Genomic DNA, 70,773 nt, shown 5'->3' on the forward strand with positions numbered 1-70,773 from the left:
ATTTAATCTTTAATATTGATACATTTCTGAATTTGTTTCATCATTAATGATGTTACAGTGATTTTTTTATAAGTTTATGTTATTCCTAAGCTCAGTGTGGTCACATGAATCTAGCCAGTCTTCATTTATTTTTGGTGTAATAGTCCTCAGATTTCTCTCCATGATTCTCATCGATCAGCTGTGGATTTTTACTCTGGCAACAAAAATTGCCTCAAAGCTTCCACCAAGGCAAACCCCCTTGAATTAGGGGAGGGCCACCCTGATAATTTTGTAATCAGAAGATGACAAAATAGAGCAGGTGCAATATCTAATGCCAGCGTGCAGGTTTTGAGGACGCAGTTTGCTCATCGAGAGCTTGGAAATGTTACTAAATCTTACTAAATCCACACCCTGCTCCTGAACCTGCCAGTGGTGGGTTTATTCGGACCTGCTGCACGGCAGCGGAGCAGAGCCGCCCTCCATCGCTCCTGCCGTATTTACTGCTGACATACAAAAGGCGTGAGATCTCTGCGCAGAGACAGCTCTGCTTCGTTTACAAAAATACCTTCTTTTCTTAGTCGATTAAGCCGCTTCACCTCGTTTTTGTCATTTAACGCCTGACGTAAAGGATGCGAGCACATCGAAATTAACACACACTCATTCCCTTGTAAAAGGCGCTATTAAAACGCAAAAAAAAAAAAAAAACAAAAAAAAAAAAAAACCGAAGCAGGCAGAGCGGGGAGAGGCGCTCCGCACACCGCGGGAGCCTCCCACGTTTCGGGGCCGCCCGGGCGAGCCCCCCACCCGCCCCGTTTTTTCCACGCCGAGGATGATGATTCCTGGCGGCTTTCCTGCCGGGCCGGCTCCCCGCGCCCCCCCACCCCGCACCGCACTGCGCGCAGCCCCGCGGAGCCGCCCGCCCCGGGCCAGCGGGCGATGCTCCGGCGGCCCGCCCGTCCCCGTCCCCGTCCCCGTCCCGCCGCCTTACCCCGCCGTGGGACCGGCCCCGGCCGCCTGCGCGCCCCTCCGCGCCCCGAGCCCAGCGCCGCCCGCCGGCTGCGCGCCCCTCCGCGCCCCGAGCCCAGCGCCGGCGGCGGCAGGTGGGTGCCCGGCGCGGCGGCTGCGCAGCGCGGCCCCTGCCCTGCCGGGCACGCTGGGACTCGTAGTCCGGCAGTCGCCAGCAGCACGGAGGGGTCCGCGGGCACCGGCACCAGCAGCCCCAGCCAGCTCCCTCCCCACCAGCGAGCGGTCCCAGCACCACCAGCGCCGGCTCCACCAGCAGCAACCCTCCCGCCCCCAGCTGGTCAGGGCACCCTCTCGGTCCCCGTGTCCTCCGGGGGAGGAGAAGTCTCCGGGGAGACCTTATTCAGTACCTAAAGGGGCTTGTCAGAAGAGGGAGACAGAGTTTTTAGCAGGGCCTGTTGCGATAGGACAAGGGATAGTGGCTTTAAACTAAAAGAGGGGAGATTTAGACTAGATAGAAGGAAGAAATTCTTTACTGTGAGGGTGGAGAAACACTGGCCCAGGTTGCCCAGAAAGGTGGTAGATGCCCCATCCCTGGAAACATTCAAGGTCAGGTTGGACGGGGCTATGAGCAACCTGATCTAGTTGAAGATGTCCCTGCCCATTGCAGGGAGGTTGGGCTAGATGACCTTTAAAGGTCCCTTCCAACCCAAACTATTCTGTGAGTCTATGTTTCTATCATTTCTTGCTGTCCCAAGCCCAAGTCCCACCTAACCCACACCCAGACCATGTTTATTCCCCCTTTATTCCCTTTTGCCTTGGCATGATGTAGCTTCAGCCCTCCCTGTGCGGAGGAGTGCGGCCCCTCTGCATGGAAACCTTGAGAATAGACCCCATCGTGGCTCGGATGCTCTGCTGGCTGCAGCCATCGCCCCTGCCCCATGCACATCTCTAAGCAGTTGAGCATGCACTCACTGCACACGGACGCGTGGCCTCAGTGGATGGATGTGGTGGACAGTTCTGGGCACACACGTAAGCAGCCAGCCCTAAAGAGAATGGTTTGCTCCTCTCACACACGCTCTGCAAACTGGCCCGGCAGCTGAACCAGCTCAGCAGGTCCTGCAGCAGAAGCCTGCCGGCCCTCAACCTGCACCAAGATGCGTGGCTCCAGGGAGCCAGTTCTGGAGTGGAGGGTGCTGGCCTCTGCCCAAAGTCTGCCTGCCTGGGCTGCAGCCAGCAAGCAGGACAAAGGCTGGAGGAGAAAGCCTCTTTAACAATGGTCCTCCATCTCCGTGAGGATTCTGAGGGATCTCTGTGGATCTCTGGAGGCCTAAAGGACAGGAGCATCTCAGGGTGCCCCTCTACATTCAAGAAAGACAAGTCACTACCCTGGCACTTCCTAAAAGCTTGGCATATCTTTTCAAGGGGGCTGCTGGCTGTATCATAGTGCTGTGAAATTATGGCGTTACAGTGAGGTCTAAACCTCTCAGAAGAACACGTTGATCTTAACAGAGGACATAGGAAGAGACTGTTGTACTTTTCCTCTCTTCTTTTAATTAGTTTTGATGATTCAATTTACATCTGTTCTTTTATTCTATACTAAAGTTAATCGTTGGTTGAGATTGTATATAATATGTAATAAATTTGAATGTACTCCCTGTAATCACGTATGTCCATAATTTAATTTATCAGATTGCCTTCACTGGATACTGTGTTTTAGCTGAACTGAGGCCCTTGGTTCTGAGCACTAAGTGATGAGTCACTAGCAGCAGAAAAGCTATTCCCGTGTCTTTAACTTTCATGACATTTTGGCAGGAAAACAAGACATTGCTTTGTTAAGAAGCAGATGCTGCACCAGAGATGAATTTTCCTATGGAAAAAAAAAGTGCAACTAGGAAATACAATGCCTTCGGCTTCACTCCATACCCTGCCAAACACCTCAGGCATCTGTAGCAAGACTTACAGCAGAAAACTCAAGACTAAATCAGGGAGTGAAGGGTTACCTTGGGCATTTTGCCATTGCTGCTCAGGAAAACACCTGTATCCACAAAATGTGCAGAATGCAGAAAGATGCTCCAAAGTTGCAATTATCTGCTTGGAGCCTCCTTTCCTCAAATTTCTTACAAAATGGGATATTCAGCCATGAGTTAACAAAGCTTTTGCCAAACATCCAAAATGTTATCAGATCAACAGAAATGGAAAAGAAACAGATCCGTTTATTCCACGATCTTCCCCCCTCGGCCTCTGCCTTGAAGCACTCAGAGAAAACAGGGCTTGCATCCGTGGTTTTGCTTGTTCGGTACCAGAAGTGTCAGGCAATCAAATTGCTTTGAAATCTGCTGCTCAGCAACTTGGTGGCTCAGGCTGAAGATGAATCTGTTGGTTTGATGCTGGGTTGAAGCTCCACTGCACACAGGGCTGGTTCAGACACGAGGCAGAGAAATGTGGATTTCATTCTTAACGTGGATTAAACCCTCTTTTGGGGTTTAATCTTGGTCTGTGCGATGAGGGGTTGAATGAGTTACTCATAATTATACAAATACTGGGAAAGCGAAATGTATGCTATCAACAAGGAGCGAAAGTTAACTTTGAGGTATTTGTTTTTTGATAAACTTCTGCAAGTTGTTCACTCAGATTTTCCTGTCACACCTTAAAATATATTTGTTAAGTTGGAACTCTTTCTCAGTTGATATGAACGGGAAGAACCCCTCCCATGCTGATTTTTCTGTTTGCGGTTGCCTTGTGTCTTCTGACAAATCCACTTCATACTAGTTTCTGTTAGAAATGTAATGATCTAAGACCTCTGCAAGGAGCGCAGTTTGACTGGAGCCAAAGTTCTTCTCTTCTTTGGCTGTGGTTTCATGTTTCTTTCTTCCTTTTACCTCACGCATAGAATTTGCAATCAAAAAATTAGAAACATGATCAGTCTGTCTAAGAAAAGATACAGGTCGCCTGTATTCATGAGACACATAGACAAAAATATACATGGTAAATATATTAAATGCAGATGTACACAACAGTATATGTAGATGCATAGGGATAACATTCTCCTTAAAACCACAGCATTCAAAGTAAACCATATCACACTTCAGCCTCAAGTACAGAGCGTGTGTTCTAAATGATTTTTTGTTCTTCCCAAAACACAAAATTAAAAGACAAAAGTATTCAATACAATTCACAAATCTGAACTATATCCCCTGTACGGGATACACTATACCCTGTGTAAGATATGTACCCTGCTATGATAAGTTTACATCAAATGCATGGGAACAGGCTGCCCAGGGAAGTGGTTGAGTCACCATCCCTGGAGGTATTTAAAAGATGGGAAGATGTGGTGCTGAGGGACACGGTTTAGCGGTGGAGTTGGCAGTGCTAAGTTAATGGTCGAACTTGATGATCTTAAAGGTCTTTTTGAACCAAAACGATTCTATGATTCTATGTATTTGACCTGTTGCAAGAGGCACAGCGGCAGTTAACACCCTAAGGATACAACAGACATGGGGACAACTACTCTAAAAAAATTTTTCTCCACTCTGTGGGGCACCTTCAAGAGCCAGTGGTCCTGTGGATCCCAAACCAACAGATTTCCTGGCTCTGCCTTCCCTTTGACCCGTGAGAGTTTGGTTCGGAGCTGCTGCATGGTGAATGCAGTGTAGAGGTTCGGCGTTTTTCTAACACTGCCTAAACTGTGCTTAGTGCCAGCGGGCTGCACCGGTGCATCCTTAACCAGGGCACCCAAAAGCAAGTTTTATTTCAATGAACTATTTGTAGCCAAAGTGTGGTCAGTTGTTTTGTTTTGTTGTACTTTTTAAATAAAAAAGCAGAGGGGCTGTTGTGATCTTTTCATCTGTTTTCCTTATAACACAGCTTGTAAGACTTTGCTTAATTAATTCCTGCTTGAGCTGTAGCTGTCTTTTAGACAAACATCTGGTCTTGATTACTGTGCTGTGCATGTTTTGATCTCTTCCCCTAAAGACCAGCTGTTGATCAAATTCAGTGACCTGTATATAAAACCTCTTGGTTCAATGCCTGATCAGCAAATTTTGGACCTAAGGTAGAGATAAAATTTGACTCTTGTTCACATGTAAAATTACTGAGTTGTGGTGACACTTCTGAAATGGCTTTGAAAGAGGACCAATGTATGTAGTCAGCCCCACTTCATAAAAGCCTGGTGGTCCGGGCCTTAAAATGCTGGCCAGCAGCATCTCAAGTGGTCAAATAGCAACTATATTTAGGTTGGGGTTTTTTAATTGCATTGGTTTGACAGATAATAGGATTTTTTTGGACTGTTTTAAAAGGCAGAGTACAGTAATACATTAAATAACACTAACTTCAAGTCATCGGCTATTCCACTCAAACTTTATTTCTCTGAACCGTTCTGTATCCATAGTACACTAAATCCTGAAGAAACGCGTTTATATTTGGACACAGCACTTACCATGGTAGTAGCAGTAATAATAAATATCTCATCTGTACCAATTAATTGCAGCAGTAGATCTCAAACTGAATCACCATTTCCACTGAAGGCGTGGAAAGCGAGACACAGAACAGATGGTTATTTTAAGTCTGGGGCCCAGTCGGTGGGAATGCCACTGGGGACACGAACGCGGGTCCCATGCTTTGGGACTCCAGAAAGCTGAAAAGTGGAAGAAATTGCCCACGGACGTAAGAAGACCACTGCTGACCCTGGGACTAGACCCCACAGCTCACCATCCTCCATGCCCCGCTTACAGAGCTGCACAGCACCACTCTGCTCCAGGCTGCCTGTCCCAAAGCGTGCCTTGGGTTGGGTCACACTTCTCCAGTGCCACCCCTGAGTACAGGCAACATGACTTCTGCTCCATCCACTGCGATATGGCAGCTCCTCCACCCACCCCAGCTCTGCTGTCTGTGCTGGTATGAGAAGGAGGCTTTGGAGGTACAGGCCAGCTCTCCATCGCCTTGAAACTGTACCATTTAAAGTGGTTTGCTCCTTGGAAGAGAGCAGGAGCTAACGGATACCATCCTCCTTTCTTTACAGGGCCTGCTAACGGTGAAGAACTTTCTGCTCCACCTCTGTCTCCATGAGTGGATCTGCAGGACAGCTTGTTCATTGTTGGATTTCCTTCTTTACCTAAAGAGCCTGAGGCCCAAGGTCAGACAAAGGCCCTCTGCATCTGAGCAATATTCACAGGGTAAGCTTTTCTCAGCACACATTTCTTTTATACAGCCAGCGAACGGTGAACTGAATCATTTTGGATACGTCTAAACTGTCTTAACAGTGCACTCAAGAAACAAACCCCCATACAGTGTGGTCCCAGCTGCTGGGCAGAGAGCACGTTAGGCGGCGTGTGGGCTCCTGCAGATAGGGCTTAGGATGCTGCGAGACTGATGGTCCGTGCTCGAGCTTGTCTCCAGACATGTCTTGGCAGGCTGGCCCCGGGCTGGCCGCAAGGCAGCCATCTGCAAGAAGAGGGGAAAATTCCAAGACACGTGTAGGTAGCTACCCCTGTGGCCTCCTTCAAAGGCTGTGTAAGCCAGCCTGCTCACGGGAATGCGCTCGTCTTAACCCTTCCTGTCAGAATGGAAAATTCTCAAAGTATTAGGGTTTTGTCTCAAGAGATCCGGGACTGAACCATGTCCTTCTTTGCTGCCACTGGAAGGAATATGATTTCTTTGCTCGTAATTTGTTTCCATCTGAGTTTGGCCACTCATTAAAAAATTATATAGGACAGAGGGTCCAGGCATCACTTTTTATTATCATCTTGTTTACTGACAATATCCTTCCTGTCTATATCCTGTGTGAATTCCCCAGCCAGGAAGATATTTCTGTCTCAGGCCATACGCGATGAAGAACCCATGTTCTTCATTTGTACCACATCAGCATTGTAGCAAGTAATTATACTATGATTTAATCAGTTTAGGATTATGTCTGAGGCTTTGGATGTTCCTTTCCTGCTGCACACAGCTCAGCTCGGTGAACAGCAGTGAGGATGCTTCATGCTGTATCCACTCTTGCTTTGCATGTGCGTTGGTTCAGCATTCGTGGAGGTTCCACTGCTGTCCAGGTCTTCTATGTCCTTAGAGGTTTCGTATTTGCAACACTTCCCTCACTCACGTGTGATTGTCTTAAACTATATCACAGCCTTTGAAAAAGAAATCCCTCTACTAATCCTTTTGTGAACATTATGTTTGCCCTCTGATACATGCATTGGTCTGTCAGCTTGGAAAACGACAGCCTTCTAATGACCGAAGGATTATGAATCTATTGCTGAGAGTTTGCAGAAGTGCTCTTGTGGTTATAAAAGTGTCTCTTCATTCACCCCAGGCGCAGTGCCAGAAGGGCTCAGCGTGGCTTTTGTGGGTCTCTTGCCTCCAGCACCGAACAAGGGAGAATCTCACAGTGGTCACAGGGCCAGCTCCATCACCCGCTGACCGCTCCCAGCCGAGCTGCCGCCACCTTTGCAGGCATGGGGACTGCCTTTCTTTGTGGCAAAGCACTCTTAGGCTGTTCAGCCCAACACATCCGACTGCTCTATTTTAAGTTTGCACAATTTTGATTTTAATACAATTTATCAGATGAATTTCTGTCTATATTAAAGTTAATAAGAGCCTCACTAATGACTTCAGCACAGCCAGGACTTCGCAAAATATCTTTAATTAATGTAGTAGTCAAAAGTTACTAGGATTTTACATACTTTATAATAAACTCCATATAAGATGGATTACGTATGTTGCCTTACACTCTATATATCTTATGGAAATGAAATCTTGGCAGTGCTGCAGCAGACAGCAGAACTTAGACTGATGCCAGTGGGGCCAACATTTCACCCCATTTCTTTTCCCAAATCTATCAAGAGTTTCCAGTGACTGAACAAATCAGCATCTCAGGATTACTGACTGTCTAAGCCTTGGAATCATTTTTCTCTAGGTTGTAGTGGTATTGAAGGGCCCTTGATATGTGGAAAATGCTTCGAGGTTCAAACTGCTATAGCTTTACTAATGATTACCAGTTATTATTTTCCTGCTACAAATGCCGTATCCTCAAAGCAGGAATGGCAGCGTCTACTAGGAAGGTTACTTAAGAGTTTCTATCGTAAAACCAGATTTTCCATTATTTTATGTTGCCGAAACTTAGCCCTTCAGATCACAGAATCATAGAATGGTTTGGGTTGGAAGGGACCTTGAAGATCTTCTAGTTCCAACCCCCCTGCCATGGACAGGGACACCTCCCACTAGACCAGGTTGCTCAAAGCCTGGCCCAGCCTGGCCTTGAACACCTCCAGGGACGGGGCATCCACAGCTTCTCTGGGCAACTTGTGGCAGGGTCTCACCAACTTCACGGTAAAGAGTTTCTTCCTAATATCTGATCTAAATCTCTCCTTTTTCAGTTTAAAACCATTACCTCTTGTCCTTTCGCTACATTCCCCGATAAAGAGTCCCTCCCCATCTTTCCTGTAGGCCCCCTTTAGGTACTGGAAGGGGCTATAAGGTCTCCCTGGAGCCTTCTCTTCTCCAGGCTGAACAACCCCAGCTCTCTCAGCCTGTCCTCACTGCAGAGGTGCTCCAGCCCTCTGAGCATCTTCATGGCCTCCTCTGGAACTGCTCCTACAGGTCCACGTCCTTCTCATGTTGGGGGCTCCAGAGCTGGCCGCAGCACTGCAGGTGGGGCCTCACCACGGCAGAATCACCTGGCACATCAAATCAAATCAAATAGCACATGCCAGACAACTGCCTTAATTTTAATTGTGTTTTTATTATTTTAAGGTGTGGAAAGTCGTAACAGTTTCCAACATTGAGATAAGAAGAAAGTAAACCCATGGTAAAAAACCCAAACCTCTGAAGACCGCTGCCTTTGAGCAGCTTCAGCCTTCACATACACCGGCACTGGCTGGCGCACGTACTAAATCAGGTAAGGTCTTATACCATTTTTGAGACAATTTGCTCAGATAGCTTCAAAAATAGTGTCCGTAGCTAATGCTTACCAGCACACGGTGTTTACTAGCAGATGGTATTTACTAGCACGTGGTGCCTGGTAGCTGAAACATCCCAAGATTCATGCTCAGCCCCTATCCTCAAGCCAGGCCAGCGCTCATTAAGCAGAGGCCAGCCCTGAAGAGGCCAGGTTGGTGTTTGGCCACCTCAGGCCAGCGGCAGGGTGTGTGGAGGGCACTCTTGGCCCAGAGCTTCGTAGGGGAAGCCACCATTTCCCCGTTACTGTGCCTTTCGTTGGGTCAGGGCACCGAGCTCAGCCACAAGGGACACCTCTCCTCGTCCGACAGCCCGGAGGTGGACGCCGCGTGTGGGAATACAGGGAAAACAAGATGTAGGCGGCGGGGCAGGCCCTCTGGCGGGGTAGGCCCCGGGGCCGGACTACGTTTCCCGGCATGCTCCGGGGCGGCGCGCAGGCGCAGGGGCGGGCGGGGCGCGGGGCTGCTGGTCGCGGCTGAGGGAGCTGGGTCGCCGCTGCCGCCGCCGCCGCCCGGGTGAGCGGGGAGCGGCCGTCCGCGGGCGGGAGCGGGCGGCCGGGGGTACGGAGAGGGAGGGCGGCCACGCTGGGGCTGTGGCGGGGGTGGACGGCAGCCCTTCGCCCGCCGCCACAGCGCGGCGGGAAGAGCGGCGGGAGGGGTGGCGGCGGGAGGAGGAGGAAGAAGAAGGGCCGGGACCCCAGTGTCTCACCGGGGCGGGGGGGTGGGCACCGAAACCCGGGCTGGTTTCGGCGGGCGGGAAGGTCAGGGCTCCCTCAGCGCGGGGCTGGGGGGCGCGGTGTCGGTGTTGGCTGGGGGAAATGCGGGTTTCCAGCGCGGGGTTCTCCGCCGGCTCCGGCGCTGAGAGGAACCGGGGCGGGGGGAGTGTGTGTCCGATGGGGCGTGGAGGGTGTTGCTTCGGTTTTTAGCCCGCACCCAACTTTGCTGTACGACTTTGAAAACCTTGCCTGTAGTCTCTGGTTAGCATAATTCTTTCAACGTGCGATGTGTGTTTTCTACCAGTTAAAAATCATGCTGGTTACTGCCCAGGTGGGGTTTGTGCTCGGTAGCCCGGGGACCACCAGGCCTGCGCCCCGGCAGGGAGCCGGCCCCGGCAAGGGGGGCGATGGCTGAGGCCCAGCGGGCTCCCACACACACCCCGTTTTCTGTATTTCCTGAGAATTTTGCACATAAGTTTGCGGTATATGTCTCTGAAAGCTATCCGCCTGTTTGTTTGTGGATCGGCGCAAGTTGTGTTGAAAATCAGTGCCCTTCTAAAGAGGTTGCTGTACACTTTAAATATGAGTATATATAAATAATATATTGAATGTATTCTCAAGACTACTGTTTTGCTACTGTGTCAGGTGTATGGAGCTTGAAAGACAGCCTGTCTTGTAGGGGAGAACCTGAAATGGCCTAGTACTCGGAAGTTTTCCCTAAGTAACGTAATGGCAATAAAGTGGATTTCTTCTGCTGTCCTATTCGAGGACTGTAAGTTTTGCCACTTTTCTGAAATAGATACAAACATCTGAATGTTTCTATAAACATTCAGTAGCTTGCATGTGATATTTCTTTTTGAGTGAAATGCCAGCAGGCAGTTCCTCCAGGAGATACCGTGTGTCAGTGTCCACAGGCAGTACATCTCTTTTGAAGAAAATTCGGGTATTGTCTGAAAAAAGTGATGCCAAAACATCCCTGATCCTGGCTGAGCAGTAACTCCCGAGGCAGCGGTGCTGCTCTGTGTGTTGGGAGAGGGAATGGACAGCTGAGGTGGCGATGTCTGCCAGAGGAGCTTCTCGGGATGGGCAGTTCCTCTGGTACCTGGGATTTTTAGCTTATACCAGCCTTGTATTTATTTGGGATCATAACAGCCACCCTGCAGCTAGTTTGGTGAGCATGCCTGGAAGTCTCGTGGAGATGGATGTGCTGAAATGTCACCTCTTGCACTGCCACGGCTGCCCCTTCTGTGCCCCACGCAGCATGCCGAATGTGTGCTTCGGGGCTCCTGGCTCTGTCGCCTCTGCTATTGCCTGGGCTGGATGGGTATGTCCATACAGCCCTGCAGTGTGGGTGACTGGTTTTCAGGAACAGGCACACAGGAGTACTTTTTTATGGGACAATGCCAACTTGGCAGCTTGGTTGTCACTCAGAGCACCCTGCCTGCAAGACAGTTGTGTCCTAGTTGTGAGTAGTTGTATACAGGACACATAAAAGAGCAAAGTGGGCTTTTTCTGGTTCCAGGTGCCCTCTCATACAGAGGAAGAGCTGGCAGAAGCTGGAAATACAGGTGTTTTCTGATTTCCTTTATCATGGAAGAATCTTCTTGGTCCGTGTAGTTACTCTGCAGTAGCTGTCTGTTCCCCTCCACTCCCTGAGTCACTGTATGGACAATTGTGAAGTTGGGGAAGCTCCGCTTGCCATCTGTAAAACTTAGTGAATTGTTTCTTTGAACAGAATGAAGCCTCGGGCTTGTTTTTATAGGAAAATAGCCCAGAATAGCTATTCCTCGCTGCCTGGAAAACCCAACTTACCCTGACAAAAACCGTAGGCAAAGATGAGCTGCCACCTGCTGGCTCCATAAAGCTTTGGGCTAGGGACTGTCTGCTGGTTCTCTGGGCAAGGGACCTGGTTCGTGTACCCTATCCCAGGCTGGAGATTCGGAAGGTTCAGGTGGGCTCTTGAGAGCTTTCCGCTAAGAAAAGCGGCACTGGGCTGTTCAGCAGAGGTATCGTGAGACATTACAAAACCAACCTAAGGAGCCTGCTGAGGTTATGGTAATATTTATATTTATTCATTTTTTCTACTAGGTTTGGTAAATAAAGATATCTCTTTCAAGTGCAACATGTTCTTCATAAGCAGTTCTGTATAATCTCACACACTGGAAAATCAGATTGTTGCCATTGTTAGGGGTTCCCCGGGGAAATGCTCAGATTAGGCTCCTCCAAGTGTCTGGGATGTTCTGGGGCGCTGACTGGCGCAGGAACGCTGACAGCCCTGTGGACCCCCCTGCTCCGGGTCGGGTTCACCCAGAGGTTGGGTGGAAGGAGGCTCCAAAGGAACAAATGAGATTAAAGTGAACTCTGTGAACGTGCTGGCCAAAACCGGCTTGGTTTGTTTTTGATGATGTCACATCTATTTTAAAATCCAAGTCACAGATACCATTTACAGTGGACTTTAACAAGACTGTAGTTTCCTGTGGGCAAGATATTTCTAAAGAGTTACTCCTGTTAGGGTCCCAAGACATTGTGTTCTTAAGTATAATGGAAATTTCTGGGGGGTGAATTTTTGAAAGAAAATTGGAAGCTAGCTGTTTTTACAATCTTTTGGTTTTTAAAAATACACTTTCTGATAGGAAAAAAACAAAAATATTTTAACTTGTAGTTAAGAGGTGTGCAAAAGTTGCTTGACGGTCTTTCAGGGAGTGATTCTGGTAATTATAAAATGGCCTCAAGTAAAGTTACTGCTACCTTCAAATTTCTTGTTTGTTAATTTCTCAGGTGAAGGAGTAGTGGCAAGATTGTTGTCTTTGTGATGTCCAGCAGAATATCTTCATTTCTAATTTTGAGCTTAATAAATAGAATTGAAATTTGATTGACTGGAAGTGCTGGCTTTTTTTCCATTCCCCCAAATGTTTCTTATGGGACTATGAAGTTTCTAGGGTTAAGAACTTACTTTACCATATAGTTATATATCTGAAAAAAGAATAGTAGCCCTTTCAGCGTTTCATGGTAAACCGAAGAAGGATACTTAGAAGAAAACTAGCTCTGCTCATGAAAAAAGTGCAAAGTATTTGCAAAGCCAAAATTGATGGTTACAGTTTTGCCTCCGATTCTGCAGTAAGACGTGCCACAAATATCCACAATCTAAATAACTGTTCCTTCTAAAAACTTGTAATTTCTCTATGCTGCACTGTTAGAGTGAGTGATGGGAAGCAAATAGAGGGACCAAATGTGTTTAATGTTTGATTAGATTAGGGCTTCAGCTGGCCTTTATGCCCTTTTTAGGCAATGAGGATTCCTGACACCATGTTTTAAAACCTGATTTTTAGCACTTTATATATGAGTGTCATATATGCTGTGGTTTCTCTTGTAGGGGATGTTTCTGAAAGTCATTACCAAGCAATCTCTATGTAGTACAGACATACTCATTACTGCTACCATCATAACTTTTTAAAGGTGTCTCAAGTTAAGTATGCTTTCGTATTTAAATAATACCTTTGATTGATAGATATTAGAAAATGTGTCCAAAACTCTTTAAATTTAGATTTGCCAGACCACGTGTGATTCTCTTCCTCTTGCTGAAGTGAACACTCAGTTACAGAAACACTGGGGTTTTTTGCTCAGCTGCTTTATTTTTCACATTTTTGTGTGTTTGAACACTGTAGCTCAGGATTTGAAATGGCTACTTTAATCATATTATAAAAACAAGTGAGACTAAGGGCTGTGTCCTGAATGTTAATGAATGTATTATAAAGGATGAGTAGTTTTCCAATGTAAAGCATACCAATGCAGTAAATAAAAGGTAATTAATTCTGGGTGGAAGCATTTTACAGCAATTCATGGAGAGGAAATACAGCCTACATGAATGTAATGTATGGTTATGCAGAGCTGCTCTCCCTCAAAGTAAGGGGAGCATTATTCGGCAGTATGCTAACTATTCTGCTCCTTATAATTACCTGTTAAAACTACAGCTTTTAATATTTGAATGCAAATGGGCATGCAGAAATGTGGTAAATAGCAGTGTGTTGATGTAGCATGGTCACAAACAGTGCTGTGTAATCGGCTGCAGGAAATGTTTTTCTCTTATGATAGTGTGTAATGGCTTAAACTGTAAGGAAAGGGAAAACATTAAGGCTCTTTGAAAGAGAAGTTTGCATGCAGGTTGTGTGACATCTGCTGCAGCTATCAGCTAATTGTCCTTCAGCTGTTATGCTCCTGGAGAAACAAATACCATGAGACTATGAATGGGAGTGGCAGCTAGACCACAGAGACTCTCCTTTGGAACACAGCTTTGAAAAACGTAGGTGTGCTACAATCTACCATTTCTGCAGCCATTAAACCCTGATGTGCTCAGCTCTGTCACCTCTTGCAAAAGGCCCAAGCTCTTCCAACGTGATTGGGTTTAGTTCAGAGGAAGCCAAACACCGTTCTTTGGATGTCATTTACCGTGAAACTGAGAATTCCTCCTGGTTTTTGTTATATTTGAGAGAACTTTGCCTAAGTTGGTAGTTCGGCTTTGGAATTATGTCCTATGTCAACTGTGTTTTACAAGTAAGCTCTAGTGTTTATATCAGTAATATTTTTTAAAAGCAGACATCCTGAAAATAGCCATAGATACATTCCTCATTCAGGTGTAGATGTTGGTAGGAACCAAAAATTTACTGTTCTTGCAAAGGCACTTGTTAAAACCTGGTTTACTTTACCAGTAAACTTGACTGAATGGTGTGGATGATCCTTTATGCGCTCATATGTTTAGTGTTGCAAAGGTAAAATATCACTGTGTGTAGCTGTGACAGCCAGGAAGACTTTCCTTGATGTAAACAACTGAGGTGAAGGAATCCTGTGAGCAGGATTCCATGCTATAGTATGTATATATGGCCCTTCTTTTCCTTTTACTTAAGAGGCAATAACTTTAAATTGATCTGGTTTTGCAGTGCAGTGTAAGTGCAGGTCGGAAGTAATGCAGTTACTATTTGTGGTGTGAGCATCTGAACTGGAATGTGAGCTATTGGAGAACAAATAATGTTTGCTGTACGTCTGATCTGTGGGGATAAATTTTGTAGAGCCGAGGGTTAGGGAGGCTAATGAGCTTGAATCATAGAATTGTCTGGATCTAGCTTTTGTTCCCCGAATACATTATGGACACTCTTGCTCACTTAGAGAGTCATTCAAGTTACCTTTTGTGTGTGTGTGCTCTACTTGAAGTGAGAATTTGGCTGAACAAAAGGAGAATCTCAGAACATCTTACAGAAAAATGAGAGAAACTAACTTGTCTGCTTCAACACTGTTTGGTTTTTTTCCAGGCCAAATGCTCAAAAATTGTCACTGTTAGAAAAAAGGTTCCCTGTGCTCTCCTTGTCTGTGAGAAGTACTATGTGGACTGTACATATTTTGGAGGACCTTGATTTTCTCTAAGTATAATATTTAGTGAGCAATTATGTGATCTGTTCTGTATTTTTAATTTTTTTTTTTTTTTGGCAGTAGGATTGACAGGAGTGCAGCTATTTAGGAGCTCTATTCCCTAAGCCTTTCATCAAGGTATTTTAATTTTCCTTGGACAGAACAGAATATTACTTCAATGGTAGTGCTATAATTAACTTGGAGGCAAACTTCCTTTGTTCCCTCTGCAGGTAATACGCAGGGATATGAGTCAGTAATAACCAATTAGCTTGTTTGTGGTGAAGTTTTCCTTTACTGCCCTTGAACAGCAGCAGCAACAACAATAACAGCATCTTAACTCTTCTTTTGACTTCAGTATCTGTAAAAACCAGTGGCGTTAAGTTGGACTCGTAAATACTAGGTATAGTTGGTATCTCCTACCCTGCAGCCTGCCCTGCTGTGTGGGAATTATGGCCTTGGAGTTCTCGTCAAGAAAGCTGGTTACTGGCATTCATCTGAAAATATACATATAGCTTAGTGATGGAAAAGGGCATGGCAGGACGAGATTCTTGTCAGTGAAGAAGCAAGGTGTGGTCAACTTCCAGGTGCTCTTGGTCTGTTGTGGAATAACAGGTAGATGTGAATGCAGATGAAAAAGCTTTCCTTTCAGAGATGTATTTGAAGGTTGAAGATACTTTGTAGTTTGGATGATTACCTTAACTATGGTTATTTCTTTTTAAAACTGTTTTTTTTATAGATCTGGTTAAGAATTAAGATTTTGGGGTTTGAAGTGTTTGAGCAATTTGCTACTGCCCAAGTCATGACGCTCCCATTTCGAAAGGACTTGGACAAGTACAAAGATCTTGATGAGGATGAAATTCTTGGCAAACTTTCGGAAGAAGAACTGAAACAACTGGAAACTGTTTTGGATGATCTTGACCCTGAGGTAGGTATTAGCCAAGAGAAATTTTATTTTTTTTTTTTGCTCAGAAATGAGTCTGAAATAAATTGAGACTTTTTTTTTACTTGAACAATATACTTTTCAACAGAGTTTTTTCCTAGTCTGCTAATGATCTTATTTATAGATATATATGTGTATATAATGTTTCAGACTTTTATTTCCTGTTTACAACATGAATGCAACTGCAGTAGAGGAAAATGGAAGAAAGGGTTGTCAGGAGGAGCTTTCTGGGATTTATTTATAAATTAATAAATTGCTCTTAGTCATGTTCTTGAAAAGAAAGTTTATTTAGAAAGGCCCTTTTAACTTTCCTGTTTCCAGTGTTGTCTGGTAAATAGCCCTTTTGTATCCTTTTTTATTTTGTTGCTTCTACTGTTGGAGTTTGATGGGAGAGGGAGGGTGCTAAGCTCTTCTAAAGATTCCTAGTCCTGTAGGTAGCCTGTATCTATTCCTGTCCTTGTGCTGACTTTGCAAAGAGGAGAAAAATAATTGCTTAGCTCCTGAGTGATTATGTCAGTGTGGGGAATTGAAGATATAATATTTTAGCTTTCTGTTACGAAGAGCAGAGTTATGTTCTCCACTGATACTGCAGCTCATGTCAGAATCCAGGACTTTTGTTTTCACCTCCTGATTCTCTGTGCTTGCTTTAACAGGACCATGATTAAGTTTAAACTTGATGTTCAGGGATCACTTAGAAGAATATTATGATCATCTGTTTTGTTGCACTGCAAGAAATTCTTGATATTTTAATTGGCTATGGCTTTATAGACATTTTGACAGAGGAGAACTGGCAAAAGTGATTGGTTGTCTTTTATGACAGTCTGAATTTCTATACATTCTGTCCTTTCCATACTAATATCCTCCTTTTTTTTCTGGATTTGTTTTTCTTTCGCTGAAATATGTTGATGATAGCAAATAACGACTCCAGCTTGAGTCATGTCAAAAGTAGAAATGCTCCATTTTAAATGCCAGAGAATAGTATAGGCATCTGTCTTAAAGACTTAGAAATGTATGGATGTAAGTGATAGAGGAAGCAGTCTTCATGCTGAATGTCTAAACTGTAAATAGCTGAGTGTTATTTACTACTCCTCATTTAAACAGTGTTCATTACAGAAAAGAAATGCAAAGTAACTAGCAAGTCTAGTGTTAGTAGCTATTGACTTAAAGAATTGCTTTAGTCCTACTCAGAGTGCAGCGTGCTCTAGTTTTACTTATATTCTTGGTACCTAAAGAGTAGATTACCTTGTGTCCCCTCTTCCACCCCCCAAAAAAGGAAGATGGCAAGGGATCAAAGATTGCCTAAAAAGGATGATGTATGGGGTTTGAACCTTGGGGAGAGGGAGAAGGAAGAGGGAAATGAAACTAAAGAGGCGTTCACTCAGGTTTTCTAAGCTGTACTTGTTTGCTCCATTTTGTTTTGCAGAATGCACTTCTGCCTGCAGGCTTCCGGCAGAAGGACCAGACTGCTAAAAAGGCTTCAGGTCCCTTCGACAGGGAACGACTGCTGGCATATTTGGAGAAGCAGGCTCTTGAGCACAAAGACAGGGAAGACTATGTGCCTTTTACAAGAGAAAAGAAAGGTAACACCACCCTTTCCGGTGTAAGTGGTTATGAAATCTCTGAAGTGGACTAGCCAGAACTACTGTAAGCCGAAGTTTATTGAAGCACTGGCAGCTCTTATGCTTTTTAACTCATGCCGTTTCCAAATGAGTCCTACTGTGCAGAGGCGGGATGCTTCCTGTTCAAGCATTTTGTGATGCTGGGGCTGGTGTGCTGTTTGCATGTAGCACAGGAAGGAAATAAGACTCAGAAGATTTTTATCTAAGATTGCAAAGTTGTGATGGTGTCCTCAAAGTAAGAGCTACCTTTGATTTGTGTCAATAATAACAAATGCTGTTGTGCCTGTGGCTTACGCCCTGTGGTGCTGAGTACAGGCAGGAACATTTGTAATACTATGTTGAATTTAAAAAATAGCAGCAGAATGATGTCGTGGTAGATACTCAATAATGTTCAAAGACTCTGTAGGCTAAGGCCAGGCAAGTGGTGCATGCAATCATGTTGTCTTACTAGTATCCTTACTGAGAGGTTTAATAAGATTGCGTAGTTATTACTAACTAATTACATAGTTAACATCGCAAGTGGCTTTGAAATCTTGCAGTGGTTTGTGGTCTAAAAATCATGGAAACGTTGACCCAATGAGTGGGCACATTATTAAAGCTTAGGAGTTTAAATCTTTGTTTTGGATCTAGTCATATCGTTCCCGTGGTGGGGAATCATTTTCCTTTTCAGGGGAAAATTAAAAAAGAAAAAAGAATGCACATCTTAAATATTGTAAGAATAGATTTATTTTTCTTCCCCCACAAAGCAAGAGTTCCCAAATTTATTGTGCCTTGCCTAGCACTATTGGTAGGGACAGAAACTCCCAGTCCTGTGCTGGGCGCATAGGCATAGGAGGAGGTGGCTTTTATCTGTCACCACAGTGTTTGCGTACTGCTTGTGAATCCTGGCTTGTCTGAACCTTCCCCAGCAGCAGGGCAGATCTGCTACAGGAAGACTTTAGTAAACTGCTTGATAAGTTGTATTACAGCTGCACAGGATGAACAGGCTCCTCTCTTCTTAAGGGCTTTAAACCCTTTAATTCTACTTAATTCTCTGGTGACTTGAACGAAGACTCAAGTCTTCATTCATCTGCTGAGTTTCTATATATATGATTGTGATTGTGGTGTATATTCGGTGCAAATTTTGTTGGGGGGATTTGCATTTTCTCTGCCTGTACCAGATAGCTGTTACTTGACAATGTTGGTCTCTCTTTTTCTTGAAGTAACAGAGAGATTGTGACTTTCTAATGCGCTGATGTAGTACTTCCCTAACACACCGGTTTTTGCCTTATTTGTGTAGTTTAACAGCACTCTTGTTGAGAGATGATCACTGTGACACCCCTTTGCTGACAGGAGAACGGCAGTTTGCCGACTGAGTCTGTAAGAGTAACTGAGTTAAGGGTAATGCAATGTATTGAAGGCAGTTGAAGGTACCTATGGCAGCGGTACCCTTATGGTACCCGTTGATCCTGTGTTTGGCTGTGTAGTGTGCTGTTGCTGCCTCCCCTGTTCTGCTTCTTGCCTGATGTATTTGCTACTGTATGTTGGAGGCAGCCATATGGTTTAATGTGGTTGAGTTCAAGTATATTCGGGGCTTGTAGCTGGTTTGGGGAATCCCTTGCAGCTCGGATGGCTCCTACTCCCTCCTTCAGGATGTGAGGCTGGGTGTGGAGGATTTGGTCTAGGTAGTATTTCTTTTTCTACAGAGTACTAGTGCTTCATTCAGATAGGTGGGTCTTTAATGTTAGCTTACATATACATGCACACAGCAAAACTATTTGTTTGGGAAGATAAAATCTATGAGAATCACGTAGAAAACCAGAAGGGTCCAGCTGTAATGCAGATCTTGGTTAAGAAAGATCAAATGTCATTTCCTTTATGTAATAAAGTATTACTAAATAGCAGTCTGTCTGGATGTTGCAATATGTCATACCAGTTTAGTTAGTAAAATTTCCTGTATCTCTTTTTAAAAAAAAAAAAAAAAAGTTGCTGTTTAACTTTTTCTACCATGTATTTTAGTAGCATAGAAGAAGAGAAAATAATATGTAAAATGAAATGTAGCTTACCTTCATTAAAACTAAAAATGTGGGAACAAATGTTCAGTGTGGGAACAGTTCATCCTGTGTTAAGTGGGTGGGAGGAGGCAAGGAGGCTTAAGCTCATTTCGTAGTAGGTGAGGGATAACCCTGTCTTTTCCCTTCATGAAAACGTTATGGTTCAGCTTTGACTCACTGCCATGTTTGTGGCTATTTTGCACAAAAATGGCAAACCTATGTAACTTAATCTTTTAAAAAAAGAAATTATGATCTTTATCTAGATGTAGAACTTGGAAAGGGAGCGGAGCAAAACTCAATACTTGTGTAGGATGTTTTTATCTAGCGGGAGCTCTTATCATAATGTGCTTTTGTTTAATATTAAAAAACCCAAACAAACCTCTAAGCTGACTTACAGTTTTTCTCTTTGGCTAGGTAAATGTATTATGGAGAAATGCTAACAAATTGTGGAATAGGGGAAGGTGAAAATCTTGCTTCATTATCCTGTTAATTCAAAAGAAGACTGGCAATCGTAACCTTCGCTTCTAGAGATTTTGGGGGGAGAGAGAGATTGGAGTTGCATCTATTCTCGGTGCCATTTTTGTGGGTCAGGCTTTGCTAAAATGTTTCAGTGTGCCTAGCTGGTCTCATTGCTCTAACTTGGTCTAGTTATTCATTTCATGGAGTAAGCAGGGAAAAATCTATCCTTCTCTCTTATTTTTCTTTTTTTTTTCTTTTCCTATTTTAGTAGAACTGGTGATGTGCATGGCGTTTTGGCTTGCAGGTTTATCAAAGAAACTTACCCTGGGTTAATTTTAAACATCCTGGCTTGCTACTGATTCTGGTAACCTTGTTTCCCTACTACAGTATAAAGGAAAATCCTCTCCCAGCTGTGCTAAGTACCCCATTTTGAGGTAACATGTTACTAAAACAATGTTGCATCTCTTTCACTGATAGATGACCTGATTTCTCCAAATCTTTGGAACTTTTTTTTGCTGTGTGATATGAAATGTGGAAGATCTGAAATCATGTAAAGTGTTCTGATCTAGTGAGATGAACAGTGCTAAAAAAATATGAAGCTTAACAATCCCTAAATCATATTCTATTGCATTTTTCCAGTGCCTGACTTTGTTTCTAAAAGCATTCTTAAAAACACTTTGTTTTTAAATGCGATTTAATGACTTAAGTCACATTCTGTTCCAATTAAGTGTTGAACCATACAGTAAACCATTGTTCAAGAGATTCATGTGGTAATAATTTCAACAAAACTAGCTTTGTCTCAATCTGTGGACGTAAGTATGTCATAAAGATTTTTACGAGACATACTGCAAAGAGAAGGATTGCTCATCTAAACAGCGAAGCGAGGCTTCAGCACTGGAATCTGTTGCCCTTGAGTGTGTTCCATGCGTCTGACCAAGTCTGAGCAATGCTCCTTGCTTCTCTTGGAACAGCAAAAGATGAGAATTATTGCACCTGAGATAAAAACATATCTAACATCAGTAGTGTACTTTGTGCTGTATAGTGCAAGGCATTAGCAAATTATTATGTAAACTAAGCGTTGCATTTCTAGCCTTTGCACTCTCCTAGTCATGGCTTTCTCTTCCAACTCTCCCTCTGCATTCCTGCCAGGGTATGTTTGTTCTGTGTAGATTTGCATTTCATGTAACTTCTACTTTAATGTTGGGTTAGTTGTTTTTTTTTCCTGCTCTATCACCCAGAAAATATTGTTAGACTGAAACTGTAGTCACCTGGCTAGAGCTCTTTCGGTGCTGCCCTGTTTAGTTGTTGCTTCAGAACACCATTTGCTTCTATTGCCACAGGATTTGGGATGCTGGGTTCTGTTTGTCTTTCAGTCACTGGTCTTTAAAGGAAGTGTGTTACATGTGGTAAAATGAAGCTAATATCCTGTAGGAGCTTTGGAGAAACAACTTGTCGAATTGACATTCTCCATACAAGACAGCCAGAATGAAATAACATGTGATACTGTTGCCTTAATGTAAAACAGTTTTCTAACTCACTGCTATGTGCTCTGTAATCACATAGCAAATAACAGTGCTGTCTCTACAGTCAGACACTGAGGAAATAACTTGTAAGTTGAATTAAAAAAAATACTATTAAATTATGCTTACAAGTGATGAACCTAAGTCTGTCACATGTTAAGAATTGGTGATAGATGAATTGTGGATTGTATCCGTTCCTGGACTGATGAAGCTTTAAGGACCATAAGATATATGGAATATATCAGATGTTGCTTGCTCTTCTTCATGGAGTCACTGATGAGACAAGCTTGTATTCAGTTGTCTTCAGGTGACACTTGATTTCTTTTCTGCAAACAGAACACTGCAAAGCGGATTTTAGATTTTCTTCTGATCTGCAAGTGATGGCTGCTTGCTGCCTGCTAGCATGGGGGTAGGACTGCGGGATATGTGAGAACAGCACCAGCAATGTGCTGTGTGTGGCCACACTGAGCAGACCCGATTTCAGCAAGATTTTCAGTCCCACTTTAGATGCTGTGATTCTGTGTATGAAATGTCTAGGGCACTTCAACAGACGTCATCCAACGTTTCTGCCTGTTGATCAGTATGGTTGTGGGGAATAGGAACTGAAAGTTCATTCTGTAGCAAAGGAAACCTGTGAATTAGTCCTTGGATGTGCATCACTTAACATGCTAGCTGAAGGCACAGAAGGCCTGAACATGTAATTATTACAGAAATGACGTGAACATCTCTGAAATTTGCCTCTTCATGTTGTATTGCTTAATCTTTGCAGTATCCATGTTGGTTGAAAAGGAGGATGTCATGTTCCTTCATGTGATCAAATCCCTGCTATTTGGAAACATTCCACGTGAGGGCTGAGAAAGCTATTCATCTCAAGGGCTGCACAGATGCGGAGTCTATTTTTTTTTTAAGGAAAAAATAAAAGCTTATGTTAGTAAGGGGGGAAGGGAATTGCCAAACTCTCTTGGCAGCAGGCCTTGAGTTAGATCATTGTCCCCAGAGATGCAGGGGTGTTATCCTTTTTGAAGTAAGCTGGTCACTAGAAGTGGGGAGTGGGGAAGAACCCTTCGTATGTGCATTGTAAACCTGTGAACTCTGGGCTAGGATGAGAAGGAGCCAATGAATGCAAGATTATATACACAAGGGTGTGACCTGTTTTATAACAAAAACTGCTTCTGACCCAGTTCATGTGACTGGAGTTGGCTGCAATGAACGTTTCTGGAGGGGAGTGGCTTTTAACAGTATTGCTTTAGTAAAAACTGAATATACAGTGGTGGGTGGGTTTTTTTGTTTTGTTTTTTAGGTTATCTTAAGAGTCAGGCACATATGGTTAAATTTAGTCTTACTCTTAGGAACCAAATGTTTAAAAGTTCCTAACTTAGGAATTTAAGAATTACTTAAAGTAACATCAGGAAAACTAGTTCTTTTTTTTTTTTGTGGGTACTGTGTGGTGAACCAGACAGGAGGCTGATCTAGCTTGAAATACATTTTTTAAAAGTTGCTTTTAATTGAGATCAGTTTCCTTCTCCCACTTACTGCCAGCTGCACTGATGCTGCAAATAGGATGACGTGAACAAAGGCTCAGGTGCTCAAATTGAGCTTTTCTTCTCTTCTCCTTCCTTGTACTCTGAATTTGTCGCTTTTTGACTAGTCTGTATTACTGAGGGAAAACAACGCAAATGTGGCTAATGAAAAGCTTTAGATCATGTGTAAGCTGTTCCGAGTAAACATGGGTTAACGAAAACCTCATCAAACATTATTGTATCTCTTCTGAAGTATAAAATTTAAGTTGAAAGTTAATCTCTCCCCAGTAGGTGATGCTGGTAAAATAAAAAGGGGGTAGAAATGTAAGATTATTTTGATATAACTGATACAGTAAACATTTACTACCTATGCCTTCATTTACGATGGTTTTCTTTCAATCCTGGGTCACCACAAACATAGTTTCTTTTGCACTGTCCATCAGATCTGAGGTATGGGTGGTACTGCACGCCGTTTGTAGTCAGTACAGTTATGTAAGGAGATTTACTTTTTGCTTCTAAATATGGATAATGACCATTTGTACAACTTTCCAAAGAGATAGCAACCCAGGAACAAAAATACTGTGTTGCTAGCAACAGATCTTGGTCATCAGACTGTGTTGTCAGTGGAAAACCTGATAGGCTTCTTTGTAATCTGTGCTAGTGGTAGTGCATTAAGTTCCTTTGAAAAGAAAATGAACCACAAACTACTGTAATCTAGGATGGGAATTTGGAGAGAGAGAAAAGGTGGATGGGTTTTGTCATACCTGTGTCTACTGTGGGACGCAGGAGCTGACTTCAGGCATTGCTTCCCAAAAGTGGTGAAACCAAAATCCTACTTTGTTGGAATTTCCCAGAAATAAAACTGAAACATCCTTATAAAGCTTCTTGTCACTGGGAGGTATTTAAAAATGCTAAACTTAGTCTTAGTTCAAACATGTAACAAGATACACTTGTATGCAGTATGAGGAAAAAAAATATCTTAGTCTTCTGGCTTCTGCCCAGCTGGTCTGATTCTGGTGCATGGTGGACTGTCATCGTGTAATTGGAATGAACTAGTATGAGTCGTGTGTGGAAATGGTTTTTAGCTATGAATATGGAAGAGGGTGTGTTCCTGAATTAGCACTGAGATGTCATAGGACAGTTATGGACACTGCTTCCTCCTCCGGGAAATAACTAAGGGAAGTTGGAACCGCTTTCCCACAGCTCTGTCTGCTGATAGCTGAAGCAACTTGGAAAGTATGGAAAACTTTGAATAACTGTTAAGATTAATTTCACAGTTTTCTAGTTGTGATTTACTTGTATCAAAGGCATCAGTTTTGTTCTGTCATACGGTACCAGAGCTTTTATTTACCACATTGATTTGTCCTGAACCGAAGCACCCATTGCCTCTCCTGGGTTCTTACCCAGTGCTAGACTTCTTTGTTCTGAAAGGCCAAATCTACATCATTCAAATCTGAACTGTTTTCAGAATAACTGTTAGAATAGCTTTCTCATATTCTGATTTCTTACCCGAACTTTTCAGCTGAAGCTATATGCAGCAATTGTGCGAACTACACGGACCTCTATTTATAATGCATGTCTCCTAAAATAACTTTTCCCATTACCTGTCCGTAATGACTAAGAAGCTGGTGCAGAAAGTGATATTAATACTGCTCCTTTTCCCGTTGAATCTTCTGTGACCTTTCTAAATATCATTTTAGAAAATCGTGTCACTGGCAGAGAAATCTGTTATCTTGGTTTGTGCTGTTCACAAACCATGGTTTTCTCAAGCAGCTCGGGCATCCCCTTTTTTACTTCAAAACTGAGTTAACATCCAAAATCAGAACTACCATGTGTGCTGTAGAGCTGCAGTGAATACTCAGGTCTGTGATATCAGATGATTCTTTGCTATTCTATTTCTGACATATTCAGATTACAGTTCTGGCTGCCTCCCTTTCTCCTTTGAGAAGATATCGGTTGTCGTTCTCTACCGATAGCAAATTTTCTTTGCAGGCACTTTTTCTAGGCTGTTTAAAATGTATAATGGAGACTTATTTGTTTCTCCTAAGTATTAGAAAGTAAATTATAAGATTAGAGTCATGATACACACTCCTGAAGGTTTAGAGTAAGTAATGTTACATTCCTGCTTATGCTCTTTCCTCATCTCTGACTTTCAAGAACAAACAGAAGAAACATCATTCCTTTATGTTGTCCTTGGTGCTCTTCTCAGGATTTACTAAGTGTATTCCTTAAGTACAGAAAAGTTTAAAGATAAGTAGCTATATAATACAAAGTAACATCAGACTTTTCATTTTCTTTACTCCAGGGAAAATTTTTATTCCCAAGCAAAAGCCTGTACAGTCTTTTACGGAAGAAAAATTTTCTCTTGATCCAGAACTGGAGGAAGCCTTGACCAGTGCCACGGACACAGAATTAGGTGACCTTGCAGGTTAGTTTTTTTGCAATATGAATAGGCTGGTGCATATTTAGACAAGAAAGATCTATAATTAATGTGGTAGTGTATTTGTTACCTGAAATGTGACTATATATTGTAGTTGTGATACAAACTAGAACATGTTATAGGCCAGTTTGGTTGTAGCATATCATCTTTGTTGATTTGTGATAACTTACAGGAAGGTAGATTATTTTGGCCTGTGTAAGATACCTGATTTTCAAACTCAAACCTGTTAAGTTCATTCCTCAGTTCTTGTTGTGTACACTACCACTTATTCTCGTGTATGAGAATGTGTTGCTATATGCCTGCATTCCTAAAGCTTCAGTCAAGAATTTTGTTTGCACTTTTAACTTTGATGCTTGAACCTGGTGAGGTAAAATCTTTCTAAGATGTGAAAGCCAACTAAAAAGTCTATAATTAATTAATTAATTTCTACTTTAGGTGATATAATGGCTCATTGTACTGATAACTGGGTGTTTTACAAACATCAATTGTTATTATTTAAAGGAACTGCATCTGAGCTGAATTATTTAGGAGCAGTAAAATTGGTTTTTTGCTTTTTCTTTTTTTCCTTTTACAGCTATACTGGGAATGTCCAACTTGATAACGAACAATCAGTTCTGTGATGTAGTAGGGAGCAGTAATGGGATTGACAAAGACAGCTTCTCAAGTAAGTGTGTACGCAAGCGCTAGATAAATGAGTTCTTTGTACTGCACACAGTCACTATAGCATTAACTATTTGCTGTTGCACTAGCATTCTTTATAGACTATTCAGTTTTGAATTGGAAATGGGCATGTCTAACATTGCTAATTGAGTTCTGGCAAAAATGGAATTAAAATATATCAACATTAAAATCTATTCTGCAGTTAATTCACTTTTTGGCAGATAAAAGTAGGCATAAACATGCATTTGCGCGTGTTGGGTTTTAGGTTTCACATTTGTGTTTGTAATTCAACTCCTGTATGCTTTCTGAAAAAAGCTGGTCTGCAAGAAAGCTAGAAAGGCTGTGAGGACCTTTGGAAGAGAATTGAACTTTATGAAAATACAGTCCGGAGATGATGGCATGCTTTTTGGGTGGAGGAGAGATGTGAAGACTGATGAAATTATATTTAAATACAGTAAATATTTAGTATGTGTATGTGACCTGTTTGATTACAATTAAATGCCTTTTCAGATATAGTAAAAGGTGAAAAAATGTTGCCTGTTTTTGATGAGCCACCAAATCCGACAAATGTGGAGGAGACACTGCAAAGGATTAAAGATAATGATTCCCGTCTTGTTGAAGTTAATCTAAATAACATTAAGGTAATTACCTGAAGTCTGCAGTAAATATGCTGCTTTTTCTCAGTAGAAGACACTTTAAGCCATAAAACTATAATAAGTGAGCACGATAAGCTTTTTTTAAGTACAGCAGCCTTTCTGCTAAGTGTGTGTAATCTCAGAAACCTAGAGCTAAACCGATAAGCCATCTTGGTTTCTTTTGCCAAATGTGTATTTAAAAAGTCTTAGATTTTTCTTACTGCCAGCACAGATTTCTGTTGCTGCCAAGTTGGCGACAGTTCTAGCAGTTCACCATCGTGGAGTTAACTATTACTTTGACTCCTTTGTCCTTGATGAAGCAATGTGCTCTCACTTACTGCTATTGCAAAGTGGTATTTGTACCCGACGTCCTTCTGATTCTTGTACAAAAGAGCTGTCGGCAGGTAGGGCTGTTTCTGCTCATAAGTGTAACAGTTGCGCTTTTAAATACGAGTAAAACTCCTGCATGTTTGAGTGAGAGAAAACAGAACTGCAGCACTCCTGACCTACGGTGCAGACAGCAGTGACACGCTGCTGGCTGCAGCCTCTCTAGCGGCTTAGGCTGTTTGTTACCCTTACTAACAGAAGAAAATAAAATACACGGTTTAAGAATATCATACAGTAGAGAAGTGCTAGCCAAAATAAATGCCTAAAAAGGCAACAGAACAAAATTGCTGATATAATAAACTGAGAAATTTGCTACCCTAATTAATTATCTAAAATTATTCCTTTTGCACTTGGTTGCTGCTACGCTGTAAAAATTACTAAACTATAAATTGGCAAATTCTGGAATTATTCTTACTAGAACACAGAGAATGAAATGCTAATGGTTTCACCAGTCTAAAACTCTGAATCTTTTTATATTTGTGAAAGGTTAATTTGATGCTGATAGTTAGCAGAATGTTCACTTCATGTAAATTTTGCTCAGTGAGTTTCAAGTCAGCTAAGTATTTTTTAACACTTCTGTTGTGACAAAGGCATCGGTATAGTGAAGATGACATTGCTTCATAGAATTGGTGACTCTAATAGCCATTCTATCTTACATATAGCTTTGCTACACATATAGGCCATTACGTGAGATGGCTGGAGACCAGTGATAGTTAATATTATAGTATGTTTTGCTGTAAAGAGAATAAGATAATGGAAGAAGTTGGGAGGGAGGGGATAAACTTGTGTATCTCAAGAGAGTGAAATGCTATTTTTAATTCAAGAACATACCAATTCCAACGCTGAAAGAATTTGCAAAAGCCTTAGAAACCAACACGCATGTGAAGAATTTTAGCCTTGCAGCCACCCGAAGCAATGATCCTGTTGCTGTTGTAAGTACTCTTGCTAACGCGCTTAAGTGGGGTGCAAGGGAAGTGAGGATGGAAAGACAATGGTAAGGGATTGAATTGAATCCTGTTTAAATATCTAGGGATAAAAATTATTAAATTCCTTTACACTGTAAAGTATGTTTTCTTTAAGAAAACTTTGTTGTATCAAAGTTGGTAAATGATTACTAGTTGACTAATATGTAGCGGTGTCAGATGTATGAAATGAGTGAGAATTCTTTTTAACCAGTTCCTTCCCCTGATTCTTCATTTTGCTAACTCTCCTTCTTCTCTCCTTCTTCTCTCCTTCTTCTCTCCTTCTTCTCTCCTTCTTCTCTCCTTCTTCTCTCCTTCTTCTCTCCTTCTTCTCTCCGCTCATTCCATGAGCCAATAGTATATTGAAAACTAATTTTAAAAGAAGCACATTTGAGGACTGAAAAAGCTCATAATCTTTTTCACCTTACCAGAATTTTAGTTGAAGAAAGTTGTAAAATACCTGTTTCTCTGATCTCCCTGCTACTATCAAAGATTGGCTTGAAGCACTGGCATATAAAGCATAATATTAGTCAAGGTATCTAGTTTGACACAATTGAAACAGAAGTATTTATCATCTGGTCTTGTTTTTCCTATGTTAAATCAAAAGCAGTACCTTATTTATTTGCAAATAAAGTGGTAAGAAAACAGCACTAACTGTTTTGCTAGGACAATCCTTTGCATTCATTTTAATTTCAAATTAGAAAGCAAGCTAGTTTGAAACATTTCATTAAATGAACAAATGAACATTTGAAAGTGTTATTTTGTGTCAATTAAAAAGTTCCTTTTTAGTAGAACTAAAACATTTGTAATAAAAACCTATAAAGGTTTGTTTTCTCAGGTGTGGTTTTGATAGAAAAAAAAATTAAGAATTATGATTTTTATGACAGTAAATCTCAGCAGGTACCTGTTCTTGTATTCTTATTTTCTCAGAAACAAGGTCACGTATATGCCATTTCCACAGGAGTGCTTTAAGCTACATGCTGGTACTGTGCTTAGAGCTGTGAATTTTACTGCTTCCTACCAAATCTGTAGACGAAGGATTTTGAAAGTCAGATCTCCTGTTTACAAATTAACCATATCTAATTCTCCTTCCAGTTGACTAACGCCCTTTCTTTGGCCTTCATTTAGCAGCTTGCATTACTCATTCTTTGCTGTGAAGGCTTCCAAAATGGAATTGGTCCAATATGCTAATTTCAGACAATTTATATTCTGTGTAGCTTTTTAGCTTTTAACAAGAGAAAGACAGGCCTTTTCTTGACTAAATACTATTAAAAAAGGGAATGTAGATAATGCCTGGTTTAAGATTCACTTCAGTCTAAATAATGAGTGAAAACTTGCAAAGTTACACTATGCATTTGTCAACTTGTTGCTCCTATTGAACTAGTTAGTGGAAATGGTTATTGCTGTGTCCTATGATGTACTGCAGCAAAATTCAAAAGTTTAATGATGCTTTCTTGCATTCAAAGGCTCTTGCAGATATGCTGAGAGTAAACACAAAATTAAAAAGTTTAAACATAGAATCAAACTTCATCACTGGAGTTGGAATTTTGGCACTGGTCGATGCACTGAAAGACAATGAAACATTGACAGAGATCAAAATTGATAATCAGGTAAGTGAAGTGGTGGTAATATCATAACTAAAATCAGTCTTTCCTAGCTGACTGAATATTTTTAGAAGACAGCTTGTGATAAACTTTCAAAAATATTTTACTTTTAAATATCTTAACCCCACCAGTGATTGTCCCTAAGATTCTCAGAAGCATCTGGTTGAAGTTGATTCCTGGTCACTTTTGTGCTTGCCTGTGCTTTAAAGTGCACAAATGTATTTTATGACCTTCTGCCTTTTAGATTTATCAATATGAAGCTAAGTATTTATTGACTAATATGATGAAAGTATTCTGATCTCTTGTAGGGTGAATACACATAAGCTCTGTTGTCTTTATGTACCTATTATTTTAACAGCGGCAGCAGTTGGGCACACTTGCAGAAGTAGAAATTGCCAAGATGCTTGAAGAAAACACCAAAATCCTCAAATTTGGATACCATTTCACACAACAGGGACCTCGAGCCAGGGCAGCTGCAGCTATCACGAAAAACAATGATTTAGGTAAGACCTGTCAGTGGAGAGTGACTGTTAAATAACGTGTGTGTGGCACAGGTTTTAAAGGTGTCTGTTTTTTCTGCTCTGCTGTTGACATAATGAGGATAGCAAAATACAAGCAGATCGGTTTTGGTTTTCTCCTGTGCTTTACTCCTATTCTTCTATTGCTGCTGGATGTTCTTCTATTTTGTTGCAGGGTGTTCAGGTGTATGAATTAAGGATTTTTGTACCAGTCTAGGACAAGAAATTCAAACTCCACCTGTGTTGTGGCAAAGGGAGAGAAAATAATAGTTTTGATTGTTCAGTTTCGTTCATAGAAGATTCATTGTTTGTTTAAAAGCAGTAGTTAATAGTGCAAGATGCCCTCTTCAATGCCAGCACACCCAGTCTTGTTTGGATTGCTTGAGCAAGGCAACTGAAGGTGTATTGTCATGCAGAGGTTGGGACTGGGTCATCTCTTCCCTTACGGTTCCGTTCATGCACAGGTACCTTCCCCGCCTCTCTTAAAGGTAGCTGGTAGCAGTGGCATCTTTATTTGCTGCAGTAAGTTTTGTTGGAACTCATCTGTTAGAATCCTAACTAAAATGGACCAGCAGAAAATTGGTTAATAATATAGCAGATGAATTAAAATAGTTTGTATACTAATATCAAATGCTTGAAGCTCTCAACTACAGGAGGATAATGTGGTCCATCTATTTAAATAGAATTACATTTTAAAACAAAATTTAATTTAACTTTTTGCCTTTAGGTGCTTTGTGGTGAGGATTTCACATCTCATCAGCATGAAAATAGGCCAAGTAGTTTAGTGGTAGTAGCAATAGTTCAGGGATACCTTAGACGGAATGACATAGGAAATTGGAATTTCGTTTAAAGATCTCCTTCCCCTCTGAGTAAAGTTTAAAGTAGAGGAGTAACAGAGTAGAGCACAGAGAGAGAAGAAAGGCACTCAGACACTGCATAACTGTTTCTCAAAATAGATTCTAAACCAGTTATTTTTTTTCCATTATAATGCTTCAGGTGTCTCTCTAAGGTTTCTCTTTTCAATAGTTCTCGTTTTAGTGTTTGACTGTTGGAAATCTATGTTTCTATTGATATCTTGCCTTTTTTTCTTTGCTTTCTTAGTCTGGAGTATGCGAGTAAAAGTTTCTGCAAATACCTTTTCATCTCTCCAGCCCTGAAGCTACAGACAGGTTACTCTGAAATACCCAGTTGGGTACTGAGCGCTGAAAGATGAGATGTTCAAAGTCTCTCATTTCTGTCTTTGTACGTTTCTTCTAAAAAAAAACCTAAACCCAGTCTATCTCTTCTTTCTCCCTTGTTTACGCTGTGGTGTACTGCTTCCCTTTCCTTTGTCTGAAACTGTACGTGTTGCTTTTAACTGCATGATTGGAGAAGTCTAAGCTTGAAAACTCTTCCATCTGTTCTTGCAATGAGAGGAAAGCAGGAATGCGTAACTTCTGTCACTGATGGAAACGATTTGGATTCAAGTGGAGATAAGTCTGTGGGCTACTCTCAGTGAGCAATACATTGGCTTTGTAAAGAGTAAAAGTCTAGTGTGATTCTAGGCTGTATGTAAAGCATTTCTTGAGACAGGAAGAGGGGAAACAAAACAGCTTTCCCTCTGTTATTTTGATCTGTGAAGGTAAAGAAGATCAATTCAAATTGCAAATATCTGTAAAACTACAGGATTTCCAATTAGTGGGTTTGAGAATAGAATCACTTTCTTCTTATATAGATGTGCTTGCTCCACTTCTTTAAACAAAGTGGAGATGCCCTATATAATACCTAAGACTCTTAGCCTCGTTTGTGGTATCTGCACAGAAAACACAATTTGATAGAGGGAAAAAGAAATAACAATTAGAAATACTAAAAATATTGAGCAAAACTCCAGTCATTCAGTCAGTCTTGCATATTCTTAAGTCTAAACAGCATGTGAGCTTTTGTGATATTTAGTCACAAATTTTTGTTGCAGTTGCATTTTCTGACAAATGATTATTTTTTTATTAATAAATTGAATGTTTTAGGCTACTGTAAGTAACATTATTTTTTTGCAAAGTGTATAAATAGTATTAGATGTGCTGTGAAACTCTTGTACTGTTTATTTTGAAGCCATGTCAATTTAATTCTCCACCACTAGAATACTGCAATGTCAAAAGGGAGTACTGGCTAAATCTGTTTACCAAACATAGAATTATTCATGTTTCCTGCAAGTCTTTCCTCACAAATATTTGAAGCTGTTCATGAATAACACAGTAAGCACCACTAAAGCATAAGCTTAAAATGATGGATAATACAAAGTGTTAATTATCTTAAATTGAATTATGTGAAACTTTATGCGGCAAAGTAGGGAACCACTAGTATGGTTCCCTTAACTGTTAGTGGTGTGGACATATGAAAAGTAGTTCCAATGATAAAACAGTAAAACTTTTTTTTCTTTCGTTCTTGTTACAGTTCGCAAGAGAAGGGTTGAAGGAGACAACTAGTAGATCATCTTCTTGTCAAAACTGTGTGGAGACTTCAAGGGCTGTCAGGGCACACTGATCACCGTGGGCTTTGGCAATCCTGGACTACATTTACCTGGGTTAGAAGGGAAAAGACTGGAAACCCCATTCCTTTTAAAGCAAAGCTATATCAATAATCTGCTGGTATGCATCACGTTTTTCAGATTGAGGCACCAGTCTCTGTACCATAGGTTTTGGGGGTTTTTTTTAAGAATTTTTTTGTATTTCAAGACTTCAGCTGTGCTTTCTACTAAAAATGTAATTGCAAATCAATAGTATAATTGTCTGTAGTCAAAGAATGGGACATTCAAGATCATTGGGCAGATAATGACCCAATTGAAATATTCCTTAGAAAATCTGGGGGTGCTTATTTACGTGGAGGGATATGTATATTCTTGAAAACAATGCGTTAGTGATAAGGGATTCTTCACATAACAGTTGGACTCATTGTGTAGAGCTGTTCAGCCTTGTTCAGATGCACTGAAGAGAAATCTTTCACAGCTATCTTATTTGCAATTCTACTTTTAAAAATTTTTATTAGTTCTTGATACTGTGATCAAGTTTAAAGACAATCCCTTTAAACCTGACAAAAATAAATTGGCCAACGACTTCTCCCAAGAAGTTTAAGGGACTAATAAAAAAGTGGAAGCCTTGGGAAAAAATAAAAGTAGGAGCCTTGCAAAATGGTAGTTTTTCTATTATACCTAAATCCTTAAAGTCTTTTTTCAAAACATCCCATAACTGTATCTTACTCTGTATCTAAACTGGATATGTTTTTAGACTGATTTCATGTGTTCATCAGCATTATTTAGTTCATATTCTTTGTTTAAAAATCCTTATCTACATTCATAAGTAATAAGTATCAATTTCTCTAGAAGTAGTAGACATGCATTTGTTAAATTCTGCATAATTCTGTACAGGAAAAGCAGCCTTAACTGTAAAACCAGGTTACTAAGTTGCTGGCAAATGGTAAAATTCCTTTTTTCAAGTGGTTGCATTAAGTTATTAGTACTTCATATAAGTCTGTCATCTTTTAATAAAGCAATGAAGTAACACCTTTAAGAAAGGATTTTTCTATTCTACTTACATCTTGGTGTTGAAACACTACATGAGACGTGCAGAAATTAACCAATACGCAGTGTCAAATCTGTATGGATAGTAATTATTGAAGTATTTAAAGTTCTGTATCTAAGTGAACTAATAAGGCAACAAGAATCACTTCAACTTCTGTACATAATCACAGTAGGCTTCCTTGGAATAATATGGAAATCTAGAGGCTTTTTGGTGTAGGTCTGTTTGGACTGTACTCTACTAGTTTACTTAATGTTGTCATGAGATCACAAACTCACAAAAATGTTCTAAAGGATGCTCGGCTATATTTATAGCAACAGAGAATTCAACTGACAACTGCTTTCATCTGAGGATCATAATATGGTGAGCATTTTATGTATAGAAAACATTGGACTGAGATTTTTGCATCAGGTTTATGCTATAAAAATTCAACAGAGCAACTCTGACACTGTGCCCATGTAATTTGCTGCAAATCTTTTTTTGGATCTTTAAAGACAGACTTTATTCTGGAGGTGACTTCAAATTTTACTGCAACTGTACAGAGAATTTTAAACTATAGTGCCTTCAATGAGGATGTATATAACTGGTTTATACTTGTGGAAGAAAATGTTTTTTCCTATTTCAGAATCGGCCTTTTATCGTAATTACAAATACACATGTGCTCTGAAAAGCAAGTCGGAATTAATTCTGTTAACACCAAAGACTATACATACTATATCTTTGAAACAACTAGAAGTGATCTGACTAATAACAAAAAGGGCTTCTTTTGGTTTTGGCTTTTGTAAATTTTCAAGAACTTTTTAGATTTTGAAATTTAAGTTCTTATATAGTGTGCATAAAGTCATGAGTCGTGTCTTTTTACAGTGCTGTATAAACATGGCCAAAGCATGTCATGTGCTGAGTTGCCTAAAGCTGTATTTTACTTCTTATTTGCTAGGCACCATAATCATTTTGTGTCAAAAAGCAGGCTGTAATGTCTTCCTTCATTTGTTGAAGGGCTGCATGTTCATGAAATCTGTTCACGTATTGTGATTCTGTGATGATTTATTTTATCATTATCTAACAAGATTAGGCAGTTATCTCCTACTTGAAGATGAGGAGAAAAACGAAAGGCTGGATTATGGAAATGATAGCCCAAATCCCTTCTTTACTTTATTAAATCAAGTTTAGCTGCTTAATGATTTATGATTTCTCTTCCGATCAACGGCAGGGGCTTTTAAGCTCCAACTCTCAGGTGTCTTGTCATAGATGCTACTAGTGGACCGTAATGATTGGTCTGGCTCCGTAGACAGCAGCTAGGTATTTGACTGCTTGTTGGCACTTTCAGGACAAATATCTGACATTCTGGGTGTAGAAAACAAGGTTTTGGTTTGGGTTTTTTGGGTTTGGTTTTGTTTTTTTTTGTTTCAACCAAAGGGGTTTGGCCCTCCAATTTGTTGCAAGACATTTGGCATGGTGCATGAAACAGTTACAGCAATCACTTCTGTGCCTACAATGTAGATCCTTTTTGGAATAAATGAAGGAATTCAGTCTGTGGTCAGGAATTGTAAACCAAAGTATGATTTCATGATATCAAGTGTAGTGAGATCTTATGGATGACTTAAATTTTCCTGAGGGCAAAAGTGGTATCACTTTGATAACCAGCTACCATAAACACAAGGTCTTTTTTCCAAAAGAGGTGATACTTTTTTTCTTCTTGATTATTCTCCAGGCTTAATGCAGAAGTCAAATGACCACACGTGTCGATTCTGTTGGTTTCAAGCTAAGCATGGAAACATAGCCTATATTCCAAAGCAATTACCTATTTACTGTTGTATTTTAAAGAAATAGCCTCATTCTCTCTACAGCTTGAGTAATACTGTTTGTAAGCTACAAACGAGCAAGTGTTCAATTTAAATTTCCATTGAGGAAACATGAACTGAGTGTTTTTGCATATCAGCACTGTATGCTGTCAGACTGTAAACCAGTAAACATTTTGGATGATTAAAGTACTGTATTCTTTTGTTGTGGTTCTTTTTGTTGTTGTTTTGTTGGGGTTTTTTTCACATTGTATGCTGACTTGCTTTATGTTCACCTATGCATTTATTTACATCAAACCATTACTTTTTCTTCTCCACTGGGAAAGTGAGTGACCAAATGGCACTCTGGAAGTGAAGGGCTACTGCTGTGGAACTTGATTTTCACACAGCAGCCAGCAGAAGGATGTGCAAAGAGCTTATAAAACCAGTGACAGGGCACTGTCGCCCCTGTTCAATCCATACAGGCAAGCGAAGAGGGAATGGGGTGGGGGCGTGAGGCTGCTTTATGCAGCGTCATTTCAGCCACAGTTGGCAATGGCGAGGGGCATAGACAAAAAGGTATCCCTATCTGAGACACAGTGGCTCGGGGCCCTCTGCCTGCCTTACAGCTGAGTGACAGAACCATAGAATGGTTGGAGAAAAGGGACCTTGAAGATCACTCAGTTCCAAGCCCCCTGCCATGGGGCAGGGACACCTCCCACTAGAACAGGCTGCTCAAAGCCCCATCCAGCCTGGCCTTGAACACCTCCAGGGATGGGGCATCCACAGCTTCTCTGGGCAACCTGGGCCAGTGTCTCACCACCCTCAGAATAAAAAACTTATACCCAGTATCTAATCTAAACCTCCCCTCTTTCAGTTTAAAACCACTACCCCTCGTCCTACGGCTTTACGCCCTGATAAGGAGTCCCTCCCACCTTTCCTTTAGCCCCTTTAGGTACTGGAAGGGGCTACAAGGTCCAAGGTCTCCCCGGAGCCTCCTCTTCTCCAGGCCCAACGCCCCCGGCTCTCAGCCTGTCCTCACAGCAGAGGTGCCCCAGAACGCGGCTGGGCCGAGCCCCTCGCCCCTCCGCCGCCGATGCCAATCAGCAGCAAGGTCCGACGCCCGCGCGGGGTCTGGGCCTGAGGGAGAGCGGGTATTTAGGCCGGAGGGCGGTAGAGCGGGGGGGCTGTACCCAACAGGAGCTCGCAGCAGCACCTTAAATGCCCGTGCGGGAACGCCGCGGGGGCGGGAGGGCGCGGCTGGCGGGGAGGGTGCACGCGTGAAGCACACCGAGAAATCCTGTCTTCGGTGCCGCTGCCGGGTTCTGCCCATCCCCTCTGACAGGCCCTGCAGCTGTGACCACGCCGCCTTCGCTGCAACCGCTCTCCCTTCCCCGGCGGGCCGTAGTCACCGTCCGCCGCCGACGGGCGGTTACGGCCGGTAATCACCCTGGGGCGTGGCCCCTTTAAGAGCGGCCTCTTCCCCCCTGCCCGGGGCCGTCCGGCGCTGCGTACTTGCGTCACTGCGCGGCGCCGCGGCGTGGCGGCGGGCGCGCGGCGGGCCGTCCCCTCGCCATGGCCGACATGGAGGAGCTGTTCGGCAGCGACGCCGATTCGGAGGCCGAGCAGAAAGGTGCGGGGCCGCTGCCTTCCCTCCCCTCCCGGGCCGCGCCCCTGCCCTCAGGCGCGGGGAGGGAGCGGGCCTGCGGGGGAGGGAGCGGTGCGTGGGGACTCTGCTTCCCTCGTCGCGGCCGCGGAAGGGTCCTGGTGGGGAGGGAGAGCGAAGCGGCTGGGTCCGAGGGGTGAGGCGGCGCGGGGTCCCTGCTGACCCCTGGGGAAATTTCAGCGGCCGTTAGCATCTAAGGAAAAGCGGTGGAACATCTCCCGGTTCAAGTCGTTCGTGGGTCTTTAGAGCGCTTGTCTCCGTCTCCCTGAGCTCGTTTCCGAGGCAGATGTCCCCTTCTCTTCCTGCCCGAAGCGGCGTTCGCCGGCCCCGGCGCCCAGCAGTGGTTCCGTTGTAACCAACGTGTCGGGGTGCATCAGGGAGCTAACTTGGGTTAAAGAAATTGTGACAGTTAAAACTCATTTGTAGGATCTCATGCGCCACATATATGTACTTACTTGTTTCAAGCTTTCACTGTTTCAAGTGTTATTTTCTTTTGTATAATTGCTTACTCTGTTTGCAGCTTTAGTGTCTTAGATGACAGCTTGTGGTTTGAAACTTTATGTGGCATCCGTCATCCTCATCCATCATTGGCTGTGCCTCTATTACTAGACATTTTGTTTTATTGTTCTAGGTAACTTATATTTCTTTCTTCTAGTTCTCTGTAAGTTCTCTCTCTGGCCTTTGGAAGTTTTTTTTACTATTATTTATTGTTGTTTTAAAGCAATGCCCATCACGTTGTGTGCATCCTATAAAGGGACATTCCGGCTCTTGAAAGGGTGGTGTTTGTTTTGCAGATTCCGATTCTGGATCTGAATCCGATTCTGACCAGGAGAACGCTGGCTCTGGTAGTAATGCTTCTGGAAGCGACAGTGACCAGGATGATGACAGGGACGCAATAAAACCTAGTAATAAGGAGCTATTTGGAGAAGATAGTGAGGATGAAGGGGCATCCCATCACACAGGGAGTGACAACCACTCTGAACGATCTTACAATCGCTCTGAAGCTTCGGGACATTCTGAGCATGAAGATAATGATCAGTCAGATGTGGACCAGCACAGTGTTTCAGAAGCTGCTCATGATGATGAGGAGGATGATCGTGGGCATGGATCAGATGAAGGCAGTCATCATTCAGAGGGAGATGGTTCCGAAAAAGCACATTCGGAGGATGAGAAGTGGGGCAAGGAGGACAAAAGTGATCAGTCAGACGATGAGAGACAGCAGAACTCTGATGATGAGGAGAGACAGCAGAACTCTGATGACGAGGAGAAGGTGCAGAACTCTGATGAAGATGAAAGGCCACAGATGTCTGATGATGAGGAAAGACTCCAGAACTCAGATGAGGAAAAAATGCAGCACTCTGATGATGAGGAGAGGCCACAGGCCTCAGATGAGGAGAAGATGCAGAACTCAGATGATGATGAAAGGGCCCAGCATTCTGATGAGGAGAAGATGCAGAACTCTGATGAGGACGAAAGGGCCCAGCATTCCGATGAGGAGGACCAAGAGCATAAATCTGGTAGGATGGAATACAGTGGTAATTATTTACTTTTGGTTTGATCTCTCTTTATTGTTTCGTTTATATTGGCCTGAAAAGATTCAGACTTCAGCGTAAAGGCGTTAATCACATAGCTTTCAACTACAGTCCTATTTGTAGTGGTTTTTTTATGCAGCACTTTTAAATTCTTTTTCATCATCTTTTTCATCAACTTATTAATACAAAGGAATTTTAAAATATGTGGAACAGAATTTTAATTTGCTGAGAATAATTATGCTCCTTAGTAGAGTCTGCAAGGGGCAGTGATAGCGAAGATGAAGTTCTGCGAATGAAGCGAAAGAAACCAATTGCATCAGATTCGGAAGTGGACAGTGATACAGAAGGACAGAAAGGTAAATGGTGATGGTGTTTTGTGGGTTTTTTGTTCATTTAATCCTCGTTTTAAGCCTGCCATTCATCTGCTACAGAACTTGATGAAATTGGTGGTGCTTGCTGTACGATGTAACTGTAGTGCCAGGGAAATAACAAAACAGCACAGCAAGAATTCTGTGTGGGGAAGCACACGCTGTACTTCTGCTGATTATCTCTACTCAGCTCTATCAGTTTATCCATTTCCTCCATGAGAGACAGAGCTTTTCTTTTGTGAATGTTGTTTCACACATTTTTACTGAAGTATGTTAAGAAGTGGTGCCTTTAATCAGAGCAGCCCAGAGAATTTATACTGGTTTTTGTGATGTTTAGCTGGCTGAGAAAGAGGTGTTGACTCTTCCGAGAGGCAGAACTTCCAAAATGCTTAATGAAGTTGCTGTTTACATATATTTAAGTTGTTTACTTGAGTAAAGGATAATCTTAACACTTAATTCTTCTGTTGCCATTTTTCAACTAGATTCTCTTATTTGGTAGAGCCTTTCCAGGAAAACATACTTTGAATCCTTAGCTTAAAAATACATGGGAAAACTGTTTCTCAGGATAAGAGAATAATGTGTGCTTCATAAACATTCACAATTTTTTAAACTTTGTAGGTGATTTTAAGTGGTAATGGAAGTGAAGGATGTGTTAATCTTTTTTTCTGTGAATGTGCTTACATGTAGGGGTATGTGTGCATATATATGTGTATTCTAAAATAGTAATTTTTCTGCTCAAGAGCATGCAGATGTCATGGATCTGTTTGGAGGTGCAGATGACATTTCCTCAGGGAGTGATGGAGAAGACAAGCCACCAACTCCAGGACAGCCCATTGTGAGTAGACGTGACTTTTGAAATAATTAACATGCCATTCCACCGTGAAATGTAGAACACCGATTGAGTTTGATAATATTTTAGTGAAAAAAAGACTAACAGCATTAAGTAAGCATTACAGATCATTTTGCCCTAGCTAAAAGAATTATTAAAGCTTTATCCATAGCAATAGCAGATGGATTAATTTATCTGCCTTCTCCCATCCCTGCTCCATTTTTTGTATTTGAAAGAAATATAATGAATCATTTAGATTGTCATAAAGTAAAGTACTAAGTCATAGCTGTCTTTGGTACCTTAGTACAGCTGTGCGACAAATATTTTCATTTTGGGTCTTGATGATAATACCTAAATTTATTTTTTTTTTATCTGGGAGAAGTTGTCCCCCATTTACCCTCCAATGCTTAGCTGAAAACTGTATGTCAGCTCCTTTGCTGTTTCCTTACTGTCTGTGGTCTCTTGAGCTTGAACTGGTATTTGAAATCCCTTGAAGTAGCATATGAAAATGCTGAACTGAATTGCTTTCACTGAAAATGTGCAAGTTCTTTTACCCAAAGCTTCTTGATCTCTCTGTGTACATGGATCACATTTCTTCAAGCACAATGTAAGTGCTTATTAGAGCAACAGTGGCCAGATAGACTTTTTTCACTTATGCTCCCATTCTTCTTTTCATTAGGATGAGAACGGACTGAGTCAGGAACAGCAGGAAGAAGAACCTATTCCAGAGACTAGAATAGAGGTAGAAATACCAAAAGTAAACACAGACTTGGGTAACGATTTGTATTTTGTGAAGCTGCCCAACTTCCTTAGCGTGGAGCCCAGGTAATTGCACATTAAATGCGTGATTAATAAAGTTTTTTAGTGTTTTCCTATATTGTTTTTGCTCTGGTAATACAATTAAATTTGTTGTTCATATTTAAAATGGTTGGCATTAAGATGCATACTTTTGGTTGTGATCAGTCAGTAGTAATATCTGTTAATCTAATCAAGCGCTAAGTAATTTTCTTATGAGCTTGAGTTTCAGCTTGATTGAATAACTTTCTCTCTTTTAAAGCAATATGATTTAATTGAAAGCACGTGCTATCGGTTGAATTTTAAACATAGGTTCAGGCTCTCGAATGTGAAAGCCAAATCACAGCGTCTTTATGCGCTTTTGAGGGATAAGAACATCATTTTGAACTTTAGAATAAGCCCTTTTTTATTTGTGTGTGCTACATGTACTGTTTAACTATAAAGAGGTTGGTTACTCATTTTCCTATTTACCTAACCCAAGATAAAGAAATTTTCTGGAATTCATAAGGAGAAACAAAAGAAATTATTAGAGCTGGTTTTGATGTTAGGTTTGGCCCTAAAGCCCACCCTCAGCGTTTCTAGCAAATTGCTGTTGAATCCGTCTCTCCGAGTGTTTCATTAAGGAACTTTATGGCATTGTTTAATAGATGTCAGGGTAGCTGGCAGTTCACTATTGTGTCTGTTAGATGTTAGTTAAATCATTCTTCCTGGTGTTTGTGCTATAGACTGTTTCAGAAGAGAACTGTTAAGAATCCAGTTAGTGGCTGTAATTAGTGAGAGAAGTCCAGGGGATCTTTGGGGGTCAGACAGGACTGAAAACAGAATTGTACAGTAGCAGAGTGTTTATTGCTTCTTTCCCTTGCAGCAGCCTGGAAGCTGTTGGAAAGGAGGGTAGGGAATGGCCCTCTCCCACTCACTCCCACCCCAGCCGTCAGGTTTTTTGAAGGAAGAGAGGAGGGAAAAAAAAAAAAAACCAATCTCTTCTTCCTTTCCCTTTGGTTGGTTTTGAGATTCAAATATAAAAATTGCAAAGATTGTGCTCTTAGAAAATCCCTAATTCACCACATTTATAAGACAGCAGTTTTTATTTTCTCTGTACAATATTGTGTATATTTTATTTCAGGCTTAACCCTGACCTCATCATCCTGATACTAAGGAACCAGTATTTTCTGAGGCAGACTTGCTTTCTTTAGCTAGAGCCATTTAGAGGGTCTGAGTGTTAAAGTGGCTGCAGTTGATGGTAGGGAAGACACTTGGGCAGGCCTCCTGTGGTGGAGAATCAATGCAGTAAATGACATTACCGCAGAAATGGCTGTCTCACAGCTGCAGTGCCTGCTGGTGTCTGCAGTGTATAATTTAAACCTTTCAGGCACCTGTTATTTTGCACAACTCTAGAATAATCTGGATTAATTTTTAGAAGAATAAAGACTGTATTATATAATTTATTGCAGACCTTTTGATCCCCAGTATTATGAAGATGAATTTGAAGATGAGGAGATGCTTGATGAAGAGGGTAGAACTAGGTTAAAACTCAAGGTATAATGTTAATTTTCCTTTTCTCTTTTACACTATTCTAGCCACGTTTCTTCAAAGTCTTTGAGGTATTTTAGAATAGTGTTTTGATTTATGGTTCAGATTCTGAAAGTGTGGATCAGTTCAGCACTGAGGAAAGTTGATCCATTTTAGTAACAAATTTAAAAAAAACCTTGACTGCTGCATTTCACCTATAAAAGTGATACTTTTCACTTTCATTTGTTTGCACCATGCAGTAAATTATCTAGCCTTTCTGGCTGTAACTCTTGACCCACAGTACAACTTACTATGTGTTAGAAAGGGGTTTGTGGTTTTTATTCCCTATAGGTAGAAAACACAATAAGATGGCGGATGCGACGAGATGAGGAAGGGAACGAGATCAGAGAAAGTAACGCACGGATAGTCAAATGGTCAGATGGAAGGTTAGTTTGGACTTTCTTCTATTGAAGGAATACAGTTGTTCCTACAGTAAAGTGCCATGGCGTGCTGAATTGGGTGGTCAACAAACTTTGATGTCAGTTCTGCACAGCAGAAATTATTTCAGTTTCTGCTTTGAAAATTTTATGCTCTGCTTAGTTTGGATTGAAATATAATTACTGGCTATATCTAAAAAGGCTTTCTCCATTTATAAATGAGGGAAAAAACAGACTGTAGTGGCTTTATCAAATAACTGATATATGAATCTCTTCTAAGCATGTCTCTCCACTTGGGCAACGAGGTGTTTGACGTGTACAAGGCGCCACTACAGGGAGATCACAACCATTTGTTTATCAGACAAGGGACAGGTCTTCAAGGACAGGCTGTTTTCAAGACAAAGTTAACCTTCAGGTAAGTATGCTATCCATATACCTATATGGATAGCACATAGGTATATATATACTGGTATATCCTATGCCAGTTTGTAAACCTTCAGAGCTTAAACTTTTAATGAGAATCTGCTGTCAATATTTTGGTAAGATTTTTCCTAAATTAGGTGTCACAGTTTAAAAGGTTAATATTCATTCACTGCAATATGTAGGCTACATGTATTTTTTTTTTAATGTTTTTTTTAATTTGCATTTTTAAGTGCAAGTCCTCATCTAAATTAGAATATTAATATTCCCTGAAATTAACCTTTTTTCTGAGGCACAGTTGCTATCAAGATGGTGATTATGTCTTGGGATATTGAGGTGAAATGTGAGGATGATTATTTAGGCTGGTAATGGATGGCCAATGGTTTGCTGAGAGAGGAATTGGTGTCTCCAGTAGCTTTTACAATACACATTAAAAAAAAAAAAAAGGAAGAAAGGATGATGCTTTTACTTTTGTGCAGATGAATCTTTGAAATCTTAAGTATGCTGGCCCTACTGTTGTCCTTTAAAAGTGAATATGTTCCTTGACGAAGTATTTAACCCAGAGCAATTTTTTAACAGGCCACACTCTACGGACAGTGCCACTCACAGGAAGATGACTCTGTCTCTGGCAGATAGATGTTCAAAGACCCAGAAAATTCGTATTTTGCCAATGGCAGGTCGCGATCCAGAGTCTCAGCGCACAGAAATGATTAAGGTATTGTGGTATGGAACTCTCTTACCTTCTGACTTAATCTGAAAAATAACTGTAATGTAGCTGAACATTCCTGAACATTTTATGACTTTATGAAGAACGGAATGTATTTTGGAGGTATAGACAAGAGTTGTTAGCTGTGTGTGCAGCTTGCTTAACCTTACAGATTACAAAAAAATCAGAATATGTACAATCTTTACACTGCTGTGAAATTGTTTTAAAAGCTAGAGTAGAACACAAGGTGCACTTGAGTTGGCTTGTGCTTTTTTTCCCCTCAATCTTTATGTATTGCTTCCTTCCTTGGACAGAAAGAGGAGGAGAGATTAAGAGCTTCCATTCGTAGAGAATCTCAGCAGCGAAGAATGCGGGAGAAGCAGCATCAGCGTGGTCTGAGTGCAAATTATTTAGAACCTGACCGCTATGATGAAGAGGATGAAGGAGATGATGCAATCAGTCTAGCAGCCATCAAAAACAGATACAAAGGTGGCATCAGAGGTAATAAATGATATATGGCATATCATAAACCTTAGCAGCATGTAAGCAGGGCCTGTGTGATTCAGATGGATTAGTTTCACAGGAGAGCCCTGGTAAGATTGTATTTTGCCAGTTCATTTGATACATGAAGAGGCATGAATTCAGTGCGTATAAGTTTATTTTGTTTATCTGGAATGAGATTCTGCCAGCTTTTTGTGTGATTAAATGTAAGAAAATTATTTTTAATATTGTCTCTTCCTCACCAATTACAGATAATCATTTGTCTTTTCGTTTTTCTCTGTAGAGGAACGTGCTAGAATCTACTCTTCTGACAGCGATGAAGGCTCAGATGAAGATAAAACACAAAGACTACTCAAGGCAAAGAAACTTAATAGTGATGAGGTAAGAAAAAGATTTTGTTCTTAAGGTACTCATTTTCAGTCAGGAACGTTTCCTACACTAAATCTATTTTTAAAGCTGAGAATTTTGTAGTTTCATTTATGCTGTGATGAATGTATTATTTGACTTGGCATGCTTTCTGTGGTAATTAATCACCAATTTCTTATACACTGCATTAGTTCATAGACCTGAGTGATTCCCAAAGGAGATCACTATTGTTATTGCATAAATTTTTCCCTCTTTAAATCAGCAGAGTTATGTAAAAATGATTTTGCCTAAATTATGCAAGGAGTAAGAAGGCTCAAGATCGGAATCGTGGTATAGTGTTATCTCCTAAGCTACATGGTCCTCTCCTGTTCATTTTGGAAATAGAAGCAGCATTTTCACATTTTATTTCTGCTCTTTTTAAATAGAAGAGTTAAAGAACTGAGTTAGAAAGAGTTAGCGTCCATTGCTAAATAGATGTTAACCATCACCCAAGTATCATCCTAAACAAGAGGCCATGATCAAGTTAACTGTTAACTACAGCTAATAGTAGTGCTGTTTCCTCTTCTAAAATTGTGTTTTACTGTTTTGGAATTTATCACTGCTGGGTATAAGCAAATGAGTCATTGTGTATGTCACCTCTTGAGGTTTAGGTCATTTCAAGTAACATCACTTCATGTGGTGTAGCACTTTTGAAATTGACAGGTACCATTTCTGAGAGTTTTTAGTATGACACATACCTCGCTAATGTAAGAAATCTTGATTTTTGAAGGAGTAAGTTTGCTCTCATTTGCATTTCTGTACTGGGCTTCCTGTAAACCTCTTGGGAGGCGTGACTTACTGCCCAGTCTGTTGGATGTTTGCTACATTCTGAATGAGAGACATAGATTCTGGCTGCTTATTATACATTGAGGAAAATGTAGTATTTCAGAAAAATACGACAGCAATCCAGAAGACAGCCATGGCAAGGCATGTAGAAGACTGTAATTGAGCTCTGTTAGTAGAAACTGAATTGTTTATTTTTAAGGCACTACCAGTTGCTATTTCATGATATAGCAATATCGGGACTTTGTAGTTCTGGTCTCAGAAGAAAAGGTCTAGTCTTGAGGAATGATAGCCTCCATTTTAAAATTACATGACTTAAAGGTAATATTCCCGTCAGGGCCACAGAGGGGTGCTACAGTATTGTGGAAAAAACCCCAGTGGTGCATAACTACTTACTTTCAGTCACCACGCAGGAAGGGTGGTATTTGTAATATGTATCTGCATATGTGAAACATGGACTTCCTTGTACACGGACTTGCTTTTATGTGCTGTCAGTCAACAACACAGCACAAACGTGTGTCCTGATAACAATTTGTTACCATTACTGAAAATGTCAATGTATTATTAATATACTTTATGACCATGCAGCAAGTAGTTTTACTATTAGTGTAGTTAGTGGAGATATTCTGCTAAACAGGAAGATGAATCATTTAACAATAGCCTAGCTAGATTACAAAAGAATGCCTGTTCTGAGGAAGAAGCAATCATTGAGATTCCCATCCCTACTAATTTCTGTTTTCCATGCTTAGAATTCCTTCCTAACCAAGATCTCACTGTACTAACTTAATGTGTTAATATAGAAAAAAATGCTTTGAATAAAAAAATATTCCTTACAGTTCTGAACTCAATCTTTGCTGCTTCTTAAAAGCCAAGTAACACATGTTGCTTTTAAAACAAACAAACAAAAACAACAACAAAAAAACCCCCACCAAAAACCAAACCAACAAATGGAAAAAGAGATGAGGTTACTTAAAGCTGAGGGTATTTTTAGAGATATTCTTCTTTTTAAACAATAATTGAGTTACCACTTGTTGTTTGTGCCAAAATTGATTTTTGCATTAACAACTAGTAACTTGCAGTTTGATTAAATGTTTTCATAGTATTCTGATTTAAAATGTTTGGAAAGATGATTCAAACTGAACTGGTGTAAATGCATATGGGATCAAAATCAACCTGTTGATTCTGTATTTAGGTGCTAAAAATTGGGCATCCAGCCTATGAAAGTCATTATGGTATTGCTTGCAAACAGTTAATTAATTCAATGATTTGAGTTCCTTTGACCAGCTCTTTGAAGCCTCCTAAACTATTATATTTCTTGAACTGTGAACTATGGTGTTTCTCAGTACTAATGGTTTCTCATCAGTCTTTTTCTTTTATCAGTGGTGTTTTTGTTGTTTAGGGGTTTTTGTTTTTTTTTTTTTAAATTAACAAACAAAATGCCTACCCACATACTGAATTTCTTCTTTGCTTCAGTCACTCTAATTTAGGGCATACAAGTGTCCATAGTCTGAAAATGTAGCGAAGCTACACAGGCTGCCTGCAGGGAAAGCTTCTGCATGTTGAAAAACTCACTACAAATTCTAGGAATTGCCCATGCTCATTAGACTTGCTGAGAATGATATTGTACGTGCCATAAATCCAGATTGTGATGTAAATGACTTCTGTGCCACAGTTCAGTTTGAAGCAGATTCGGTTGTGTGTCTGTTGAGGTCAATGGAGCTGCAGCTGGATTGTGGACCCTCTCGGGCTGGGGTTTGAGACTGGTAGCGATGCTGGCTGAACCTGAAGTAGTGGTTCATAAGCCATTCTGTGTCACAGTAGCACAAAATGGAAAAACTAGAACTAATAATTTTGATTTTTCTTACAAGAAAGACTTTGAGGTCTTTTTGTTGTTGTTCTGAGTTTGGTTTTTTATTTTAGCTTGCAGTATGTTGGTTTATTTTTGTCCTTTCTTTGCCTTTAGGAAGGTGAACCTTCTGGAAAGAGAAAAGCAGAGGATGATGACAAAGCAAGTAAGAAGCATAAGAAATATGTGATCAGTGATGAAGAGGAAGATGATGACGATTAATATCAAGGAAGCACAAAAGTTGACTTTTTTTATATATATATTTATATATATATTGTACAGTTCTCTTACAGCAAAGATGTAAGTAACCATAATGGGGTTATTTTGATAAAGGAAAATTCCGTGAAGTCTGCGTTTCTGGTGTGAATAAAGTTTTTTGACTTCCTTTTATTTTTTAAGGTTTTTTTCTTATTGCAGCAACTATTGCACGAGGGATCATCCCAGTGCCGATTTTATCTTGCACAATACATTTCAGTTTTGTGAATTGTAGTGACTGGTCATCCAAGTGAATTAATCAGTGATTTTTACTGAGACATTTATTTTCATGCATTGAAGCCCAGAACGAAAATCCACATCTTGCCTGAGCATTAATAATACTAATACTAGTAACAGTAATAATAATAATATTAGGCATGTGCTAGTGACGTAAATGTCAGAGTAAAAGCGCTTATTTAAACAAAACTAAAAAAATTCTGTAAGCAGAGGTGAAAGTCTCCTTTAAAAGGTGAAATGAACCACAATACAAAAATACATCCTAATAACAGTGTCTCATAATCTCATATAATCCTTCTGGTGCTATTTCCTATTGTTCCTGGTTGGTTTTATAAATAGATTTGTTCAGCTGGGAAGTCGCCGGAGGAGAATGTGCTGGACAGAATCATTGCTGCTTTTACACTATTTCTGAACACCTTATTTGATGATACAATGCTAGTTGTAAAGTGGGGAAAGGCTTGCAGAAGTATCTGAACTTTTCACACTTTCTTTCCAAGATGAAATATGCCATGTGTAGTTTCTCTCATTGGTGAGAGCGTTCAGATGTTATCTGTGTTGCTTTTTTAACTGTTTTCACACAGTCCTACAGAGTTTGGATGTGGCTTGAAAAAGGTAACAGAAAGAAAAAGAGAGCTAGCTTAATGCCTCTTAAAGCAGAATCATTGACTGACGCTGTGAGAAGTTTGTGATGTGCATTTGTGTTACCTCAGATGAAATAAAGCAGCTGATAGTTATGCAAGGACTACTACCCACCTCTCCCCTGCCCAGCTGAATTCTGCTTTTTTATAAAACAGAGTAGGGTGCAAATGCCTCATAGTGAGAACTTTGTGCTCTCGTGACATTCCCTGGTTCTTCAAGGTACAGCTTTCAACCTGGACATCTTGCTTTTGTCATCTTTAATTAGGCTGGTAGTTTGTCAGAATGTTCTACCTCCGTTTCTCCTGCCTGGAAGGTACGGGAAGCGTTCTGGCTGCAGTAGGACGGAGCTCTGCATGTGTTAATGTATTCTGCTGAGCAGCTGACTGCAGTGTAGACATTTGCAAGTATGAAAACAAAGTGGAAAACGTCAACTCGGAAGTCTGAGTGCCTGAGAAACTGTTCTTTTTTTCCTGTAATTAAATTGTTATCTAAGAGTTCCTGTGCCTCTTTAATGTGCAGATAAAACCTTTCTCCATCTGCTGGAATTTTGACCCTGTAATCCTCTTAGTTCAGACCTCTGCTGGAAGACTGGTTCCTTACATGAGGTTACCTGCTTTCCATTTGTAACCTTCTCAGGAAGAAGCCGTCTGTTTAGAAAGGGGCTCATTCTATATGGATGTAATGCTTTACGTTCACATAAAAGCTTCCCAGTTACCTCTGAAACAACAAATTTGGCGTATGGAAACACACCACCATTTCACTGGTGATGTGTTTGCTTTTACGTCACTTTAATTAAAGTGTTGGCTATTTTTATTTTTGCTACACTCCGAAGAGTGAAAATGTTTTAATCACTTTCGTAGGTTTGATGCTGACTAAGCCTTTACTAAGTAAGTGGTCCATTTTAGCTTCCAAAAATCAGGCTTTTTGTGGATTACAAAGATGAAAAGAAGTAATTTTTACACTGTTGTCTTCTGTAAATTGCTCTTTGAAAGTCTTATTTAAATGTGGAATTTTAGAAAGTGTTTTCTCAGCTTAAATTGGTTTAACAATCATCTTGTAATTAAAGTCACTTGAATGAACTTAGCATTACCCACAGCATTTTTTTTTAAGTTGTGAGTCAAATGTATAGTTTTATTTAATTTGAAGGCAGTTTTTGCTATTCCTTTTCACAGCCTCCAAGCATCTGAGAATTACTTGGAATTGTTTCTTATTACCCAAATTAAAAATATTAAGCCAAAGGAAAGAGAATGTGGATGGAACTGTGTTTATTCTTGTTCTGACTGGTCAGTACTTCTTCCAGAAAGGCCGTGATTTGAACAACTTCCAACAATAAAAAGCTTATTTGAAGAGCCGATATTAGCTGTTGAGTACTAGTTTTTCTGGCTCGTGGCAGGATGTAGAATAAATTCTCTTGAAAGTCATTGAAAGCTGTTCTTGGCTATATTGTTTTGTTGTTTTAAGTATACCCTTCAAATGAATCCTGGTTTCCAGTTGTTGACTGGAGTTTTCTTTCCAGTACCTGATGGCATTTTCTACCAGCCACTTTTCTCCATCTCAGCCATGCGGCTTGCCATGGATTTCATGGTGCCGCACACCTGCTGGATGGGGCAGTGCCCATGGAAAGGAGCAGCTGCCCACGCAGTCCCTCGCTCTTCCTAGCAGCAGGTTTGGCGATAACTTGCCCAGCTCAGTGAGTCAACTTGCTAAACTGTCAGGAGATTTCTTTTCTGCTGAGTTGTGTTTTCTGCCAGGCCTGCCCGCAGAGCTGCCCTATTGGACACCTGGGCATCGGAGCCAGCTCGGTGAGTTGGCCTGGTCGTGACTTGGGGGCCGTCGGGGCAGGGTGATCTCTTTGGCAGAGGTAGACTTGAGCTTGTCTGTCTTTTGAATACTTGCCCTGACCCTACAGAACACGGTGAAGAGTTTTCTGCTGGTGTAGCTGCCTGAACTGGCACGTGGAAAAGTCAGCTGAGCCTCGAGTTGGTGCAAGGCACAGCAGAGGTGGAGCAGGACAGATCCTGTGTATGGCACCAAGTTTTCCCTCAGCTCCGATACGAAGCTGCAGCCCGAGGAATGTGTTAAACATGAGGTGGTGACTTTCCCATGAAGTCATGGGTATTTATTTCTCAGGCAGTAGGCATGGGGGTCCTTGGTGTCAATTCTGGTAGAGTGCTTTTCGTTAGCAGCTTTACGCTGCTAATCATCTCTCTGAGCGTTGTTGAATCTACACAAGTTACTACGTGGGAAAGATCGAGAAGATTATTTGTTTCAGATAAACGTTCTTTTAATTTTTGCTATAAGTAGTATAATGTCTTAACACTTGTGACTCTTAGGCTGTTCTAGCGCTCAGGAACTTGCTTGTGGCTTGACTTGGAAGTGCCCCTTGGGGAGCAACGTGACTAATACCTGCTGTTGCCTAGTGATGCCCTTTGACTTGAGCTGGGTTTTTTTAATACTTGTATGGACATGAAAGACTTGCAGAAGAGCTGCAAACTGGTATTGATTACTAGCTTGTATCTTTAATTGCTTTAAAACTCCTGGGCATTCTGAGGAATTATATAAGCTAAGTAGTTTAGAAAATAACATAAAATTAAGTAAACATACACTGAAATAATTTGCTGATAGCCCTTTTAAAAAAAAAAAAGAATTTTCACAAGAATTTTGGTTTCTTGAGGGCTTTTTATATGTGTTTGTTTTTTTTTTTTAAGGGTATTTTTACACTTTAAAATCTTCGAATCTTAGTTTACCGGGCTGCTACTTAAAAAATAGTAAGTTATTAAAGTGAAAGCTTAACTTCAGAAAGTGGTTGGGTTTTTTCCATTAAGCTTAGTCTTGAAGAAATGAGAGGTGGTAGAGCCAGTTTACCAACAAACGTAAGTGCATGTCTCTGGGTTATGTTGAAATCTTGTGGGAGGCAGTAGCATTCATGCAGTTATTGATAGTCATGGAATCATATCCATGCTGTATTCTTTATGTATTGGAAATTGAAGATAAATAAAATCATATAAAACAGTGGAAGTACTAACTAACATACTCTCTTTTTTATATCTTATGACTGAGTCAGGTTATGTCCGATTCTTTTATTATTTCATGCTTTTCCTGGTCTTTACAAGATACCTCACTTCAGAAGGTGACTGGAAGTGAGGTGCTAATCTTAGCCCGGTAATTTGGCAGATTTCTGGATTTTGGTTTGGGTATTTTTTTTTTATTATTTTTTTCATTGACTGTAAAGATTTATGATAAACATCTGTACAGGACAAGTTCTTACAATAGGGCTCACTGTTGATTTCTATGATAAATCTATTATTGGAAAACTTACGTGGATACTGAAGGAGCGCTTTCATTTTCAGTATGTAAAGGAAATAAAGATTAGGGTTTTGGCAACAGCAGTACCATTCAGGTGTACACTTGTACTTGGTGTTCGTGTTGGGGAGATCATTGTGCTTGGCTGGGGTATGGAATATGGTAACCGTATTTAAACTGCGTGAGCTTGCTATCTGCCAAGTTTTCAGCTTGGTTTTCAGCTTAAAATAAACTGCTACTTGGCCTACGCTATATTTGTGAAGGGAGGAGTGTATCCCAGAGAAGATAAGGAAGGATCAAGCCGAAGTGTTGTGGCTAAAACATGCTTTAGTTTTGAGTTTGTTTTTTTTTTGTGTTTTTCCCTCTCAAAAGTAACCGGAAAAAGCTCAAATGCCAAAGTCACAGTTACGCATTCGAATTAAAGTTGACCCCGGGCAGCTTGTGTATTTCCAAACTCACACCTCATAATGTTAGGGGGGTTCTCCTTTCTCGCAAGCAAGGTAATCTCTGTTGGTTTAAGGAAAACTTTTAATGTAGACTCTGAAAGGTATCTTTCTTTAAGTAAAGCTAGATCTTTCTCATTTTTCTTGGAGGATACCTCACTTTATATTAACATTAACACAACTGGAGTTATTACCCCTTTTGCATAATCACCTTGCTGCTATGTGTGTCAGATCAGTAAATTGTCTTTCGGATTGATATTTCTGTGCTGTTTCTCTCGGTACAGATTTTTCTAGTGATTAGAAAAGGAAATAAAAATTTTCCTCCTCTGGAAAAAAATGCAAAATACCCACTGTCACTTTGAGAAGCGCTGGTGATCGTTTACAGCTTCATGTCTGATGATGAAACAAGAGGCTTAAATAACAGGGACAGAAATAGTGGAGTGTCAGCGTACTGACTAAAAATGTTTGTTGTTCTATGAATTGCCTTGGGGTGTAGATGGTGTTTCTTTTCTTTTGTGGAACTTAAACCAGTGCTTTATTGAACATAGGCAGTCTTAATCTAATGTAAAAAGCTCATAGTTTCACAGAACTGCAAATTTTGACCCAAATATGTCAGTCTTCTGAAAATGACCAGGACGCGTTCTTATGTTGGGACTAATTACATTTAGCTCAACCTGGTGGGAGAAAAGCAGATGCAGATCAAACTCTTGCAGTGCTTACAGTAAAGACATTCAATCCTGTAGCAAACTCCTGAATTTTAAAAAGAATTAAATTGATGAAGGCGAAACTTTCAAATTATAGATTCAGGAAAGTGTGTAAGTTTTGTAACAGTCCAGCTACATATAAATGGTCTAATATATCTAAGATGTACATTGCAGTGGTCTATACGTAACAATGAAGGAAAATCAATTTAGGGGGGAAACAAGTCCACAAGTTGACTCAATAGGCTCGAGGTTTTTAAGGAGGGTTGACACTTTGAGAAGTGTTTGGGCTGATTGTGAAGGATGGGCAACCAAAGCTTAAGTATTTTAGAGATAAAACGGTCAGCTTCCAGAATAAGCACACAGGATCCCTAACCCAGTGAACTATAGGCATTCAGTCTAGGATGGAAAGCTGTCTTAAGGAAAAAAAAAAATCTGTCTGCTCGTCTAATGAGGGTGTATAAAGCCTGTTGTAGTCCCTGGTGAGTATTTATGGTAGGTTGGTAAAAGATTGAAGAAACGTGTCGTACAGTGAAAACACCAGCCCAGCCTTGACCTGTCACTGTGTGACTAGGCGTTGCTGTAAAAACACAAGATCTGTTGGTTTCAGCTGAGAGGGGGATTGGGTTTCCTGAGAAAATAAGTTTTATTTTTCTTCAGTAGGATGTGCAAATAAAGCATGCTTGGGAAGAAAAAGATAGACAAGTACCTTCAGTACAGGAATTTGTTACTCGCTGTTCTCTAAAGTTATCAAGACAAATTGGTCTTCACTTCCGCACCCAATGAAGCGTGCAGTTACAGGACGTGCCTGGTCACTGTCAGGATTAATTTCAGGTCTGTATTGAAACTTCTCCAAGGATTTACAGAACGAGCCAGCAAGTGGCAATACAGCTGCCATATGGCAGGTTTTGAACAGGGTCCATCCCAGCCCAGAGTGAGGAATGCAGCGTTATAACAGGTAGCAGCGAGCTCTGGCGCCCAGTCAGTTTTCTGAGAGCCTGGTTAACCTTCAGTTTAGGAAAAAGACATCCCGCCAAGCACAGCACCCTTAAGACATTGCTGTGCGCTGAGTCCAAGTATTCCAGTATGGGATTTTATCTTCAGCTGAACACAAGAGCACTTTATTCTCCTGCGGTCGTGCTTAGTCATGGATAGTGGGATACACATAGAGAATGGATTTTTATTTTGACAGCCAGCTGACTTGATCTGACTGCTCTTACTGTATGGACATATTGGATAGGGTGTTGCTATAAATAAACAAGTTTGATGAGTATTAAAATACCCATGTCTGACTTTAAATATAGTTAATTGCAATGGGATGAAAACGGGATAGGGGAATGAATATTCAAGGGTAGCAGGAGTTGTCCTATGTTGCCTGAATGAGATCCAGAGCTTTCTGAAGCTCTGACTGCTCCTGTTCTTATCACAGAAGTAACATCTGTGCATCTATTTAGGTTATTTATGGTGCTTGTGTGGTTGATAATTAGGTTTGTGTCTGCTGTAACCATTTAGATAATGTTTTCCCAGGATCTCCACTGGCAGGTGGCTGGTTTTCTGCTTTTGTACTGGAGTGTGGTAGAAATCTCCTTCAGAAGGGTCCCTTCCTGCCCTTCAGATGGTGGTGGTGGTTTGATGCTTTGAATAGTCAGCTCACAAACACACTGAGCTGTGTTTTCCCAGGATCTGTGAGGACTGCATTTTCTTTTGGAAACAGTTCATTTACAATTGCCTTGGGAGCGGAATGATACGCTCTTTTTGTAGTGGCAGAGCACAAAGAATTAAGAGTGAAGACTTGGAAGTTTCATATCTAAGCTATTGTTAACGGCCTTGTCAACAATGAGCTCTGGGAAGCTCTTCAGAACTGTTAATTGCTGTAATTGCAGGTATGGTCAGGCATATAGCTGTGTGCTGGGTTGTATCAGTGCATCATTTTAGATTCACTGTGAATTTATTGTAGATAATATCAGCGTGGACTTTGCTTAAACAACTGGCATTTTGATAGTAAGTTTAAATATTTTCTTCTGAAGAAAACCTTGTTTAGAAAAGTTGATTAGTAAGGAGTGTTGATGGGCTTTTCTTTGCCAAGAAGGATGCTGTGCTCTGTTCATGTGTTGTTCCCTGTTGACAGTAGGTATGGTTGTGGGCGAACCTTCCTGTATGACTAAGTGAGTCAAAATTTGTATGATAAGGGAGGATTAGTGTTTTATGAATACCATTCCCAGTTTTTCATATATTCTTCTATATGAATGTATATATTTCACATAATTCTAATGTCTCTGGACATGGTCAAAAACTTGCTTTAGATCCACTGATTAAGATACTTTCTGAACATGATTGCAAAGTGACCACACTTAAATGGAGAACGTTTCGCTAATCTGTGGATATGTTACCCTTTACAAATCCTGTTTGATCTCTCGGAACTAAATAGGATTATTCTGGCTCTCAGACTTTCTCAAACATCAAATCTGGAGTAGCTGCGGGTGGGCGTGTAACAGGCAGCACCATGTATGTGGTTGTCTCTCTTAAGTTTTTGTCCTTCCATAGCATGATGTTACTAGATGCTGGGGGAAATTAAATCTGAGAATGCTGCGCTGTCAGTTTGAAGACTTGAGACATTTTGTAATTTGGCACTTCACTAGACTTCAGGGCTGACATTTTCTGTAGTTATTTGTGACCTCTTCTCCTGTATTTTTAAATTTTAGGGCAACTTTCCCTTCAGTTAGCCAGCAAAGTTTTTGAGTAAGCAGGATTATCTGAGCTTTTTCAAATAATTTAAATGTCCTTAATACATGTGACAATGACATTTGTTAAAGGCAACTATGGATTTACATCATGGGAATTATATAAGTGTGTAATGCATTGTGATTGCAATGTGTTCGTTAGAAATACTTACACCTCTGCATAAGTCACATAGCTGTGCAGAGCAGTGTTTATAAATCTGACTTCTGTCTCCTGAATTCGTTTGTAAGGGTTCCACACCACGTAACTAAGAAAAGCTGGGCAGTTGTGGAGGGGCTGATGTCGGATATGTAGAAGAGCTGGTACAGCTGTTAAGAATTGAGGCTGAGAACTGGAAAAGGTGGAGAGCGCTGACCTGGAGGCTTGGGACAGTTCATAGCTGTGTACATAGTACTGGATGTGACAGTCGTTTGCATCTGAAATGCACTTGGCTGCATAGAAAGAACAATTCCCAGATAAGCTGGAAGGAAGCTTTTTTAAGGGAAGAAATTATTTGAAGGCATGTTTCATAAACTCCTTTTGAACCTATCTTTATCCCCCCTCCTTTTTTTCCTTCCTTTCACAACACCTTATTAAATCTCTTCAGACCTTCCTAGGCCAAACAGGGTTTTGTTGTTACACAACGTCATCCAAGGTGCTGGAGGATCAGCTGCTATTGCCGGGGAGCTTGAAATGAGAGCTTAAGCTTTTTGACACAGTTAAGAAAAACAAGGGGTCACATTTGAGCTGGGCATCTCTGGGAGTAGTGTAAGACAGACGTGTTGCATGTTGTGGGGCTGAACTCTGAGCAAACGTGTGGGTTTTTTTCAGCAGACTGTGATAGTAAAATTTAAAAAGACTATACAGCTTTCAAAAGTTATTAGAGACTTTAGGTAAATTGGCTTTTTGACAGCCTTTGATCTTGAAGGAGTCCAGCTTTTAGGTGTTTCTTAAATCAGGTTGTATAGGTGTTTCAAAACCCTGAAAAGCTTTAAAATTAAAGGAAGTCTGAAATAGACGGAATAGATAGGGAACAAAAATAAATCTGCTGTTTTGGAAGCAGAGAAATGGCAGAACTCTTAGCAGGTGTTTAATCTAGCGGGGGGGCTTTGTTGGATGAAGCTGCGGCTGTCTGAATCTGCAGTGCTTTTAGCTCCTCTGCCTGTCCCCGGGAAGCCACCCCCATGGGGGCAGAGCCCTGCAGGACCACCCAAAGGAGATGGAGAGAAGGGGCGAGGGGGGGAATGAAGGCACAACTCAGTCATTTGTAGTGTGTGTTCTATTTTGGCCTTCCACACAGGGGGTTGTTGCTGCTGAGTTTGAGAGAGGCAGAACGTTATTTCTCGCTCTTTGGAAAATGTGGTAATTAATGAAGAGTGGGCTCACAAATAAAAAAAAACCCAAGCATGCCCTGTCTTTCTATAAACACACACTAATTACTCAGAAGTACGCAAGTTGTCTGCCAGAAGGATGTGTTTTTCAGGACATGATTCCAGATGGTTCTTTCTAAACCGTATAAATATATGTATTTTAAAACTGGTAACAAAGATGACTGTAAAATAAACTGAAAACCTGCATTAAAAAGCCATTTAAACACATACCAATACAATTTAGGCTGAAAATTTGTTTGGATTCAACGACAAAAGTAGGTAATATTTTACATGTACACACAGGCACGGACCCTGTGCCTGGGCACCCCGATTGGACCCAGCTGTGCGGCGTGCCGGGGTGCAAGGCAGACTGACCCAAAGGGGGTTAGTTTGGGTTAGTGCCCCGCTGTCTCGTGCAGGCCTGCCACGTGTGTGTCTTCCTCTATTAGTCATTTGTTTATCGTTCCATCTCCTCGGCTGAGCTTTCACCGTGTGTTTCTGCTCTTGCGAGGCAGGGCTGCGCTTCTCTACATAGGAAATGTTTGGCTGATGCGTAAGTTACGGTCTGTCGAGTGTTTTTTCAGACACGGTACAATTTTTACTCTGCCCCAAGATTGTCACTTTAGGGGAAGGATCCTGTGGCTGTTGATAGCGTTGGGGTTCAGTCTGTGTGTGAAGCCTCTCTGAGGCTCAGGTTGGGTTTAGGGCCATGGAGTGACATGGCAGGGGAGGACCAGCTGGAGGATCTGGTGTCAGATGGGTGGGAGCAGAGCTGGCAAATCACAGAATCATAGAATGGGTTGGGTTGGAAGGGACCTTAAAGATCATCCCGTTTCAGCCCCACTGCCATGGGCAGGGACACCTTTGACTAGACCAGGTTGCTCAAAGCCCCATCCAGCCTGGCCTGTAAGGAGTTTACTTAAATGTTTAGAAAGCAGGAAAATATTAGCTGAGATGTGTAGAGTAGCAAATACCTAATGCAGAATTGTGCAGTGCATAATACTGAGTGCTTTGGTTCTTGGGTTGCTCGGCATGAAACACCAGTGGGTTTAGGTTCATAGAAAAATAGATTTGGAGGTGGAGCTCCATGCTCTGAGATAGGATAAACTTGATGTAAGGCTTCCTGGCAGATTTTTAACCTGTAAATTCCCAGTGATGATTGTGGTGTTTAGCTGTCTCCAGTTTTCCAAAGGTTTTCTGGGTCTCAGCTCACCTTTTGCTACAGCTTCAGTATGTTGTCTGCTCTTACTAGGTGAGGACAAGCTGCAATTTTCATAGCTGCTTTTTGAGCTTTTGTCTAAATGTGGTGGTGTCTGTCATTCAGTTGTGGGCTACTGAGCTCTTGCCAGCTTCCATTTGCTTGGGCTTCTGGATTATTCCAGCTTCTGGGAAAAAAATGTGTCTTAAGGCCTTACAACTTAAAGGTCTGTTGTCTGCATGTGGGGGGTCTGTTTTGGGAAGATGAAGCAAGGCTGCACTTTGCATGAGGTCATTTGGAGGGGGCAGGTGAAATACCTTTGTGCTCTGGTGTGACCCCTTGATAATGCATTGGCAGAGCTTTGATGTGAAAAGCTCAGATTGCTGCTTTGGGCCGGTTGTAACTAGTCCATGTCGCCGTTCATCAGTTTTAGGGCTTCAGAAGGGAACAGGGCAGATTAGGAGAGAGCAGCACATGAAATTCTTGTCTTTAGGCAGCTTTTTGGTTCTTGTGACCGGTTTCCATAGCAGGAAAATACGCAGCTTTGGTTAAACCTGTTATGTGTGACTTTGTTGTTGTGCCCTAAAATGGTTCCTGTATTTAACAGCAGTGTTGAGCGGTGTAAAATCTGCTGTTGCCAGATACCGAGTGGGTGTTGTGCCAGTGTGTTTGTGCAGAAGGGAACTGCTCCGGCAGCTGAAGGGCAGCTGGCAGCTTTCCTGCCTCGTCATGCGCCCCGGCCAGCTCATTCACCCCACCAGCATCGTCTGCTGCTCCGGGGCATTCCTGTGAACCCTGCTGGCATCTCAGCCTGGTCAAGGGTAGAAAACGAGATTGCCTTCTGCATGCAGCTGGTAGTTGGGAGTTTGATTATTATTAATACCAAATATGAGGGCAATTTGTACTTTGAGCTGAAGATCCCAGCATGTGCTGGAATTCCTCTTGACCAAAGTTACACACCTTTGGGAAAAGAAGTTAAGCAATGATTTTTTTATTTTTTTTTAACTGCCAGATCTACTGAGGTGATCCCCCAGGCATGTTTCCATGGAGTTTGGTGCAAGTATGGGGGCTTGTGTACCCCACGAGCTCTTCCACTAGCAAAAGAAGTCTCATAATCCCAGTGCTGATCAAATCTGTGACCTGTGCAACAGCAACGCCTCATGGCAGTTTTTCTTTCTCCTTCTGAAAATCTGCAAACTCCGCACAAGAAGAGTGGTTCACAGCTGCCATTTGGAGAAAGGTGGCAGCAAGAAAGGATTTCAGATTTTGTAGGAGTGAGGGATGTCCCTGGGGAATGTTTTTTACTAAAACCCTGATAATTTCCGTCCCCCGCCCAGCAAACCCCAGGTACTACTTTCTGAAGTGGAGGGATGGTTCCTGTGTTGGATGTGGGCAGCCTGTTGCCCCATACCAGCTCTTTGAGTGGCCTTGGGAAGGTACCAGGGCAGCTGATGGACTATCCTCTTACCAGGACACTCTGTGCTTCACTGCTGCATTCCCCTCCTTTGCTTTGGGTCCTCTAACTTCTCTACAGAAGCCAATACTGTTGTCTTCTTTCTGCTTGTGGTAAATTCTGAATCAAAATGTGTACCCAGAAATGATTTTAGTATCTTTAAACAACAACAAAAAAAATTGTCATGTTTGTTTCTGTTTTTAAGAGCAGCTAAACACCTTGTTTCTCTTTGAGCCCTCTGTTGCAAGCTGCTGAGGTGCAGAATATCTCTCTCCGTGGCTGCTTTTAACTGATAGTAGTTTAGTTAATCACCGCCTCTTGCAAAACAACCTGCAATGTATTTTCTCTCTCTCACTCTTCTGCTGGCCTGCTCTGTTCTCTTTCATTTTGATTTATAGCTCTACACGTGGATATGTTAATGGAAAAACCTTGAAGGGACAGATTGTGTATGCTCAGACAACCACTTCAGGAAGAGTATGCATTTAGCTGCTTAGATTTCCATGTATGTACTGCGTTATGGCCCAGCGGAGCAAGTGAGGTGTGCATTTAATTTAGTAAATGTCTTTCCTAACCTGTCACAGTGCTGCTTGTTTTCGCTAGAGCGTATGCTCTGATGGGGGCTGTTGATTTAGCAAAACTAATGGTAGCCAATAGAGCTGATCAAATGCTCCAGAAATAGTTTATCACATAAATTATTCAGTGACTGTTGCAGTTTCTTATCACCTAATGTGTTTGACCACTTGGAGGTCGGTGTGCTGCTGTGCAGAAGCTTGCTGAGGGGGGGCTTTTCGGCTTCGCTCGCCTTTGGTGCAGGTACAAAGGTTGCCCGTGCTCCTCATGGACAGTGCGGGCGGGGAGGTGAGAGCCTGCAAGGTCTGGTAAAGGCATGAAGTCCTCTTAAAACAATTTCCTGTGGGAGCCCTCCAGTTAGCAAAGCCGTAGAGAGCCCCTGAGAGCCGCTGAATGTGCGTGTTAAAGATGTTACTGCTCGCTTTTGCCCACTGGTTGGACGCTGGCTCAGTTGTGCCAGTAGAAGGGATCACTGAATGTGCACTGGGTGGTGACTTCAGGCCACCTGGCCTGGCTGTGCCCAAAGCTGGGCTTGCACAATGTCTGGGGCTGAGGAAGCCGTGGGAGTGGTGGATAACCTCCAGCAGAAGCCAGTGGGTCCACTGGTTGTTTGGGGAGTGGGCGTCTGGCCATGTTGCAGCGTGGAGCTGCACACACGCTGCCAGAAACAAACCAGTTCAGTGAGTTCTTACGCGCTCCAGTAATTCGTTCATACCCCCTGCCACAGCAGCTGTAGAAGTCAGGAAATTTAGGTTCAACAGTGTGTGATGGGTCTTTTTGTTTGGGTGAAGAGACTGTGTCTCATGTTTTCCTACAGAAAGTTTGTCTGCTGTCTGATGGGACACATTTGTACTTGTTGGGGTTTGGTGTGGTTTTTTTTGTTTGTTTTCTGAGCCAGGTAAGTTATTCCCTTAATGCTTAGGTTAATTATACAAGCATAAACCTTCTGTGATACTGATAAATGGATTATATATCGAATACCAAGGGCACTGTGTAAAACTGCACTTAAGACAGACTTTTTGTTATCTTCCACCTGTGGTTGTCCCTGTCACCTGCGCGATTTGCCACGGTCTCCCCAAGGAAGCAGCCTTTTCCTTTCCCCAAAACTGGAGTCAGCTGGCTGGAGTATGCAACATCAGAACACCTTCTGGTGCTGGTAGGTGGCTGGGGTGTTGATCTTGGTAAAGGCAGGCAGTAACAGGGATGGGTACATTGGGAATGTCAGGGAGACCCCCAACACTTGGGATTTTTTTTCCAGAGAAATCTTTGTTGACTTGCATTTGAAAGAGTTGCCTTATCCCGCCTCTAGTAGTTGGCTTCTGGGCAGTGCTTTTACTGCATGAACATCTATGGTGGAAATCCCAGTTTCCCTTTCAGGAGTGAAAGAAGATCAGGCCTGCAGATCTGTCTGGGATGATAACCTGCCTGTGCAGGGTCAATTTGCATTGCAGATGAGGTTTCCTCACAAGCCAGGGGCTGGAAGGCAGGCTGTTCTCCACAGGCACCCCCCAGTCCCCACACCCATCCTTGCCTGTTGTGCACCACCCTGTCCCTCAAGCACTACAGCTTCTCTGAGCAGCTTCTGCAGTATTTTAACCCAGCACTTCTTGGGAAGGTGAGTGGCCAAAGCACCTGGTTAACCCCTGCTTCACCAGACCAGCACTGTTTCCTTGGCGTTGAGATGCCTCCTAGTTAGTGTCTGGTGGAAATGTTGGTTTCTGTGGTATTTTATATACATCCACTCGAGTCCTTTTTGAAACAGTTATTAAGGAGATGTGGGTCCCCTTAGATCCATGAAAAAAGATTATGGTGAGCAGAGAACGTTAAGCCATGATCCTGGCTGTGCTCCAGGAAGCTGTTGTCAGTGTGCGGACCTTTGGAGGTACCATCAACAGGATCACCTCCCATAACAGTGTTTTTTTCCATGGCCACCTGTTTCACATGGAAGAAGAGAGGAGAGTAGGCTTCCCTTGAAGGAGTCTGGGAGGTGCTGTAGTCTGAAGATTCTGCTTCACTGCCTGGCTTGGGAGAGCTCTCAGGGGGACTTGTTTAACTGGAGACCTGCAAAGCAGCCTGCTCCACAGCCTGGTCAGTACTGCTGCTGCCATCGTGGTGGTTCAGTGGGAAGCTGTGGGGTGAAGAGCAGGGCTGTTCTTGCAGTGGGCTGGTGTGGGTGTAGTTTCATGGTGCGGGCACTTTGGTGGCAATGTTCTCCACTCCACCCTTGGCTTCTCATCCCGGCTTCTGGAACTGAGCGAACCTCCCCTTGTGGTGAGGCAACTGCGTGTGCAAACACAACACTGATTTTATCTTTCTTGCCTTTAATATTACTAATTTTAAGACCTAGATCTGTTCCTCAGTTAGTGAAGCCCCATAAAAAGTTGGGTCACTGACAGCCCAAGGGGCAGCCTGGTGTGAGCTGAGACGATGTCAGACTCCCAGTCTGACAGCTGTCAGCTGCCCAAGTGAGGTGAACTCCACCTTGCTGCAGAACCAGGCAGGATTTTCATCTTTTTGTGACTGATCATCCCTAGGTTAGGTGGCCTCACAGTGAGAGTTTCTGTGGCAGCTTGTGCTGCTCATACCATCTTGTGCACTGGGAATTCAGCAAATTGTCTGGAGAAGGGAGGATTTAAAAGTCACAAGCCAAGAGCTAAATGGCTCCTAATGTAACCTCAGTCCCTGTAACCACCACCCGTCACGTGGTTCTTGGTGGGGTGGGATTCAGCCTGCTCTTAATACATTGGCCTGTGTAGGGAGAGCGAGGAGGAACTGCAGCCTGTGAGAATATTTTGTGTACCAAAATGTGACTCAAGGTGCAGCTCAGTGCCATGTTGTCTTTAGCAACAAAACCTTTTGACAAAACATACCAAAGCCACTTGACAAAACTATTCCTGCTCCAACACCCTGGACTTTCCCTCACACTGCTTTGCGGATGGACCTACCTGTGGAGCCACGATGTAAGTGGGAGTACTGAAATAATCACAGTTTATTTAAAAAAAAAAAATCCTTTTAAAAAGAAGACAATTTGTTCCTGAACTAAACTCCTTCGTTTGTGAACTGTATGGTCCCACAGCATCTGAAAAAAAAAGCAGTAGAGAGTGTTACTGGCCTCGCGAGTCTGAGCAATCTGTCTCCACCCTGGAACCGCGGGGAGGAGAGGAGGCACTGTGTTTTTGGCAAAGGTTCCTTCATGGATTTACACTTTCTGCTGAGACAAAGTGCCTGTAACGGCCAAACCTGAGTGATTCAGTTCATTTGGGTTTTTTTGTTTTTCCCTCCAGCCTTGTGGTGGTTCTGCAGAGCTGCACAGGGATGCAGATCTGAGGCTGTTTAAATATTGCTTACTTTTGCAGTTTATCACGATCCTTCTTGATCTTCCTCCTGCCAGTGAAGAGATGCTTAAATAGCTGTTGCATGGAAAGCATTCAAGTTAATTGTTGGGGTCAATTTGTTGTTAATAGCTGAGGAGACCATGCTAGACGACCTCAGCATCCTCAGGGCAGTGGTACTAACCGTGTTGGTCACACTACAGTTGGGAAAACGCATCTAAAAGCCAGTCTGTCCTTGAGAGTGGTGAATGAGGCAGGTGAGCTTAGATGAGCGCCACATCATCGGGGCTGGCGCTGATGCCCTGCTTCCTCAAGGAGATGTTTTGGAGCTGCTGTTGAACTTCTCCCTTTCCAATGCAGTTTTGTTGGTCTTTCAGTACGCAAAGGGGGCTTGTAAGGAAGATGGGGACAAACTTTTTAGCAGGGCCTATTATGGTAGGACAAGGGGTAATGGTTTTAAACAAAAAGAGGAAAGATTTAGACTAGATAGAAGGCAGAAATTTTTTACAATGATGGTGGTGAGACACTGGCTCAGGTTTCCCAGAGAGGTGGTTGATGCCTCAGCCCTGGAAACAGTCAAGGTCAGGTTGGACGGGGCTTTGAGCAACCTGATCTAGTTGAGGATGTCCCTGCTTATGACAGGGGAGGTTGGACTAGATGGGCTTTAAAGGTCCCTTCTGACCAAATTACTCTATGATTCTATGATTGTCCCACCCAGCAGTGCCAGGTCTCCCTCTCTGAAGGAAGCAGTGTGTGTGGAGCCAGGACAGTAGTCACAGCAGTGATTTTCCTCACGTTCTGCTGGCTTCTCCCACAACCTTTATGTTAGGGTGGCTCTGCCAGTCCCAAAGGCTGCCTGGAATCAAACACCTGGGACGAATCGTGACGTGTGGAGCAGAGCAGCACACTGTGCCAATAATCGGTGTGCTGTGGTGGGCTAAAATAGCTGCTGCTCCTGGGGCTGTTAGAGGAAGGACAGTGCTAGGAACCAGGGCCACCTTCATGCCAAGCTCCCTGCTGCACAGACTTGCCAGGTGAGCCGGTGCGGAGGCTCCGAAGCAGGATCTGGCACCTGTTGAGATACTGTGCCTGGGAAGGGAGCTGCTCGCTACAGGATGAGGTGTGAAGCACATAGGCAGACATCATTGTAGATGGTGTCTACCCAGTCACTCTCCAGAAGGTATGTTGCTATTTGGACTTGCAATTTACTTCCAATATGTTATTCTGGCCAGGATTTTATTTTTCTTTTATTTTAGTAGCTTAATGAACATCTTTCTCTCATGAGAATGTACTGTACTAGGCAGTTATCTCTCTGGAGTGGTACTGATTTGGGCAGTGCCAGGCTTTTCATTGCCATGGCAAAAGGTCTTATGTGCCATGAAAATAGGATGAAATCTGCTACATTCTCCGCTGGCAACTTCAGCAATAAATGCAGCATCCACCAAGGACTGCGAGTCCTGGCATTCGTTCTGTGAAAAGCGGTGACGCTGCGAGGCCATTCCAGATGGGTTACGCGCAGGTAACTTAACCCAGCAGTAGTAAGGGGAAACTGGCTTGAACATGAGAAGGTCATGTTGTGTTGCTTCTCTGGTTTCCCAAGCTAAGGCCCAGTGTGTGTCCCTGAAAGACCTAGGTAAAGCTAAAATTAAGTCAGCTAGATAAATATTTATAGTAGATATGTTAGGATATAATCCTCAAGGGGTCTGATTGCTCTCTCTGCACTCCAAAATGTACTAAAGGGGAAATAATAGCGCTATAAATACAGCTGTGTTTAGCTAGGTCATTACCTTAGGGGTGTTTATGGTCGTTCTCTAGGGACTAGACTTGCAGCAGTGAAAAAAATTAACAGGGAACTGAAAAACCAGTAGAGGGTGATCCCTTTGCAAACGATATCTTGGGCTCTGAGGCTTCGGTTACGCCGTGATTCATCATTACAGTAGCAATTGGGTTTCAAGTCTTTGTATGTGCAAGTCACGGCAGCAGCTGGTGCAACGTTCGTACGGGCTGGTCAGACCGTTTTGCTGCAGATTTCTTTGGAGAAGCCTTGGCCATTAGCTCCTGTGGTTCCTTTGTGTTTTTTTAAATTTCTTTTTCCTTACATTAGAAAATAGAACAGTGCACAAGATCTTGAGGATTCAGACAAAACCAATAAAATTATGATGTTATTTTTCAATTGTCAGTTCTCCACACCAACCTACTTAGACATCTTCCAAAGTATTTAATAAACACAAAGTGCAACTTTCTGTAGTAAATGAGTTTGGTTTTGTTTTGCTCTTTCGCTTTATAGGAGCAAAACTTGGTGCGCTGCTGAGTATGCGCTTTCCCTGGAACAGGCTTCTCCGTTTTCAGTAATAAAGTGGGCAGAGTTTGCAAGAATTAAAAATGCCTTGCACAGAAAATAAAAGGACCTAACTTTCATAAACCCACCGTCCCCAGCTTGTGTGGGAAAATCTTTTGAGGTTAATGCACTGCTCCTTTGACCAAGAAGTTCCTGGTATGTGACAGTCTCGCTGGGAAATGTTTGGGTTTTAATTTGGTCCGATGGTCCCCGGGCGGAGGAAGGGAGGCTGGCTCCCCGGGCCGGGAACGTGGGGGTGTGCCTCCTGCCCGCCCCTCCGCCAGTCCTTCGGCCCTCATGTTGGGAAGTGCTCTCCAGAAGAGTCAGGAGGGAGTTGTGCAAAGTGAGGCTTGCTTTATTTTTCCAAGGGGGAAGCCAGTGTCCATGCAGGGACTCTTTATCCATCCTTTTTCCTGTCTGGTAACTTGAGCACATGTTATCTCCTCAATGTCATCTAGTGTGTACTTGTTAGATCTCAGCAACCTGGCTGCTTTAATTCCTATTTCTTCTCTACAGTTAACTCTGAAAGGAAGTTTCTGCAGTATAGCCACCTTTAGAGCAGTGTAGCAGTTTTGGATAAGCATGTATTGTTTATCCTACACATGACACCAGTACTAAAATAAATAGGACTGGCTGGTCCATGCGTAGTGTTTTACTCTATGCAGACAGTGCAGGGGGTATATTTAGCATCATGACTATATTTAGTATGTCGTTCCGAAACATCTGACAGCCAAAAGGTCTGGGTAGTGGGGACTTTGGCTTTTGAGTATCAACAGCAAGCTGAAGCTTTCTCCTGTGTCATGGGTGTTTGGGCTACCTAAAGAGGAAAGAATTAGTTCTGCTTGAATTTATGTCACCACTCTGTTGATTTTCAGCTTCTCTGTGGCAATACGAGCTCTGAAAGGGAAGGAATGAAATCTCTTTCCCTTGCTGAAATGATGTGGAAGAACTAAGAGGACAAAGTGTGCTGTGAACTGTGTTCTGGCCTGGGATTCCTGGGGTCTTCAACCAGTTGTTCCAGCACAGCTGAATACACATAGACCTCTGATTGTCAGCGTGATGGAGAAGTACCCTGTACCAGGAACCAATTGATTTGCCTTCACCCAGGAAGATAATTTAATTTCTCTACTGTAAATCATGTTTAGCACAAGTTTTATCTAACTTTATCATTCATCTACACATCTAACTTCCTACATGCTTTTTCCTTTGACCTCTGTTTCAGATCTTTCTCTTGTGGTTCTGTGTTGTGTTGAATGGGCGGCTGCAGTCACTCCCCAAACACCTGCTGAGCTCTGGAAATTTTATCACAGATCACTCAGCATCACGTGGTGGGACTAGATTATACTGAAACAAAATCCTCTTTATTTCTCTTTTTTTTTTTTTTTATTTTTTTTTCCCCAGGTGGATAGCTGAAAATAGCCTTGTTCAAACAGACCTCCCACAGAAGCCTGTATGAGTCTGGCAGACACTAGAGGTTGAATAAGTGCATTTGAAAAAAAAAAACAAAACAAAAACCGCTACCCCTTCTACACTGAAGAGCTTTCAACTTTGAGCTTGACGACTGCATTTATCTGATCATGTACAAGAAGACTGATTTTCATGCGACTTCCTTCTAATGTCAAGCCATAAAGCAGCCTGGAGTCTGATCCCAGCAGACCTTACCCAGCACTGTCTGCCGGCTGCAGCAAACAGTGATTTCTTGCGAATGATTAAATCCCTGGTGAGCATCGATAGCTGGGTTGCTAATAGCACATTTAGATAAGAAGGAGGAACTGTAGGTGATGCGGGAAAATTACTTTGAAGAATCTGCTGTCTTTCTAAAGCCCTTTCTAACTAAGGGCAGATGTCTATCAAATCTTCCTCTTGCCAATTAAATTTAGGGCTGAAATTGCTGCTTTTATAGAGCTTCAGGAGGTCCACCCCTCCATGAGCACATCAGCTTGTTGCTCCACTCGTCTTCTGGATTGGTGCAGGCTAAGGCTGTGATCAGACATGTCCCAAAGAGCCCCAGATCTGGCATGGGCACGCTCTCCCTGCTCCCGGCAGCTTTTAACTGCAGGTACTAAGGCAAGAGCTGGAGTCAAACCTACCTTGGCAGGTGCAGCCTGTTCCCAGCCCTGCTGAGGACACCCCATGCTCAAAGCCCACAGACACAGTGTGGAAGAGGCTGCCCTGAGCATGTCCTCGCCCCTTACATCAGGAGTGGAAGCTTACTGGGTGCATCTTGAGCCTTCAGTTGGAGTGGGGGTGCTTAGCCCCCCTCCACACATCAAACTGTTGTGTTTCAGAAGAGCTAAACGCTCACAGCTTCTGCTACAGCTAATGGGAGCTGCAGTAAGAGCTCAGCAATCAGGGAAATCAAGCCTTCAATTGCACTCTTGGGAATGAAAGGAGATGGCTTATCCTGCCTTGAACCTTTAAAAGCCCTGGTAGTGCAGGGGAAGTGGTTTGTAATAGCAGGAATTCATTTGTTAATAAATTTCCCATTGCTTGTTCTGTCACTAAATCAGTGGGCTTCCAGTACCAGCCTCTGTTGTGAGGTGGCTGATGCTTGAGCTGGGGAAAAGCAGCTCAGAGCTGCAGGGGTCTTGGTAGTATCACGGTTCTGAAAAAAAGCTTCCTAGCTCATTTCAGTATAGATGGGGTAACAGATGTACCTATTTACTAGCTTGAGTAGCAGCTTGTTTCCTTCTGGAATACATGCTGTACTTAAAGAATAGCAACTGTAATATTTTTAGGAGAGTAAGTTTAAAGAAAATACATAAATACCTGGGCTGCATCAAAAGCAGAGTGGCCAGCAGGTTGGGGGAGGTTCTGCCCCTCTACTCTGCCCTGGTGACACCCCACCTGGAGTACTGTGTCCAGCTCTGGAGTCCCCAACATAAGAAGGACATGAACCTGTAGGAGCAGTTCCAGAGGAGGCCACAAAGATTACCAGAGGGCTGGAGCACCTCTGCAGTGAGGACAGACTGAGAGACTTGGGGTTGTTCAGCCTGGAGAAGAGAAGGCTCTGGGGAGACCTTATAGCCCCTTCCAGTACCTAAAGGAGCTACGGGAAAGGCAGGAAGGGACTTTTTATCAGGGATTGAAGCAATAGGATGAGAGATAACAGTTTTAAACTGAAAGAGGGGAGGTTTAGATTAGATACTGGGAAGAAATTCTTCACTATGAGGGTGGTGAGACACTGGCACAGGTTTCCTGGAGAAGTGGCTGCCCTGTCCCTGGAGGTGTTCAAGGCCAGGCAGGATGGGGCTTTGAGCAACCTGCTCTAGTGGGAGGTGTCCCTGGCCATGGTAGGGGGGTTGGAACTAGATGACCTTTAATGTCCCTTCCAACTCAAACCATTCTATGATTCTATAAGAGATGGATTGACTATCTAAAACACTAACAGGCAAGTCAGTGCAAGGCAGGGAGAATAAAAAAAATTTAATGGGTTTCCCTGATTACTGAGGAAATCCCGGACTGTGTGTTTTGCTATTGTATATATCAAAAATACAAAGCCATGGATCTGGAAGGCAGAGGGATGTTGGTGTTTTTCAGCCTCACCTAGGTCTCATACTGCCAGGAAGAGTTCTTGTTGCTCCTGCAGCCGGGTGGGTGCATAGTGGCTGTGTCCAGCCCGTGTCCTCTCCTGCTCTGCACCGCTTCCCGGGGCCTCAGGCTCTGACTGTCTGACGGAGCAAGCGGCTGCAGCTACACGGAGTCACCTCGAGCCATCCCTCCGGCTTCTCGGGACAGCAGGGAACGCGTGCACATCTTAGGGACTTCAATTCTCAGTCCAACATCTTAGTGCAAACCTGTCTTTGGTGGCAGTTGGCTGCTGGGCTGGGAACTGAGCTGACCCAGCTGCAGACCCAGGGGTGGCATTTTCCAGGAAAGACTGGGGAGGTGGCTCAGGAGGGTCACTCGTCCACAGGGCTGCAGCCAGCTCTGCTGCAGCTCATCAGCCAGAGTCCGGAGTCAGGCTGCTCTCCCTCACTTCTGGCTCCTGCTCCTGCACTTTCTGTTCTTGAATTTTCCCGTAACTTGTTTCTCCTGCCTATTTTTGGTGTCTTTATCATCTGCTGCAGTCCCACTGCAGCCTGGCTTCTTGCCGCAGGGGGTCCCCTCACCTAACCATCGCTGCATTTGGGGACAGTATGGAAATCGTTGTCTCTGGCAGGAGGCAGAGTTTGCTGTTTGGTCTGTCACAGCGGTGGGTTTTGTGCAACGTGAGCAAGGGCTGGCCTTTCTGCTCCGCCATGCAGCGCAGGATTGACCAGAAACTGTTTTATAATTAAGCTGTAAGACAAGACACGCCACGTGTTTCTGGGTTAACTGAAACATGCTGCGGGTGAGGGTAATGCCGAGGCAAAAGGATAAAGTGGCTTCAACGTAATACTCCTGCCTGAAGTGCACTGCCAGAGCCTGCAGTATTGTTATAGTAATCATGCTTAATGCTGCATGCTTAGCTCTCTCCATCGTCAAAGCACATTGCAAACATTAACTAATTAATCGACACAATAGGCCAGTGAGGGAGGGCAGACCAGGGAGAGGATGTTAAAAGCAGAGCTGGTCCTTGGGGGAGAATTAAGTGGGTGAGATAGGTAATGTTTTGTGGCGTGAGCATTTTAGCAACTCAGAGGAACCAAAAGTGAAATGTGTGATCTGGACAAATGCCTTTCTCAGGTGTTACCCAGGCAGGGAGGAGAGGACCGCGTTCCAGGAGGACCCTGGAGTCCTCGAGGACCACGCAGCGCTGCCTTTGCAGGCTGGGGCTCCAGGGCTGTTTGTGCATATCAGGGCT

General features: G+C 42.2%; 2 protein-coding genes across 7 annotated transcripts; both read left to right on the forward strand.

Moving 5' to 3' along the window:
- Nucleotides 1-9,343: 9,343 nt before the first annotated feature.
- Nucleotides 9,344-35,864, forward strand: LOC141470548 (tropomodulin-3). 2 transcript variants are annotated; one of them, XM_074156643.1, is made up of 10 exons: nucleotides 9,344-9,407; nucleotides 15,744-15,932; nucleotides 17,371-17,527; nucleotides 25,404-25,526; nucleotides 26,113-26,202; nucleotides 26,709-26,839; nucleotides 28,045-28,152; nucleotides 29,649-29,792; nucleotides 30,145-30,289; nucleotides 32,735-35,864. In XM_074156643.1, the coding sequence occupies exons 2-10, from the start codon at nucleotides 15,807-15,809 to the stop codon at nucleotides 32,764-32,766; spliced, it is 1,056 nt and encodes a 351-aa protein (XP_074012744.1). In that variant the 5' UTR covers nucleotides 9,344-9,407; nucleotides 15,744-15,806; the 3' UTR covers nucleotides 32,767-35,864. The 2 variants fall into 2 exon arrangements, with proteins under 2 accessions (XP_074012744.1, XP_074012745.1); XM_074156644.1 differs by lacking the exon at nucleotides 9,344-9,407 and adding an exon at nucleotides 15,310-15,619.
- Nucleotides 35,865-37,156: 1,292 nt separating this feature from the next.
- Nucleotides 37,157-47,819, forward strand: LEO1 (LEO1 homolog, Paf1/RNA polymerase II complex component). Of its 5 annotated transcripts, none has more exons than XM_074155654.1 (12): nucleotides 37,157-37,266; nucleotides 38,094-38,816; nucleotides 39,080-39,187; nucleotides 39,940-40,034; nucleotides 40,708-40,853; nucleotides 42,275-42,359; nucleotides 42,684-42,778; nucleotides 43,050-43,184; nucleotides 43,769-43,904; nucleotides 44,210-44,396; nucleotides 44,680-44,777; nucleotides 47,548-47,819. In XM_074155654.1, the coding sequence occupies exons 1-12, from the start codon at nucleotides 37,209-37,211 to the stop codon at nucleotides 47,650-47,652; spliced, it is 1,971 nt and encodes a 656-aa protein (XP_074011755.1). In that variant the 5' UTR covers nucleotides 37,157-37,208; the 3' UTR covers nucleotides 47,653-47,819. The 5 variants fall into 5 exon arrangements, with proteins under 5 accessions (XP_074011755.1, XP_074011754.1, XP_074011756.1 ...); XM_074155653.1 differs by having other exon boundaries at nucleotides 37,209-37,266; nucleotides 39,080-39,194; nucleotides 39,923-40,034; XM_074155655.1 differs by having other exon boundaries at nucleotides 37,209-37,266; nucleotides 39,083-39,187.
- Nucleotides 47,820-70,773: the final 22,954 nt, after the last annotated feature.

This window comes from Numenius arquata, chromosome 11 (genome assembly GCF_964106895.1).
Source record: "Numenius arquata chromosome 11, bNumArq3.hap1.1, whole genome shotgun sequence".
NCBI lineage: Eukaryota > Metazoa > Chordata > Aves > Charadriiformes > Scolopacidae > Numenius > Numenius arquata.

Excerpts from the sequence above, each read along its gene's own strand:
- LEO1 (XM_074155653.1), top strand. The coding sequence starts at position 37,209 with ATGGCCGACATGGAGGAGCTGTTCGGCAGCGACGCCGATTCGGAGGCC. Across the intron at positions 43,185-43,768 it reads AAGACAAAGTTAACCTTCAG|GCCACACTCTACGGACAGTG; the intron begins GTAAGTATGCTA and ends ATTTTTTAACAG. Across the intron at positions 44,397-44,679 it reads ATACAAAGGTGGCATCAGAG|AGGAACGTGCTAGAATCTAC; the intron begins GTAATAAATGAT and ends TTTTCTCTGTAG.
- LOC141470548 (XM_074156643.1), top strand. The coding sequence starts at position 15,807 with ATGACGCTCCCATTTCGAAAGGACTTGGACAAGTACAAAGATCTTGAT. Across the intron at positions 25,527-26,112 it reads AGAATTAGGTGACCTTGCAG|CTATACTGGGAATGTCCAAC; the intron begins GTTAGTTTTTTT and ends TTCCTTTTACAG. Across the intron at positions 26,203-26,708 it reads TGACAAAGACAGCTTCTCAA|ATATAGTAAAAGGTGAAAAA; the intron begins GTAAGTGTGTAC and ends ATGCCTTTTCAG.